General features: G+C 36.0%; 1 protein-coding gene and 1 non-coding gene across 2 annotated transcripts; both read right to left on the bottom strand.

Moving 5' to 3' along the window:
* Positions 1–11,859: 11,859 nt before the first annotated feature.
* On the bottom strand, positions 11,860–13,876 carry LOC117345300 (transcription factor HES-1-B-like). The gene is made up of 3 exons (XM_033908357.1): positions 13,685–13,876; positions 13,317–13,412; positions 11,860–13,038 (listed from the first exon to the last, which is right to left on the bottom strand). Exons 1-3 carry the CDS (start codon positions 13,748–13,750, stop codon positions 12,289–12,291), a joined length of 912 nt encoding a protein of 303 aa, XP_033764248.1. The 5' UTR covers positions 13,751–13,876; the 3' UTR covers positions 11,860–12,288.
* Positions 13,877–41,462: 27,586 nt separating this feature from the next.
* Positions 41,463–41,552, bottom strand: Trnam-cau. The gene is given in 2 exon segments: positions 41,463–41,498; positions 41,516–41,552. It is a non-coding gene; the product is annotated as a tRNA-Met (tRNA).
* Between the last annotated feature and the right edge of the window lie 30,537 nt (positions 41,553–72,089).

The following is a 72,089-nucleotide window of genomic DNA, read 5'->3' on the forward strand; positions in this document are numbered from 1 at the left end:
CTGCTTCATTAACTTATTTGGAACATTTCGGCGTTGGTTGTTAAAAACACGGGATCTGTGTATCTAGCGGAACAAATACGAAGTACGAAGATGGCATTTCGCTTGTTTTTGCTCTACATTTTATATTTGTATTAACCGCACCACTATTTGCTTGTATTAACCGGACCACCATTTGCGATCCGATTTCTTACCGGAATAAGCCTGGAGATGTAAATAATCGCGATTTCCTCACCTTTATTGTTACATAATGTGGATTCAATTATTGGTTCATGAAGATGAGATAATAACATGACACCGTTTAACGTTTAGATGTAATTTAGATGTTCTGTTTGGTATTTTCGGCAGTAGGCTTCAGTGAGGTAGCACTATAAAATAGGCATCAGTTCTGCGCTATCACAAGGCAGAGACGAACAGGAACATACCTCAGCCTCCCAAAACACACACAATCACCACACGCATACAGCTCGCGCACACAATATATACATGCACAAGGGCTATAAAAGAAGCTAAACTTCCAATTGTTTCGTTATATTTTGACTATAAATATAAAAAAAAAAGATATTAGGGTTGATATAAATACACTACTAATATTGTATTTTAGGTTCTGACAGATATACACATTGTATTATTCCCCGTGTGTGTTATTTTAGGTTCTGACAGATATACACATTGTATTATTCCCCGTGTGTGTTATTTTAGGTTCTGACAGATTTATACATTTTATTATTCCCCGTGTGTGTTATTTTAGGTTCTGACAGATTTACACATTGTATTATTCCCCGTGTGTGTTATTTTAGGTTCTGACAGATTTATACATTTTATTATTCCCCGTGTGTGTTATTTTAGGTTCTTACAGATGTACACATTGTATTATTCCCCGTGTGTGTTATTTAAGGTTCTGACAGATTTATACATTTTATTATTCCCCGTGTGTGTTATTTTAGGTTCTGACAGATTTACACATTATATTATTCCCCGTGTGTGTTATTTTAGGTTCTGACAGATATACACATTTTATTATTCCCCGTGTGTGTTATTTTACAATTCGCCCCCTCTGCCACTTCTCAATCTCGTTTGTGTTTCGCAATAACAATAAAAACATTTCAGCTATTTTTAAATAGACTCTGTTTTCATTATGATAGGATGTCGTGTTTTATCATGTTTAGGCTGTTATGTAACGTCAATCTATATGTACAGGTGTCAGATTTATATAAATGTCTTGACACTTGTTTCTGATTCCTTTTTGTATAATGTATATTTTGTATATATATCGTGAAATGGAAATTGACAAATAAAACACAGTTTAAACTAAATGTACACTTCATAATATTATATATGTTTAACTTAAACATGGACCTATGCCTCGGACGAACTAGCCGTAAACGGCCCCTAATCCGTTTAAAGTGACAGTATCTAAGTATCTTCTTCCGGAGTTACGTTAATTTACAGTCGTGAAAAACTGTTGTACTATGAGAATTTAACCCGTAACAATTTCTAACCAAATGTCGGACTTTGTAAAATTCTGTATTCCAAGATCACGCCTCGAGTTGAAAAGCCTGATTAGCCGCCGACATTGTCTCGAAATTTCATCCCTAATATGTTTAATACACTATGACGAAGAACAGTGACAGTTTCCCCGTTGCTTACCCAAAGACTTGACATAAATCTATCTTTCGGTGTAAATTTTCGAATCATACGTAATCATTCATTTTGCACAAATGTCATTTTGAACAGCAAATCCATATATCACAACCAGTATAGGATATTATTCGTGACGCTACGGTGACTTTGCTTTGCCATCTTCGTCAGACAAATGACCAGTTAAAGTATTTTTATTTGTTTTTCAATATGGCATATTTCCGTGTATTAAATCATATAGCTTGTGACAAAATGAGATTCATGTACGTATTCATATTATCAAGAAAAAGAGGGGACCAAGAACTGAACCTTGAGGCCTGCAGATTTTATAAATTTTACAGATTTACTCTCTCCAAAACATACTTGGTGTCTGTTCGTTAATGCGGACAAACCCGTTCGTCAGTTTACAAATGTAATATTTCAAACATATATTTTGGCGGACCTGCAAATGTTAATACAGGCCTTGAAAGTCTTTGCCAAGGCTTGTCTGAATACAATATAAATCACCAGTCCGTCTTTATTTCATAAACGAACATCACCGGTCCAACTGGTTTCAACCGCTTGGACCACAAAAACGAAAATGGCTTTAGTGTTGTGTTCTGTATTTCACTGTTTAGGATATAGATTTGATGTTTTCCAGCTTTAATATTGTCTTCTTCAGCAAATAACCAGTGAAAAGTATCGATGCTAGGGTTTTAAACAGATGTATTTCCATATCTAATGGCCTAGATTGTATTTATTTATTGTTTTGTGTAATTAATATACGCGTGTACATGTATTACAGACTTAGATATATATAATCCAATATCGCAATACATGGTATGATCCTAGTTTTGTGGCTTTAACTTATGGTGACTGACAAGTGAAAAATAAAATCGGAAAATTAACCGTTATCCAATCTTGACGAATTATTATGTCAGCACTCACGTAATTCAAATATACTTAACCGCTAAACAAAATAGAACAGATTGAATACAAATATTGACAGGCCCCAATCCGAGTGGAGTTTACGTGAGGTAAACACTCACAAACAATACCTAACACTGCCACTTGTAACCTTACCCCGTGTGACGAGACGTTACGTCGACATTAGTAATGAACGTATTTACTCGCGAGCAAATTCTCAATACAAATTACCCGGGGGGTCGTCATCCTGCGCGTGACATGTCATCACTAAGGGTGTCAATGTCTATAACCTGTGACAGAGGAGTGAAACCCTTGGATTGGTCACACGAATCCGGTCTGCAGGGTCTCCCGTGTATCTGTGACGTCGACAATGGATCACCCGTCGTGTCCTGATTACCCGTGACGTTGTATCCGGACCACAGGTAGATAAGTTTGATTGTCCTCGTCAGAGGAAATCATAAATATACTTCTTGAGATATGACAGACTAGTATTATCATAGACGATGCTGTAAACATCGCTAAGTTCCGGTAATAAAAATGTTAAAGCGACATGTCACATCAATCCTGGTCCATGGCCCCACTCGCTGTGAGTGACACACACATGATCAAATAGTATTTTGAATAATACATGCACGGGGTTTTCTTTATAAATCTATTATTTTATTTATGAAAATGATTCAGTGTTACCCATGTTAGGCTACTTAGCCATCCTCGGGCGCCCTGATAGAAATCCAAGTCAAATATAGTAGCCGAAAATTTGTATTTATAAATACCGTATCTTGAATTCTTCTCTTTGGATCAACTCTATTCTTCTCTGTGTAGTTTTGATATTACACGGTATTAGTTACTAATTAGACCTATGGACAAGGTTAAATCAGAAACATATGGTAATTCGGAATATAATTAAAGTTATTTTCAGTCATGTAATGAAAATGCTGATTCCACATTCAATATCAACTTAAGTTCGATTGGCTTACAATGATTTAACTTCACCAAAAGAGAAAGTGGAAAAAAAAAGAAAAAGAAAAAGAAAAAAGAATTCAGTATATTGTAGGAAAAAAACACTAGAGACAAAGGCAGTTAGATTACATTTTAATTAGTAATTTGATCATAGATACAGCATCAACCGTATGCTGGATATCCTAATTAAACACTTTATTTTAATATTCCAATCAGGTAAATCCAAACACACAGCGAGTTTAACTCTCCGTCAGTGGTACTAACAAAACCAGTAAGGAACTCTTCAGACTTCAGGACAGCATCCCCATAGGGGGTTCAAGTTTTAATTTGCTGACTTAAGTGATGGCTTCTGTCATTCCATAACACGTGCATAAACACGTACGTGCTTATCTATTAAATACTTGTCCCGTTTGATGTGGACATACGTAAATATTTGGGTCAAGTTAAGGAAGGAGTTTGTATCTCCAGGGGTTGATCTCTGTTCATCCCTAACTGTGTTTATGGCCAGTAACAATTTCACGAACCTCGCGGGAGGCATAACGATATCCCTTGACCAGTTCGCCCGTGACTAATGAAAGCGGACGTGTAATTTAATTGCTGGGAGAGTGAAGTGATGGGAAAGCATTTATTATGAAACAAAAGCTTCTCCTCAAAGGGGAGCGAGGGATAGGTATAATTACCACTGTCTATCAGAACGAGGCTATAGAGGTGATTACCACCTCAGTGTCTGGGGTCCGGATTGTACAGTCCTTATGTCTCTAACACTCTATCTCTGAATCGTCATTTTATGAAAATAAATCCGTGCAAGTGTAGAAACGCGTTCGAATCTTTAAAATGTGCACATAATATATATAACGCGTTGTGACGAAAGAGGGTTTAATGACAACAAAATAGTGATAGAATGCAAAGTCTGGCATCGTGTGAGGGTACAACTAAAATATTATTATATTTTATGTGTATAATAAGAACTATGACGTTGTTTTACAATTTTTCACAGTTCATAATAGGAAAATTTGACTCCAAACTGATATTGTTGGACACGCACCAGTTTCGTTCCCAAACTGTGTTACCTGTTTATTAATTTAGAAATCAACAAGTCGTTTGAAGTCTTCTTGTGTTACCATGCATTCCTCTGTACAATTATAAAATGTTTTCTGTCAGCAAGTGTGATTATTTAATTTAAAAAATGGATTTTTTTTCTAAAGAAAAACAGATATAAGATGAAGGTGCTAAGAACCCCGAAACTGATACGGTTGTCTTTCGCATGTTGGAATGCACTCAGCAAATTTATGGTGTGATTGTGCCGGTTCGGACAATTGCTTGACCATTTTAGCTATTAGGTCAGTGGAATTTACTGTCTAAAATTATCTGAAATTTAACAAGGATTCAAATATGCACCTGTGTAACCTTTTTTAATGAAAGGACCTAGAGATTGATTTGTGTCACCTAAAATAGGCTCTCGTGGTCAGTTACCCTAACAGGCACCCAAGATCGATGCAGTTTTGGACGCCCCCTTTTTTTCTATGCGTGGGAGAATTGATTAGCCATCGGTGCCTACAATTGATTTGTATCATTCGCTGTCCAGCAACCCCAAAGACACTGTTTTGTGTTGAAAGGGTTTGCTTCCGTCCAAATACTTCTATCAGCTGTGAACAACAACTTGGAATTGAATTGTCCACTGGGTATTTCAATAGCCGATGCTCTGATGTGTTATGCTTTGTCAGCTTTCAAGTCGTGAATCTTTAATAATTTAAAATGACATGTTTGTATATTTTAGAATATATAAACCTACATTTCCATTTTATCACTTGTCTACTGTACTCCCTTTAAATAGTTATAATCATCTTATCTTTATATGTTTGAGATACATGTTTTCGCGTTAATAATTCGTGTACCAGTAACCGACCATACTGTGAAAAACTGGAAAGGTTATCCGGAAAAGGGGTCGCAACTATGTTGAAAGAGGGATAAAGTGTGACCAGTGGTCAGTTTGTGTGTTGGTCAGTGGGATGGACGAGGGAGATACACGAATGCATTGGTCACTTTTGTTGTCCGTGACGTTGAGAAATTAATCATTACGGGTAGTCCATTGACTATCGCTTGACCGTCGGCCATATGGACAAGTGCTTTATATTGTGATCTGTTGAGTTACGACATCGGGGTCAAGCGATGTCCTTCGCTAATCAATCTTGCTTTTAATTGTAAAATTTGACCACGTCGCTCTCGGCACATGTCTTCAGTTATAATTGACGTGTATCTCTCCATGATTATTCTGTTAAACATTATCAGCAATGGAAACCGTCGTGATTTTTATATTCAATAGATTTATTTATTTAAATAATATCATTCTGGAAAAAGAGTAGAAATTTAGGCAACGTTTTTCATCATTAAACATAACGCATTCATGTTATTTAAACATATTCAATTGAAAAGTTGTCAAAGAGATTCTTGCAACTTACAAAGTCTAATCCCGGTAATTATACATGGTAATTAATCAGTTGTGATATGAGTTTGAGCAACATGAATGGGAAAGAAAAAACTGACAAAAGACAATATAAGATAAAATTTATTATGGAAAGACAGACAGAAACATAATTAATACTTTTGAAAGACATACATGTAGGTACCGTTGAATGGAAGGCAGTGACATACTTCAGTGGTAGGGAGAGGAAGGTGCGTGTCTGTACAATGTATAACACTTTGGCACATGGACCAGTCCTAGATCGACCCTGTCCTGCAACTGTCGCCTTTCTTTCGAAAGATTTGTACAGCATTTTGTCATAAAGCAGATCTCGGCAAAACTTATATAGATGGTATTGAATTGAAATAAGTTTTAAATTGACGTTAAGAGTATCTGTCAAATATATCATTAATTAATGTAATGTGTCTGAGTCTATTGGCGGATGTAACTCGGTGTCAATTTAACACACAATTTATCAACGATCCCTAACCGTCCTTGAGATAGTCTACGGTATATGACCGTGGAAGTTTGATTCGTGTAAATTGAATTCTTCCGATACAGAATATCTACATACAGCCAAGAACCCATTATTGATGAAATGTTTCTTAATTGTTGTAAAATGAAATTTAATTAAACCGGCTATTTGTATATACGTTTTCATAAATTAAACCTACGAGAAAATTGATGAGTTGTTCGGTGGCGATTTACCTAAAAGTCTGAATAATTGAACAGATAAGCCATTATTCATAAAGGTAGTCTTTTATATGAAAATTTGTGTTAAACTAATTTTGTATTTATAAATCAGCAAGATATGAATTGATTGATAGCTTCATTCAATTTTTTAATTTCAATTTTGAAAATTGTTAACTCCCTATGACGTCGACAGAGAGAAGCATTATTATAACTTGCTCCTAAGAATAAAGGGCCGCTCCTTTTCTGGTAGAGGGCCATTCTTCACACAAATGTTGTCTAATAAATCATTACAATATCAACGGCACTTAGAAATTTTGCTTCTACAGATAGTCATGCTTATCATAACGAGGCTTGATCGTCAACTTCCGGTGGTTGTCCTTTGATGTTCAAGTCGTACATTTGTCATCAACAAGTGAAAAATCATCTCGCTTTCCTCTGGACAAAGGCAGCACGTGCTCAATGACCACTTAAAAACAGTTTAGGGCTCTTGGACACGATAATCCCGGAAACATCACGATGATAGCGGATTATATAGGTACTCGAGAGTTACCTGTGTAATTTTTGTCACCTGTGTTATTACGTGATTGTCCCATTCAGGAGATAAAATTAGTTTAAAGTATTGATTGATACTGGGATCATAATCATTCACTGAAGTTTAAATGGGTGTCGATGAAAATTAAGTCTACATTTTAAACACAAAACGACCTCGTGTATTATCTATCTCACTGACAATATTCTAGTAAAATGTATGACGATTAACTTCAGACCTGGTCGTTATTTATCTTACTGACAATATTCTGGTAAAATGTATGACGGTTAACTTCAGACCTGGTTGTCAAATCTTAATGAACGAGACTCGGTTAACAAACCATTTTTTCACATCAATTTCGTCGACGAAGCAGAATCACATATAAAGATTCCATGGATTTGTATAATTAAATAAACGTCGTATTCCGTACATTATAGTTTGGTACTTGATCTACATCGAGGCCTATACTGAGAACTGTAACGTTACATCTGTCAATCATCACTGATAACTGCGACGTGTTCTGTTGTAAACTAAAATGATTAAAAAAAGACTTCTACCTCTGAACATGTAATTTGATAATTGACAATAATTATCATGAGTAAATGATTAGTTTGGTTCCGATAAAGACATTTACTGGACACAGTCTGGGAGTATCGTCACATAGTGTTCTTGTTTAATCAGCCTGCTGGTTATAGGGGACATAACTCCTAAACCGAAAAAAATATCATTACATATATATATGTGTGTGTGTGTGTGTAGTATACACACATTGCACCAAAGAAATGTTTGCTTGCAAAGTACGTCAACAACAAAAATTAGTCAATTTTGTGGAGTACATATATGCAATATACCTATATCGCTGAGATAGCATCTTTACGTCAGGTGACCTTCCCATGACTCTTGGCATACTTATCACAGGACATTATCGAAAGCTGGTCAATGTCAAGCGATATACTTCAATCTGATTAAAACAAGAAATAGACAATAATCTATACAGAGATGATCTAAAGGTCTTGGCCTCATCTTTAATTCGACATCCTAGTAAATAGACCGTAGATCAACATTTCCCCGTGTTACATATACAAAAATTAATGAAGCAATGTACTTGAATATAAATTTTATTTACATTTAAATCAACCACGCTTGCTGGCCCGGAGGGAAGCATGCATAGGGTCTTACTGTGGGAAGAAACCGGAACACTCGGTTGAAAATCCACGTGGTCGGGCAGGTGACCCCATACCTTTCAAGCCCGATCGGGGAATCGAACCCCAGTCGCCTAGGTGAAAGGCAGGTGTGTTACCACTGAGCCTCACCCGGCCACCCAACGCACATGAACACGACTTATAGTGTAACCCATAACCTAATCCCAGATCGCCGTGGATGGATTATGCAGTTGCTTCACAAATATAACACGATACTTTTGTTATAGACTTGCCACCTGCCCCTAAGTAATTTTTCTTCTTAAGAATTGCTCCGCTAAATTCTGATACTAGATCATCTCTCCGTAGTTTAAAACTTGAATCAGACATGTCCTAGAGATCAAAATAATAAGCTCAATTCCATTTATTATAGTAATATTCTAGGGATATTGGACTACATTTGTGACAGTTATAGGGATTAGGTACAGATTTCCAGGTCACTGTCCGTATCATACATAACACATATATATAGTGGGTTAGGACTCGGTGCCAGGTCCCTGTGTGACAGACTATAGATAGCAGGTCTTAACACAACATCCAATATAACTAGTAGATTTAAATATCTGAACATGAAAAAACCCCGAAAAATAGATTAATTCTTTTTAAATTTATTGCATATGATACTTTTATTATATGCAGATGAGCACATGGAAATTGAAAATTATGGCCGTCAGAGTATAGAAACGAGATAATATATGATCTCTGACAAAAGTATGACGTATTTCTATATAACTGGCACGGTCATAGATATTTAACATATTAATATATATATATATATATGTTACTTCAGTAGAATTAATCATCTGTCTTGCCATAACAGTCACTGTTGTATAACCGGATATCCGTTTGTCGTCCGTAGTGTACCCCGGGATAGTACGCGATGTTGACCAATCATGTCCTCTCCGCGGACAGTGACTGGGTGATAATGACCAGAGTACCGTTAGGTTGTTATCTAACACAGCTGAAGGCATTTATCTATCTACTGTTTACAGATATGTGGTTATCTAAAACAGCTATAGGCTCTTTCTCCGTGTCACCATTATAAGTGTGTACAAGGTAAACTTTAAATGATACAACTTTATCTTTGTCTGTCAAAACCACATGACACCATTGATGAGATCTGTGATTCTGTCAAATCAACGCTATACCAGATACTCAGTAAGCATACAGTTAGGCGACATCCTGTAATTTGTAAGCACATTACACCTGTTTAACTTTTGTATCCAACAAACCGCTCCAGGAAAGCACAGAGAGAAAGCATTGAAGACAATTATTTATCTAAAGCTAGCTGTAGACGTAAGAAAGGAGTTAAAAGGCTCTAACAATGTAAACGTTTGAATTAATTTACTGTTATACAAGAAAAGGATAATCTAAAAGAAAATGTTATCCATTCTTAAATTTCCCCGTGAAACGTAAAGGCAAGAATATGATACTTGGTGAAATATGTCATAATTCATTTCTGACCAATCCGTGATTATGCTATAGTAAACATACATCTGTAGACTGTTGGTGTTGATAACACCATTTACAAGGTTCAAGAGTGCTCCTTACATACATGTTGGTAATGCTAAGTGCACATAAGATAATGAGAATAAGATATATAATGAATATCAGGTAATGACAAATGTTCATCCAGTAATGATTACTGTACAGGGCGAGACTGTCCACGATTTAAATACATATACTGTAGGTAATGCGTCGTCCTACAGTGTCACTCTTTGGCGAATAGTTTTTGACTCAACAAATTTTACTGAACATTTTACTGTACAAAATACTACCCCTATAGTATTGTCAAGGAATGCACGAGAGAAACACAACCGAATATAACCTATAAATAGAATTAAGAAATCGCGGGAATATAACCCGAATGATGAACCAAGCAGCTGTTTCGTGGTTCAAGGACTCATTAGTGATACTAGGGACGAAAATCCTGAAGGGAAGCCAGGGAAATAAGGAAAGAGCGGAAGCAGATGTTAAGATATAGGAGAGGTGTCATATCCTCACAATTTAATCAATTTCGGATTTTGGAATATTGATATATCAAAACAGATCATGACATACGTTAGATAAAAATTCTGACGTCATACCATTATTGATTTCTCGATTTGTTATTATCATAGAAGTGTCCCTCTCTGACGAACTCTGTCATTATGTAGCCATTCATTATGTTTTTATAACATTTCTGTTAGCATTCCATGAAACCATATAAAGCCCTGTCGAGATCTGACAAATACGTGTGACATCGAGATCTGTTAGACTCAAAAAGTAACATGAAAATGAGAACTGCTACAATTCTTTATAATAATATGTACCCCGAAATGATATTATTGGAAAATATGTATTTTTCCCGAGTAGTAAATGTTATAAGCTTTATATTAATATGAGGCAGTTTTACTCTTAAGATAAACCAAAGTTCTTCAAGTATTGAATCCTAAAAAATCATAATTCGCCCTGAAGTATCACTAATTAGCGCAAAGACAGACGGTATTTATGTACAATTTGTCATTGTTCTGTACATTTCAGCATTAATTTCATTACTGGTAGGCACAAACACTCATATAATCCTTTCTGGATATAGATTTCATCAATGGCTATGTTTCTGTTCTGTTTCTGCTGTCCGAACGAAGGAATGCCCTTAAACACGGTAAAAATGAATGTGACTAGATAGATTTTTGTGTGTTTTACAATAAGATGGTTTTGATTTAAATAAATCGCGTGCATATGTACAATGTAAGACTCATTTTGTCAATATAAACTGTGGGTTAATGGCTCATGGATAATGATCTCTGACTAAATCTTAGAATCTGGATAACACCAGACTTTTGTTAATACTTGACACCCACCAGTTACCGTTACCAGCAACTAACTGTCTCGGTGACCCGTCATAATTGATTCGGTTACTAATGATCTGACATTAGACAGCACGTGTATACTGTATCTAGTTGATGTTCTAAGTCACATTAAACCCCAGGTACAGCTGGACAGGTAATTTCTGGCCATTACATCTTCTTGATTTCATTAAATGACTGTGAAAGTAGATATTTTAGCGGTAATTTATTTTAGCGATATTTGATCCAAAATCATTTCGCTAAATTACTGAGTTTGCCCTTTGCGGGTTCTGAATCGTTTCTATCGGCATGTACATGTATTTAGGGTACGCCGATTGAATGTTAACTTTAAAAGAAAATGTAATTTGTTTGTGTCGTGCATTGGGGAATCCGGTTTTCCTCCAAATTCTCTGCAATCGATTGATTAATAAAAGTCTGGTGATTTTTATGATAGGTTATGTACATGTTTCATTCGAATATTAAATTTTTTGAAATTCCTATTATAATATGTTTGTATTATGTAAAACCTGGACGATTACTTAAGGATGTATGTAACTGTACTGGGACAAATTCTGTAGTTCCAGTGTTCTTCAGTATCATATAGTTAAGGCAGACAAATAACTGATTGAAAAGACAAAAACAATATTTTTTCATTTCATTTGTATTTTAATTCATTATAATCACTGACTGGAAAAATGTTGAGACAATGTGTCTCTACCCGTATATAAGCTACCACTCGCTATAGCACCATCTCGTTCGTAATCATTGTATGCACCAAGGTATCTGGAAGTCAATGAATCTAATAACATTCATCTAAATCTACCAGTCTGCCTCAATAATCAAAGCCATTGGCTTCGTCGTTAATTGTATAATAGTGAAAGACACATAAGCACTTATCAATTAAAAGTCCTGAGTTTAAAACTCGGAAAAAACAAGTAATCCTGAAAATATATCGTGGGTGACTGGAATAACTGGAAGGCACTTAGCGTAAAATCGAGTCAGTAGCATCACAGTTTAGTTCACAAGTTTATATTGTCAAACACTGGTCATAATTCGTAATGAGTAATGCTTTGATCACCAGGGTCGCCAGAGTTGTTCTTCCTTGAGAGCACTTGTGGCGGGAGAGTATACGGGACTTGATGATAATGTTGATACCTGGTGTGAATGAGAATGCGCGTGCTTTTCATGGGATTTGTACATGTCCTGTTCTTGCTGCCTTTGACAGTCTAATTTGTGAGATTCGGGACTAATGCTTACTGCACGTGGTTCTGATTTGAGTGAGTTTGTCGGGTACATGTTCGACATTGATGAAATATCCTCGGGTGGGGACATACAGAAAGCCACTGGTCCACTGAAAGCACTTCCTGGAACAAGTTCAAATTGTCCACTGTTTGATTGTGATTGTACTGGAATAGCTGTTTGGATAGGAAATGAACACCCATTCTGTGCCTGAGAGGCTGGCTGAACAAGCAGACGTTCAGAAGAGTACATTGCACGTGCGTTGTTCGCGACGTTTTGTGAGGCGGGGATTTGCACATGAATTGGTTGGAGATTGTGATGTGCCATTGAAGACGCGTTGACGGTCTGTACACATCCACCAAGGTGGTTGACCACACGGTTTCGGACATCTTCGTTAATCCCTTGTGCTGATCCAAGGTAGCGCATTACCTCATTGGCGCACTCTGAGAAGCCTATATTGTATTTGGCGGCTACAGTGGGGTCAGCTGCCACAGCGGAAGTGATTTGTCGTCGCTGCAGGGTCCGCAGATGCTTTACTGTCATCTCCAAGATGTCTGCCTTCTCCAGCTTTGAGTAGTGAGAAGTCTATAAAGTGAAATTTAATAATAAATATATATATTCACTTAATATTTGAATTCAATAAATATATTCAAAGACCATTGAAATAAGACATAATATTCTGGAGCATTTTGAATGACAGGTAAAAGGTTTCAAAGACATAGGATATAAGCCCATTGGACATTAACTGTAAAGATTTATGATGATGATAATAGTAATGTCGGTTTTATCTGATACTATATATAATGTAGTATGAGTTTTGTTGACAGTATGATTCTATCATTGATAAGACATTGCATACTTACATCTTTTTTCATTGCCTGTAGCACCAGCGCTTTGAGTTGCAACAGACAACTGTTGATTCTTGCTCTTCGTCTTTTCTCCATCATCGGTTTCTTACTCTGTAAAATCAAAGTGATTCTACTATAAATATTGGACATCAGTATCATATTTCTCTTGTAATATCTAATATATAACCTTTAAATATAATTTCTGATACAGAATCGGTGTATAAGAGTAATGAAATGAAATGTTTTCTTATGATATACAGCATTGATAGGAAATATTATTTAATAATGATATATAGTCATTATTAAGAAATCGAAAGTGAACACGTTTCCTGAGACCCCCCTTTTTACTATTAATAGAAATTATAATTTGATCAATGTCTTACCTTTCTCTGGGAATATTTCTCTTCGCTTTTAAGTGACATTGTATCATAATCCTGTTGAATATCCATGTTAGCACTGTGTATATTGTTTATTGAGACTGAGTACTCGTATGTCTCACAGTCTCACACCGCTTGTGTATATATGTGGCCTCTGACAGGCTCCGCCAAGTTTTATACACAATTGACATCGTATAGTGTCTGGTGTGAAGCGATTTCGTCTCTTGTTCCCACGGTCAGATTCCACAACGGTTAGCCAATCAGATTTGAGTATTTTCCCGGCAAAATCAGAACTCTCGTGCTCTCTCACTTTTGATTGGCGCAGACTGTTAACATCTACAATCTGGCTGTTACGGTATGTCAATCAAGCGGTTTATCTGTTGAAATCTAAATAGGGGCACGTGGCTGTGTAATTACATAGTCGGCGCAGAGTTGTGTGGGAAAACCACGCCTTTCCTACAGTTTAATTATTGTTCAAATACGCCGTGCGATAAACCCAGAGGTTGACAATGGATGGACAAGGGCACACTCGCGACCACGCTATCAGTCGGCCGGCCGTTTAGCCGTATACGTATAGGAATGTTCAGCCTTTTTTTGTAAAGGGGGACCTCGAACTCGTGGGAAAATACCTCAAGTGGGAAGGGAGAGAGTTTAATTGTCTCACCACGCTTGTGTAGCATGAGAAAACGACTTGCCACCTGTTGACAATTGGCCCCTCGGTCGACTTTGATTTAAACCAACACGACATAGGTAAAGCCTTCAGCATCGGGCCAGCACGCGTCTTATGTACCGGTAGTTACAATACCGTATCATAAAATTAAACTGTGGTCATTCTGTCGGGGAGACTAACGGGCGGATATCGATAAATAACGACTTGCAGAGTGGTGTAGACTCTGAAATATTGTCCAGGCATACATTGACCACCTGCACTTCAGTTAAAATTATTTTATTAATTGAAAAAAAAAACAAAAAAACATTCATATATGAATTGCAATTGGAATTTTGCAGTACAAGAATTGAGTTAAATGATAACAATAATTGTTAATGAGACTTGTTTTGTTTTGTTTTGTTTTGATTTTCTTTTGATAAAAGTATGTAAACACACAATGTCTTTACAAATTAAAATCATAATAATAAAGAAATAGAATATAATTTCATTTTTTCCTATAAAATGATGAGCATTTATTACATTGTAGTACATTCCTAATGTAATAAAATCGCCCCCAGAATCCTACACGACCAATATAATATTACAGTAACGTCATTATTATCGGGGAAGTTTCCCATTTGTTCATTATGTTGTTATAACGGTGGGTTATACGGTGAGTGATCAGTGTGAGTTTTATCACCTCGATAAGTATCGCCACCCGTGGTAATCACCACTGGCGCGATAACATCAGGTACAGGTATATAATACAGGTGTGACAAACGTAACCGCTTACACTGTTACAACATGTAACGTGATTGTATCACATTGGTATTAATCTGTAAATAATTCTAGTAAATTAATATCATCTTATTAGAACATATATATATTATTATCTAAATTGTATTAAACAAATTAGCAGATTGAAATAAGATTTGTTTCTTAAATACCAGCCAGATCAACACAATGTCCAACAACAAACACCATACTTGTATATTTATAAATCATATTTATTTCATTACGTATAACTTCCACTTCAATGGCTAACTAAGTATAAATATTTTCATTCTGTACAGATATTCATAAAAATATCTTGTACGTGTACGCAGTAATTAGTAAGACTAGTAATTTAATATTACTAGGTTTTGTTAAAAACTTTCTTTCTCCTCTTTAGTCAAACCTATTTTACAAACCACGATATAATTCAACTCCGTTTGCTATAGAAAAATAATTATGTTATCATTGTACAACAACGGAGCTACCAACGCGAAATACGTCGTAATTCTAACTTAAAATCGTATAAAAGTTCATTTTCAAAACATGAATGGATTAAAACAAAAATTAATATGTGATATCAATGTACATGTGACAAAGCTATAATTGTTGGTAGGTCACACTGTTAATGAGGTCTTGCCGCATTATGAGTGTAAGTGAAAACATTAACTAATAAATTATTATGAATGTCGCAATTGTCATATCATTACATTACAATTCTACACCTATTAACACCCCTGTATACTCATAACACAATTATCGTAGATAACATGGGTCTTATCGGCCAGTTAATGAGCCACATATTAATTAGAATATGCCAATGCTAATCTATAATGGTGTCATACGTGTGCGCGCCCTATCAGTAAATCATTACACCTGACCTATAGTCACCTGTATTGTTCTTATGTAACGTGGGGATGGTAAACACTCAACGAGTGGGTCTGGCTATGAGACCAGGCACGATCCAGTATTTCTCACCATTCTTTATATCTTATACACTGTATTCTAGCGTCAGACGACTCTCCAAAACAAGCTAAATTGACCTCAGTCTCTAGAATATTCAAAATTCTAAATAAAATTGAGCTTTATATTTTTGGACCTATTTCTGATTCTAAGATTCAAACTTGGAGACGGTTACTAGGGATGTTAGTCTCGTAGCATGCAGCTTGGCAATTCTTTGTAAATAGTAAGGGACGTGTTGTCATTTTAAAAGAAATGAGTGAATAGCTTAAGCAAACCATATTGGAAAATTAATAAACAGATATGGCAAGCTTGGAAAAAACAAAAGGGAGATGAAAAAATGATTATATTGCTACCTTTCGGAACATTGGATTCTGATACAGTAAATTTTCATATGAAATAAACGGGGGCATAAAATAAAGTATATCCTTGCAATACTGAACTTAACAAGCATAAAACCACTAAATGTATGTGCAGAACAGAATCTAAACACAAATATCAGGTATCACATACATTTTTGTGAGTTCTATGGTAGTTCAATTTCAATCTTTTAATATCAACCTGGCATGACATTTGAAATTTTGCCCGAAAGCTAAATGTGGATTTAGATCTCTGTGACGTGTGTTCACAAAACGATTTCAATCAGGTGACACACAAAACGATCGCCAGATTTGCGATACAGTATAACATCATGGGTACTACTCAGCCTCTGGCAAAGCTATTACGGAACTGCCAACACACAAAATAAAAATCAGCTGTCAACAACGATCAAAATTAATCGTATGTGTACTTTTGTGTCATTTGACAATCTTGTTTTAATCCGAGAGAAAACATGTTTAGTTTAGGAATTTTTTATCAGAATACATATCATCAGTAAATGTATATTATGATATTATTATGTACTTTGAAAATACTGGTATCGAATGACTCAAATTTGAAAGCACTTAACAAAATTACATTTGTACTTAAGATATAACAATGGAGCTGTTGTATTGTTGCTTATTTTAACAATTAATAGCGTACCTGTAATAAAACCATAATTAGAACAGCATAACTATAGTATAATGTCATATTTTACCAGGGTACAGATGATAATAATGTACAAACGGTAAGCGCTTTATGTATGCAAATATGCTTATTTTGTCATAAATAACACGATATTCATATAATATAAATTACTACATATTTCTATATTATGTTTTACAAAAAATTAACACGGTATAAATAGATTATACATCCTCATGTCTAGAAAACTTTCGAGAAAATTTATGAATATATATATATTCACTAAAGGCGTCTTAACAATTGAGGAGTACGTAATCTATTTATATAAAAAAGGGCATACTTTTCATTCTCATCCCCTGCAAAACAAAAAGCTGTATACATGTATACCATTAATAGTTTTCTAATCGGCACATTTCACATGCCACAAGTATTTGGAATCCACATATATTCTTAAGATATGTTAAAATAAAATATGAGTGAAGCGAAATAAAATCATGCAATTTCTTTTTTCGTTTTATTGAGGACAAAATAGCTCGAAATTGCAAATAACCTGAGGTTAATCTGGGAATTTTATTTCTGATATTCTATGTAATATTGAATAATAGCTGTACTTGCTAGTGATAAAATGGATTAGATCTTTAAGCGAAATTATGAGGAAGTTTTGCTGCTCCTTTTTAACATATTAAACAATACATTGGTCCAGTTTCATTTACCAATAAAATTGTTTTATGTGAATACAATTAACAGACTAAATGGCGACATTCCCTGTTTTCCCCAATCCCTTAATCTATTATTGCTGTTTAACTACCAGATGCTGACTTTGCTGAAGGCTATACTTGTCAAAAAGATTCAGAATCAACCTAACACGGAAGAATTTCAATTCCTATTTCACTTGGGAAATTGTATACTATATAGGGCTATACCCGATATACGGTCACGTCCTGAACATGTTTTCTGTAATTAGATTCAATTCCATTGTTTGATGTATTCCTTAAGTCGAGTTTGTTCTCACGTTTATGCGGTGTTATGGAAATGATTAGAAAGTAATACGAAACACTTTTATTAGTTAGCAAAACAGTGCGAAAGCCTACACACGTGTAAGGCCTATCGGAGTACGCATACAGACTCTTACTTACGAACTATATAGAACTAATTACGCCACATTTGCCAAACAGCGGGAGGCACGCTTCCCCTAACTGAGCTCCAAACTTTCCCAGCACTGAATCAATGATGGGAAAGTTCACAGTTAGTATATAAGTCATGAGAACTAGTCAATAGCACATTTGCTTTGATATGTAAATACACAAAGCAATCTCGGACATACTATACGTGGTTTCCATGTATTAACGTGTAGTTGATACATAGATACAATACCTTTTACACGTCCAAATGATGTAAGTTTTTTACAATAGAGAAATAACAATTTACTAGGGTATTTATCCTGTCAATCATCTGATGACGTAACAATGTAATGTGACGTACTTAGCACGGAGAACAAAGGTCTATTTGAACGTGCAGTATTTCGAGTTTTCACAATACACCTACTTACTTTTAAGTGTTGTAACATACTCGAAACTATTCTATTCCTGTCATTAATTACTTTTAAATTTGATAAGCTAGACGGTACCACAGAACACGTAAACCTACATTTGAATAGCTCTAACGGTACCGCTAACACCCTATAGAGGACCAAGTTTTCCAAAGTGTGAAACGATTGAATGGGTCTACTTATATGCTAAGTGTTTGTCGTTGTAAGAAGGTATTGTTACATGCCATACATTCAATAGAATGCAGTTGTTATATCTATGTTATATGAAATCGAGAAGCCACCGACTCTTTAGAATGACTTATGTAAATATCTTCAAATGTAGGATTATTTTTAATTTTCTATTAAAGCGCCGAATACTCTAAGCCGATTTCAAATTTACATAGATCATGAAATAATCCATTCTCAATGTAAGTACTCGTTAAGGGAATGCTGTGGACTGGACAGTATGTTCATAACTTTAGCTAAACAATGTAGGTGATTATATCACGATATAAACTTCTACTAAAACACTATCTATGAATATAGCCTTCACTGCATGCTTTATTTCATTAGACGTGTCTCACCCTACACAGAAACTAGAGTTTTATGAATGATATAAGGAAATACGAAATAATTTAATCAAATGAGCATAACAATAAATTGTAAGTCAATGTAACAAATCAGTCATCGAGTGTTTGTTTATAACAACTGTTCTGTTTTCTAATATCACATTATGTTTACCACACAATCGACCATTAACATATGTTTGAATTGCATAACGCTGAATTACCTACCTCAACCGACATTGTATATAACATCAGAATAAACAGAAATTCAAATTACAAAAAGCAAACAACTATTTTTAAAACTGGGCTAGTCTACAGTTTTTCTGACTTCGTATGTTGGACATATAAAGTATTATATATATTTTTTATACCTGCTAACTTGCGTATTATCTACCAAATATGTCACATCTACAAAAAGATGACCTTTTAAACTATGATGTCTAGGTGGTATTTCGGGTTTCGTACAATGTATTCCGCCATTTTCTCGGTAGAAATCAATTGTATTTCTAAAAATAAATTCTTTTGTGCAGTATTTAGGAAATTAAATGGTCGTAGCTAAATACAATGTTCATGATTCATACAGTTTATATTTGAATACACGTATATTTGGGACATGAGAGTGGATGACTCAACAGTGTCGTACATTCAAATACCATTTGTCAGGTAGGTTACATAATATATCTATTGTACGCGACACCACAAAAATGACTGAATTCAAAATATAATCTTTAACTAGAATAGAAAGTCCCGCAATCTCTTTAATCTTTCCCTTCGATATTAATTTAGTTGTATTTATAAAGTACAATATCTATTGTATTTATTTTCCATACCATACCTTGCATGTGTTAATACATGATTATATTATATTTCATCACGAATATTGAGCTACTTCATATCCTTCCTGTCTCGGCGGTGTCAGTTAATATTCAGTATGTACAATTATAAACAAATGTCCATAGTGTTTAGATCTGAATAAAATGCATTTTAGTCTATATGGAGATGTCATTCCTCTTAAGTTGGTATATATCTCCGAATCATGTCTTTGTCTAATATGGAGATGTCATTCCTCTGAAGTTAGTACATATCTCCGAATGTCTTTGTCTAATATGGATATGTCATTTCTCTGAAGTTGGTATATATCTCCGAATCATGTCTTTGTCTAATATGGATATGTCATTTTTCTTATGTTGGTAATAACTACGAACCATGCGGTTGATTGATATGGAAATGCCATCTCTCTTGTGTTGGCACATATCTCTGAAACATGTTTGATGTCTGATATGGAGAAGGCATTATTTATCAACGTATATCAAAAAAAAAAAAAAAAAATTGTATAAACGAGAAAGAATACTTTATCAGTTCACGATCTAATTACTAAACATAATTTTATAAACGTACATGTCGAATTTAGATTATATGAAGTTATTTTAATCTATTGTCAGATAGTACGAATTTATTATAATCTGTTGACAGATAATATGAATTTATTATAACCCATTGTCAAAACTACTGGTTTAGGCCGCGTAAGAGTCCGCCTTAATACTTCACGTCAATTAATAATTGCCCAGCCGTTCTGTAGGAAGCGTTTTGAACTTAACACGCACTTACAATTTCAACAGAAGTCCTTTTCGGTATTTTAGTCTAAAGAGTGTCTTATGAGCTTATATTCCATATCAAATTGATGAAAAGCGTCTAGGAGCTTTCATTTTAGTAAGGCTCTACCACCTCAAGGCAAAGGAAGCACACGTCAAGGTGAAGTTCACCACGTTTATTATAAATAAAACTTATTTTTGATCTTTTTGTCGTGTATACGCATGCATGTATGTGAACAACATTTAAACTCTGGTGCTACAGGTGTTACAAATAAAAGATGATCTCACACAGTGTTAATGTCATATTAGATTTATTACACTGCCCCGTTTATATATATGAGACGAACCTTTTGACGATTTTCATGTGAAATTATAAAACGTAGATTTATTAATCCAATATTACATGAACACGAGGGTCAGAATATAACTATTATATAACAGAATATTGTTCCGAAATTTATATAATTATTTGTCCTCTGTATAACTATGGCTGACGGAAGGATATTTGTTTATACCTAGTGTGACGTCATGTGCTGAATAATACTCAGTTATATAACCCCATGTTATGTTTTAACGTCATATCATGATCAATGTCTAAGAACGATAATAAGCAGGCTAGCAGCCGCTTAGAATTATACAAAAAACACCATATACTTGCAATCAACTTTCAAAACATTTTGTGTCAGTGACACTAAGGATCTGAACTGGTCATAGGAGACGAAAAAAACCCACGAAATAGGTAACAACATCAAAGTCTGGAAAGAATTGTCAAATTCTAGTGTACATCTGATAAATTGTTTTCTAGTTTGAATCTAAGGAATCTATATCTAGCATCAGACATGCAGTTCTTATATTAAAATTATAATTATCTTTACTATTTATAATTTTACTATTCCAGAGCGCTGGAGAAGGAGACTTGACTCCCATGTTGAACGTACATCGACGTCTGCTCTACATGAGAGACAAGGTTCGTTGAACGTGGCGTCCGTGCTAACTATCCGTGACGACGACGGCCACGTAATATATTGGTCTGATTGTTTATGGAGTTGGCCTGATGACCGGACAACGCTATAATTGAATTCCATAAAATAGATCAAAGTGACCAATACTCAACAACAAAGCGTGTGCCCCATACCACGCGCGGCTTGCGCAGTACGCCACTGAGCGTGGTATGAGCATGACAAACGACGTCCAGCCAATCATATCCTAGACATGACGGCGATGAAATGGCCGTCTTCCATAAAATTTGATATCAACATCAATCGCATTTGTGGTAATCCATCTGCCTTCAGATATAGTGTTAATTGCCTACTCTGCACGACAGTTATTTTCACAATGGTCATCTATAAGCTATCATGGATCTTACTTCAAGGACCAAGGACTTTTAGCCATTGGTCAAGGAATTCGCCACGGTATTTCAACAAAGCTACGGAAGGAAATGAGAATTCATGCAATGGTTTATTGTATAAACAATACCCACCATCGGTCAACATAGAAGGCATTGTTAAAATAACAAGTACATTATCAGATAAAAAGAACTATAATTACCGTTTATCAAACCCACATGTACGTAAATCTGTTTGGGGCCAACCCCGTTGGTGTTGTCGGTCACTCTGTCAAAAGATATTAGTGTTAATATTTGAAGAACAAAGTTTCGCTTTCCGGACATTTACAAAAATATCAACTTAATAAAGACAAAGTAGTGGTGATTTTGAAATGATAATGTTTGTTAATTCGCAGACGTTTTATATCTTCGTACTTGGATAAACTATTCTATCCCGGCCTCGGTTTCATTTAACTCATCTTACCTTTCAAAGTGTTTTTAGATATCGAAAAAAACGCCGCCTGTGTTAATATAGTTCCAATTCAACAACAATCATTTGCATGCATTTCAACTCTCTTGGCAAATAATAAGAAACCGTCGTGGGTTAATCTAAGTCAAAACTCTCTCCACATTAGTGGTGTTTCCCATTCGTGAAAAATGTCATTGTTTCAACCTCACTTGATGAAATAAAACATAATTCGTCAAGAAATAATGAATATACTCTATATGTTTGTTTATCTACATTTGTACAATATCTGTTGTTTTAATTTCTTTATTTTGTATATCATTATATAATTAGATATTGTCGTTTTAATTACTGGATTGACATTGACATCTCACTTGATAAATCCTCATATTAAGTAAATGTTGTCGTATCTTTAGTGCCACCAGCTCCGACATAAGTGGAATTGGAAATGAATTGCCAAGTGACCCACATGCAGCAAATTCTCTATACCTTTACTCTAGTATTGACTTTCATTCTTCAAATGAATAACCCGTGTGTCTTCGTTCGCACAGTTCATCCTGTCTACTCTGATAAATTATATGCTGTTGAAATTAATGTTTCTTTATTCCTATCATCCGTTACGTCTATTGTTTTTGTCCCTCTCCTAACTTACTTATAGCATATATTGAATTGATGTTTCTATGCACATATTTATGAGCCGTAAGGCTTCAAGTAGAATAAATTATTGAACATAGTCGTGACACCGCTGTAAGCTTCCCGAGCTTCTTGAGGCGAATTTTGATAAATTGTAAGATGTCACTGGTGCACCAGTAGATTTCCGGTTACCTAATATCAATCGAGCGTTCTAGTGATAACAGCGTTGGTCGAACCTGAAAGGTTAGCGCAACCCAGTACATGTACCTTCCATTTTAATTATACTTGATTCTAATTATTGATACAAAATATTCAAAAATTCCGATTCTAGCCAATATACTTCATATGCAATGTTCATTGAAATAAAGTGGAAAATATCACAATGATTTAAAAAAAAAAAATTGAAAACGCTTTAAAATGAGTATTACAAAACATTTAATTTTCCTGATCGTGATCAATGCTATATGACTAATCTGTAGATAACAAAAATCGCATGCTTATTTGTGAATAAACGTATATCCAAGAGGGCAATCTCCCATTAAGATAAAGAACTATCTCTGAAAATAAATAAAAAGATAAATAAACACAATATCGTTTTCGGAATGATAAAGCATAAGCCCGGTAAAAAAAAAAGGGAGGGAGGGGGGGAGGGGGGGGGGGGGGGGGGGAGGGGGAGGATCTGAACATATTTTATTGTTTAAACACACAATTGGATTGGGCACAAGTTTTTAACAACTTTAAAAACCCACTCCACAATTATATTTTTGAACGATTGTGATAGCGACAGAATTCACTTATAATAAATTACAAAGAAAGAGAAGCAAAGAAGAATGGAAGGGAGACAGATATCTAGAGATCTATGAGTAAGATGAATTTTCGCTACATTAGGATATACTACAGAATAAGGTTCATAAACTTCTACACAATACATATCGTTAAATACACTTAAACAAAAATACATATATATGTAGTTAAAACTATAATGCATGGCACGTGCTAGCTACACATCCAATATCTGTCACCTATTCATTGTACACAAGAACACATTCATTAAATCCTTCATCGGGTCACTCCTGGACTTTATACTTATTATATGAATCAATATCACAATATTAATATCAACAAGTTGCAAACGTTAAGAGTGACATAGGTAGGGTTGATGTACCTGTTCACACAAAAGTTTTCTTATAAACGGTCACGTAATTGAATAACAGATTGAACTGTTTTAAAAATAAACTCATTGTCAACTTTAGATAATTCATTATTGCCACACCATAAGTTAAGGCGTGCAGGCCGATGTTGCATCGGGTTATCAATTTCAATTTAATTTCTTTATTAACTGTGAACCATATTGCCCATTAGCACATGTTATAATATACAAAGTCGTAATATACGTGAACAGCAATAGAAATTACAAAGTGGAGAACGAGTTCAAAGTTTTTACATATAGCCAGGATCTTATTGGCTTCGAAAATAAGATTTGCATGATACAATTCACTGACATAAGTTACACTCAATACCTTATATTAAATACATAAATGTATAAAAGTCTATACTTAGTCAAATCATGTACTATTGGTTACATACAATATTGATATAATAACAGTATATTAAAAGCTATGTATTTGATCCAAATGAATGATCTCAACGGTGAGGGAAGATGCGAGAGTGGTTTATCAAACATTTCACGTCTAATATTCATGTAATTTTTGACAATAGAAAAAAATAACGAAAACAAAGTTTTCACATGGGTTACCAAATGCAGATGAAGGTGTTTCTACTTAATTGACACGATTCATGTCATAATTAATTTGGCTACAATTTTGTCTAAGTTTTGTTAATATAATGTTCAGGCGACGAGGATCTCAATAAAAGAAACTAGGAAGATTATTATGATCTGGAGTTATGGTGGTTTCAGGAAGGTTATTCTGTGACTGGTGGTATAAATGATACTCTAGTATTAGTAAGTATATATATATAGTTATTATTAATGTAATGTATTATTAGTAATGTAAACAGATATGAAGGAGCTAGTTTGGTATGCATTTTATAAAATAATGTTAGTTTTCTTTGCTGTCGTCTTGTAGTTTAAGTTTTTCATCGAGTTTCAGAATACATAGATGGCTTACTTACAAAGATGGCTTACTTACAAAGATGGCTTACTTACAAAGATGGCTTACTTACAAAGATGCCTTACTTACATATACTGGCGATCGTTACTACTCTGGTGGCTTCCAGTTGAAGTTTTCCTACAATTCCAAGTGAGTTTTTAATAGACCACTCCAAAATTCACATGTATGTTCCATTAGAAGTAGGATAAAACATGCATCAATTTTACTTAGAATGTTCATGTTAACCAGAAACTTTAATTGTCTTAAGGCATTCAATCTTTTTGTGGTACTTTTTTTTAATAAAATATTTGGATGGGGCTGGGGGTACATATCGGGAAGATGTATAACTCGTTAGAATAAGTGATAATTCGTTATATTTACGTTTGCCTATGTTTAACCCTATCTTTCTTTGACTAATATTTTTATCTTCATCCATTTTCCTGTATGTTCATATGAAAGAATAAAGGCTTTAAATCAAAATCATTTCTGCGATTGTTTCACAAGCAATTGAACACACAGTACAAAGCCTTGGTGTGACGATGATCGACATATCGCGAAAATAACGTCACAGTAACGCTATTGTATTCAATAAGAATTCACGCTAAGTTCGCTTCACCGGTCCTGCATTGCGAAGCATTTCCATGACAATGATCAAAATGCCGCAACAACACGTCACGTGATCTTGAATGGATCTATCCGCTCATAGATGCAGCCCTATGGAATAACATAACATTAGGATAATGGGAAACTGCAGCACCGAGTGACAATTAATACTTGTTAGTTTGTATTTATTGTCACTTTATATCCGATCTGGGTGACAGATCAATAGAATAGCGCCGTTAAGCTTTTAATTGTTATATTTACATTTCAGTATTTTATACAATCTGTCTTTCTGGGTTTAAATCTTTAAATCTTTAAATCAAATTCCTTTCTGTACATCTACATTCTGTATCTGCTCCTAGCTGCAGTTAACATTAGCATTTAGTCAATGGTAGGCTGCGGTGTCAGATATGAATATATGTTCCCATACTCTTTTAAATAGATGATTTCAGGGAGCTATTTATTTACCTTCGTCATCAAGCATATGTTAAAGACTTTGTGTTGACTGCTAATTAGACAACGAATCCACTGTATAAAATAATATTGATAAACGATAAAAATGAGAATGTTTAGGTGTTACCACACTTAAGTCGTCGAATGCGAAACGATAAAATCTGTAATGTAATTTGTTTGGTTTCCTAGTGGTAAGATTCTAATGTAATACAAAAAATCATATATTACAATTATTCAACAGTGCAGGAGTGACTGCTTAATCACGTTTTTGGACAAATTAATTGTCTAGAATTCTTCTTGTGATCTTGTATTTGGAGAAAAAAAAAACCCATGTAACATAATGATTGGTAATACCAAGCTTACGAAAAGAATTACAGAGTACTTAGAACACAATTATGTATGTCAATTTTCTAATATACGAGCACGTTCAACTTTGCAGTTTATATTGACTGTGAGTGAATTGATAATATGTATTTTGACTTAGTGATCAAGGCGAGTCTCGGGTATAAACAACAATATAGAAACCCAACATATTGTGTCTTTGTATCAGGGCATTGCTCAATAACAACCATACGTGTTGTGTGGAGTGACTTGCTGTTCCGCGTGCGTGTTGTGTTGTTCATGTACGTAATGATAAATAGATATCATATGTTCGTGAGGACGCGTTCCAGAAAAAAAAACACTTCTGTTTGAAAGTTTTCAATTATACGTCATTAAGTTTAAACCAAATTATCCAAATATCCTTTGAAGTTACCATAATCCATATCATATTTTTTCTTTTAGTATCTTATCTCTCCATGGTTTTCTTGGGAAACATTTTGTCACATTTTTATCAATTAGCGAGAGACCTATGTATCCGTGCTGGCCTTTGAAGTGCTCCCAATAAAACGGACCTATTCCCGCGTATGTGTGATTGGCAATCCGGTCCTGATGCTGAACTAAAGTAACGCCACTGGGGTGTATATTCCTAGTCAGCTTAACAAAATTCTTGGACAAACATCGTCTGGCATATATTGCAGATGTTTGGCTCTGATTTAACATATGGTTAAGGAATTTCTGTGTCGGTTGTCCGTATATTATTGTATTATGTTTAACAGGGACAAATGCACATGTTACTCTTTGTATAGATAATACTAAGTTAATGAAAAACAACAAATAACGTTTCCTTAGAAATTGATATTGAGTTATAGTGTATGTATATCAAATTATCTTTTTATTTATTTATATTTTTTTGTAAAGGGTATGTTAATCAGTTCAAATAATCTGGTATTTTTTAGGATAAGAAAAGATCGAGCTCTTTTGTTTCATCAAGCTAACAGATGTCCGGTTTACTCTGAACCTTCGCTACTGGTACAGGACAGATTAGGGAATACTTAGCCACAATTATGGAAGAGAAATTTTAAAAGACCCATTTTTATAATTAAAAAAATATATTAAATAATATGAAATATGTTGATTCGGTATGGTGGACAAATGTGTACGATTTTTTTCACAGTTGGTTCCATGATTATTATGATTTGTGACGTCACTAAAAAGTCAGCTGTGAACGTTTCTAACATTCCACTAACACGCTCCCACCGCTGGTGTGAACACTTAGGTACAAAGTGGTGTGAGATATTTAGAAAAATATATACATGAGCTCGTGACTTCGTGCCCATAGCTGCCAAAATCTAGCCGACCTGACTGACTAGACCACTTGTGTACGTGATTTAGAAGTTCACACGGTGTGTTTCTCTTGACTTTGCGGTATTTCATTAATTATCAAATTGTTCGGGATCAATAACGATTTTGCTATCTTCAGTTTGTTTAAAATAATAGTACTTTTATACACACATATACTATTCCTGTATAGCAACATTTACTTGATACTGTGTAATCCGTCTCTTTGAAATAGATATTTTCTAACATTTTATTCTATAAATGCTAAACCTGGGATATCAACAGTCATTTCATCATGAGGAAAATATCTGGACCAACATCTTAAATTTATTGCATACGAAGCCGCAGACATTCTGTGCTTTTTAATTGTGTTAATTTAATTCTATGAGTATTACGGTATTTGCTTCATTATTCGACTGATAGCCTTTTGCTAGCAAATATTGCCATTTATTAGCAGAAAGGGAAAGATTTGAAATGGCGGTCGGTATTATTGCTAAGATGGGCGTCACTACAATATAGCGCGAAAAAGCAAATATTGTGATGTAGTTCAAGCTTTCGGGAAGCAATATATTACTGAGGAATAATCACTAATTGAAACCTAAAAAACACATTATATCAGCATTTAATTGCACGTATGCAGTATGTCCATTTGACAGATTATCTTCCATGTAGGATAATCCTAGCCTTATTCAGCTAGTTTGTATTTGGACCACATCAATACATTTCCCATTAAATTTCGTCTCTCTTTTTCTTACTGTTTATAAATTATTGCGCAAATCCATCTCACATTGTTGATGTGACTATGGAAATTCGAGGAAAACATATTAAAAGAAAACCCACATAAGTAACTAATTTCTATGATATAAATATGTGTTTAACTTTTTTTTCTTTATGCATTTTTTTTTCGCCAAAGGAGCTGTAATGAGCTGGAATGAAATAGTAAATATATTTGTATTGAGATCTGCGTTAGGTCACCGTTTACACTGGCGATCTTCACCAATAAAAATGATTCTCTGGACAGTTTCCTGCTTATGACTTTAAAAAAGTACTTCAATGTACTTATAAATTTATGTATGTGTTTTTTTTATTTTGTTTGTTCATTCGCTTGATTTGATCTTCCAGATATGTTACATGTAAGCAGCTTACATGTATCGTCTTATAAAGGGTTTATTTAATGCGCGCTGGTGAACACATCATTTATATAGGATACGCATGTTGAAGGATTGCAGTGTCCATCGCTGCCACTTGCTGTGATTGAGAGCATCATACTCCCAGTCTATCGGTCTGTCAAAGAGTTGACTTCTGAAGATGTTCCGTGATGACATCCATTTACAGATTCCTCAATTTTAATCACACAATTATGTTGACTAACTTCTTAATCTAACATTAAAACTTGTCGACTACATCTGCTAGTCAAATATTTTATAACACTCGTCTGGTTTAATGAAGGGACCGGCAACTTTTGGCGGCAATTAGAGCAGAAGACGAGACACGCGCTAGCAAAATACGTCAGTGCACGAGACAGTACCAGATAAAGCGCGTGCATGCTCCCGCCACATGGCTCAATCAGTACATTACCAGATTCTACGATACGGTACGACCTATGCACACACGATTAATCAAATATGAGGTGACTTCATTGTTTTAGAATTGTTATTAAAAATGATAAAAAAGTTTCCTGATTGGTATATACAATAGAAATCTATCTTTTAATACATTCTGCATTTTTTTCTGAAATATGTAAAACTTATGATGCTATTTTCCACTTCCCCTTTGGTGGCCCCAATTCGTGATTGCCCACCGGCCACTTGACACGCGTGAAGATTTTGATGGATGGATAAACAGATCTTAGCATCTGCAACCAATAGCGAGGATATCATATGTTACGTGGGACACTGACCACTGGGAAAATGCGGGTCATGGTTGTTTTCACGCGCGCGCTAGATTTACCGCCAAATTATATATTTTATGTATCCGTTGCCCCGCTGGGCTTTGTCAGTGTTTCTGTAATTGCCAAGCATGTAAAAATATCACATTTCCGATAGCGGCATGTCCGTTCGGAACTTGATCTCTCGGGCTTTGGATTTTTAGTTTAATTGGTTTTATTTCCTGGTTTTGTTTTGTTTTTACTGCAGTCTACTTAAAATATATTTATTCATATTATCTGTAATTGCATACATGCATCAGTAATATAGTCTTTAACTTTGATAATTGAAGTTTATTTGTAAAACATGCATCACGTTTTGTGTATATGTGCAGCATTCACTATTGTTGATCCTAAAGTAATAGCAATGAACATTATTTGAAAATTTCTATTAGAGCAAGCAATTTAGCTAAATGCACTTAAAAATATTAGTAAATATATGCATCTCCGTAGCTTTACACTGTAATTTAACTCATATTCAATCCAGACATGCGGGTACAGTGACTTCATAATATGACATATGTATATGGTAAATTTTTATGTAAATCATTTGTGTTATACGGGAAAAGACGTATTATAAGTTTTATACATGTGTCTAATCCCATTTGTGTTTTGACAAATAAAATACCCCTTTTTGTGCGTTTAAAATCAAAACTTAAAATACAAATCTCCAGTCTGAAGTTTATAACTGTTTACTACAAATCTGTATTTCGATAACATTTATTGCTGTTACATACAGAAATACGGAGAAAATAGCATATTGATATACTGCATCAGTGTCACAAATCCTACTTTTTTCCATGATTCACTGAACAAAATTGCTGAATTGTTTGTTAATAGATGTTTAAATAACAATTTAGAATACTAATCAGCTGAATGTTCTATTCTATGGTAAACGTCAGTTTTGCTGAGCATTGAAAACAGAATTCAAACCTTGAGTTTAATGGCACCCATCTTACAAATAGCCAATGAAGTGCCGGCTATATCTATCATGGGTGTTTACTTGATCATTAGATATTTACCTTGATAAAGGGTCGGATTGCCTACAAAATAGACAATGTTTTTGACTGTGCTGTCGTTATTACAACATGACCAATAATATATATCACTAATATATACATTAAGTACCAGTCTGCCTAAGAATCACGCAGGGAGTGATTCATGACATGTCACAGATTCAGTTTTTTTAGATCCTATATATATATCACTAAGATGTATCGAAGAAAACACCTTTTATTTTATGAAAATGTGTTTGCTGCCATGGTTACCATGGAATATAGATTTCCATGGTAATTTGCATGAAAATGAAACAAAAATCTATGATTATTTGACATAAAAATTCATTCCCTTCGGTAATGATATGATGAATTGTTTTATTGTTTTGTGTATATGTGCAACACAGAGTTTTGAACCAAATATCGAACTTAGAAAAAATAACAATATTGGTTACCATGGAAACTACCTAGGAATACATGCAAAAATTCCAAAGTTCATTTATGAAAAAAAGGAGCTTTTTAAATGAGTTTATCATCCATAACCAGATCAATAAGCAAAAACTATTGATAAATTAAGAGAGAGGACATATCAAATAATACGAAAATACCAAAACACCCGTGGGATTTTAAAAAACATAACTTTTACAGAGCATTCAAAATTGGAAAATTTTGAAATTTTCTATTAACATTTGGCAGAGTTTTCGCTGTTGTTATTCAGCTTGCATGGTGTATAGTACATATCATGTTAAAATTGCGAATCATTATTATGATTGCCATTTAGAGTACAGATTAAAAAAATCATACAATAAACAGTATTTAAGTGCTTAAGTGTGATTGTTGCTATGGTAACCATATATGGTAATGGTACATAAAACACAAAAGAATAGTTCAGATGTGCTTAAACACAACAACAGGCCATTATCGTACTTGTATTTTAGACAGATTAACCCTATTTACTAGTAACCATTTTTTTTAAAGACATATGTTGGATTTTAATTTCATTTCAATCAAATTTTAATCATGTTTGACATGTACATGCTTGTGCATTTTCTATAACATTTGAAAAATACTGACTGAATATTATCACACTATCAAATTAAGCATGGTGCTTTTCAATCAATGTATGTTGTTTACATATATATACTGACTATTACCATTAATAACAAATAAAACTAAACACCATCATTATGTACATAAGCATACATTTAATAAGAAAAAAGGTGTTTAAGTCTCAGTTACTATGGCAACCACATGTTTCAATGTACTCCAATTCCCATTGAAAGGCAGCATACACATTGTTGGACCACTGTCCATTCTTATTTCCTCCTCATCATCCTACTCTTCAGAAATTGGCATCTGAAATAAAAATAAAATAACCATACAGTTAAAAATTACTATATTATTATTGAACACCATAGTGACAACCTTATTGGGATTTTTGCAGAGTAGGCCTATTTCTATATTTTGAATCCTAGAGGGATATTGGCGTTCACCATTAAATATCTTGATTGGTTATATGATCTTCTCTACCTTAATGATTTGATTATAAGAGAAATCTACATATGAAATCAGAGATCTTTCTGTGAATTAAAAATAGCAATACCAAACTTCAACGGTCTGCCATTTTGTTTCACTAGATCAGACTCAAAAACAAATGGACACAGCCAGGAACAAAGGGGAACCTTTAGGTGAATGAAATATCTCTAACACATTGGTAAAACTATGCGTATTTCCATATATTAATATCTTGCGGGTGGGGTGTCGTGCTACAGTACCCAGGTACTAAGGTATTATATTACTGTGGGATAGCACTATAAAACTGCGCCTGAGTGGCCACATCAATGTAGAACGTTTAAGACCTCAGAGTTTGCGAGGACTTAAAGCCCAAATGAAGAAACACACATACAGCCAGCAAACAACCAATCAAGCAAACAGAAATAGCGGTTAATTAAGGAGCCTCCTTCCTAATTATATATATAAACTTTATGTGAAGGCAGATATATTTAATGGAATTACTGCATATTTCAAGTGATGCTTGAGTATACTAAATAGAAATGCCTTTCTGAGGTTGATTAATGTATGCATTAGATGATATAATAATAAACTACTTTGGACCTTTTGATACCACTTGTTAAACTGAGAGCGAAACTATTAATCTCGGTCCTGTCTTAGTAAATGTATATAAAAGTAGACTGCCCCCATGTTTGTAAATATTATTCGTTGTGCGATATAAAGTTAGCATGTGGAGGGTGGTCGTTGATATGCCTGATTTTGGTATCACCTCAGGGATTTGACCTATTGACAGAAGGGGTATCGTCGATAAAGTAGACGACGCTTGCACTTCCGAAACACCAGGGCCCTATTGTTCAAAAGTTGATTATTGTAATAACATGATTAGTGAAAATCCCATTTCTTCTTTACTTCCAAACCTGAGTGTGTAATTACGTCAAACATGCAGGACTCTGAATAGTCTTATAGTTTCATACAATTTTGTCAAAATTAGTTTTAGCAGAAATCATTTAATCAGGATTTTAAAATTGTTGTTAAACTATGATTAGCTTAATGACCTATTATTCTCTTTGTAATTTTGCAGGTTACCCGTTTCCTTTTACATTGTACTCATATTTCCCGTCGTCTTGGAGCTCACGTACACGCACTTGATAATGATGTTTCAGTGTTTCCCACTGGTTCATGGCTTCATGAATACATTGATAATGTGATATTGTATAGCTGTACCTATACACTAGACGAGTAATCGAGGTAAACTAATTCACACGTGATCTCTCGCAATATCTGTTATATTCCTGTGCCATTTATATAATTTAACCTCCTCGGCAATAAAGTGTCAAAAGCACTATAATAACGATGATCAAATTATATTTCACTAATAAACATGTTATTTCTTGTTGTTAAAGTGATAACGTTTGTAGGACATCCCATTAAAACAAAAAACAAATAGGTGATTTGAACAAATCTTGTTGGATTGCCACGGCGACAGTCGTCCTGGGAACATGGAGCTAGATCTGTGTACGATCTCGTGTTATCAGATATCGCTCGCCACCATCCACCATTTGCTTATTGAATTAACATTTATCATTAAACTTCTCAGTGACCGCTAGGAGGTGCCCTAAAGGTCACGTTCTATCAAGCATGAGTATCTGTCATAATGACCATTATGGAAATCATTACGCCACGAGTATTAATCACCGCCAGGATCGGTACGGTGCATGCCGATACGGGAAGTAGTCCATATCGTGCGTTCGTCGTCTGCCATCCGGGACGTGTTGATATCCAGCGTGGCCTCTTTCAGCGGTGTCTCCTCGCACGGCCGAGTCTTATCAGATTAGATAAGTCGCGTGCCACAGGCCTTCTCTGTTACGTGGCGCGCAATAAAGCCATGTTTGTTTATCAAACGTCAATCTCAGTAATATCGGCGCTTTGTCAATTTTGTGGGTCATGATTTTGAATCATTTAACGAAGCAAGGAAACTGGTGTAATGACTTCTTGGTCCGATGGGAGCAGATGACATCTAATCTAAATCCGGTTTGTCGTAAAACGGAAGGCTTTGGTCGCGAGATCTAAATTTACATTTATTCTTTAATTGTAAACATGTGCCTGTTTTGAAGTGTTTTAAAAGATATATATCTACTTTGTTTAGAGAGATAAGAACAAACAAACAATTGACCCAAAATAGAGCTATCGATCAGGATGTAGTGAGTGACTAGATAGACATGGTGAAGATGTATGCAAAGAACTAATAAACGGAAAACAAGATGATTACGACGGGATATGACGAGAAGAAGCTGCCTTGTGAGGCGATAGAGAACCAAATTTACCGAATACCCCAGTTAGTGTGCCTTTAATAGACAGACTATCCGTCTCTAGAATATTAAAATTATCAATAAAATTGATCTTCATGATTTTGGTCTCTAGGAGATTCTGATTCTAAGTTTCAAACTAAGGGGATATGATATGTCATTAGAATTTAGGGGAGCTTTAAAAAAAAACTTAGGATACAAAAACGAATCTCATCCACGGCGCCAGGGCCATGAAACGAACTTAAGTCTCAAATTCTCTGTAGTTCCACAGATAACGTCATAAAAAGTGAAAAGTGTTTTGAAGCTGTGGTGTGATAATTATAAATTGATGACGCTGTGGCGTTAAAATAGTCAAGCGTTGACCGCGTGATATAATAATAATAAAATGTTGCCACTGTGGTGTAAAAATAACCGAATGTTGACGCCGTGGTGTAGTAATAATGAAGTGTTGCCGCTGTGGTGTAATGATAGTAAAGTGTTGCCGCTGTGGTGTAAAAATAACCAAATGTTGACGCCGTGGTGTAAAAATAACCAAATGTTGACGCTGTGTAGAGTAGTAATAATAAAGTGTTGACGCTGCGGTTTTAAAATGATCAACTGTTGACGCTGTGGTGTTAAAATGATCAACTGTTGACGCTGTGGTGTTAAAATGATCAACTGTTGACGCTGTGTAGAGTAGTAATAATAAAGTGTTGACGCTGTGGTGTTAAAATGATCAACTGTTGACGCTGTGGTGTTAAAATGATCAACTGTTGACGCTGTGGTGTTAAAATGATCAACTGTTGACGCTGTGGTTTAATGACAATAAAGTGATGACCCTGTGTTATAACTTGCCCTTGTGTCGATGATGTGGTATATTTTTGACAGTGTTTGTTGACGTTGTAGTACGAAGTGTTGGTTTTATTTCGACGTTGTTTTAGGTCGTTGGTTGACGATGTGGTACTTTATGTTCAAAATATATGTTGTCCTTATGTATGGGCGCTGTGTGTTGTCCTTATGTATGGGCGCTGTGTGTTGTCCTTGTGTATGGGCGCTGTGTGTTGTCCTTATGTATGGGCGCTGTGTGTTGTCCTTATGTATGGGCGCTGTGTGTTGTCCTTATGTATGGGCGCTGTGTGTTGTCCTTATGTATGGGCGCTGTGTGTTGTCCTGATGTATGGGCGCTGTGTGTTGTCCTTATGTATGGGCGCTGTGTTTTGTCCTTATGTATGGGCGCTGTGTGTTGTCCTTATGTATGGGCGCTGTGTGTTGTCCTTATGTATGGGCGCTGTGTGTTGTCCTTATGTATGGGCGCTGTGTGTTGTCCTTATGTATGGGCGCTGTGTGTTGTCCTTATGTATGAGCGTTGTGTGTTGTCCTTATGTATAGGCGCTGTGTGTTGTCCTTATGTATGGGCGCTGTGTGTTGTCCTTATGTATGAGCGTTGTGTGTTGTCCTTATGTATAGGCGCTGTGTATTGTCCTTATGTATGGGCGCTGTGTGTTGTCCTTATGTATGGGCGCTGTGTGTTGTCCTTATGTATGGGCGCTGTGTGTTGTCCTTATGTATGGGCGCTGTGTGTTGTCCTTATGTATGGGCGCTGTGTGTTGTCCTTATGTATGGGCGCTTGGTGGTGTCCTTATGTATGGGCACTGTGTGTTGTCGTTATGTATGGGCGCTGTGTGTTGTCCTTATGTATGGGCGCTGTGTGTTGTCCTTATGTATGGGCGCTGTGTGTTGTCCTTATGTATGGGCGCTGTGTGATGTCCTTATGTATGAGCGTTGTGTGTTGTCCTTATGTATAGGCGCTGTGTATTGTCCTTATGTATAGGCGCTGTGTGTTGTCCTTATGTATGAGCGTTGTGTGTTGTCCTTATGTATAGGCGCTGTGTGTTGTCCTTATGTATGGGCGCTGTGTGTTGTCCTTATGTATGGGCGCTGTGTGTTGTCCTTATGTATGGGCGCTGTGTGTTGTCCTTATGTATGGGCGCTGTGTGTTGTCCTTATGTATGGGCGCTGTGTGTTGTCCTTATGTATGGGCGCTGGTGGTGTCCTTATGTATGGGCGCTGTGTGTTGTCCTTATGTATGGGCGCTGTGTGTTGTCCTTATGTATGGGCGCTGTGTGAAAAATCATTTTGTTATGTGGTATTGACACTGTCATATTTATACTTATGACTTGATATCGAAGTCCATTTTTTCTTTGACCTTGTTGTTCGTATTTTAATTGTGTTTTTGTGTTAAAGCTGTTCCATAAATATCGCTCGTGCAAGGAGACTGCCGTCAACTTTGTCATTGTTTGTTAATGATATTATTTTGAGGTTTGTTGATAGTCGATCGCGAGCATTTAGTGGCGAACTCTGAGTGTTACAGCGAACACAAACATGTTTTCGAAAAGTTGCAATTGGATGTGTGAAACCTTACACGAATAACATGTAAGTGGGGCACAAAAACAAACAGTTGACATGTATTTTTCTCTGTTCTTTCTTTATTTGTCACACTTTCCCTATATTTGTTTCTTTGGCTATCTACATGTAAAAGCACATTTTATCGTTGTATGCCAATTGTGACGAAAAGCCGTCGCTGAAACAACACATAAACAGGATTACTGCAAAGTCGCCTCTCTGTAATAGGGCGATCGGGATGGAGTCTTGGAATGTTTTCGATGAATTGTTTCCTTTACGTGTGAAAGGGCCAGGCGCTCACAGTCGTTTTCAGTCGCTTACACAACCATTGTCTTACCGGTTATGGGGCGGTGGTGGTGAGGGAGAGAGGGGTATCATTAAGGACACTGACTTTATAATAAACATGATTATGACATGCTTATTTTATTCGCTGTAGTGAAGAATACAATTTTAGTACATTGCTGGTGTAAAACATCACCACCTAGAAACTAAATGAATTATGTCTTGCCTTTCACCTAGGCGATCGGAGTTCGATTTCCCGATCGGACGTGAAAAAGGTAAGGGGGCATCTACACGACCATGTTTTAGCATATTGATATACACTGAGAGATAATTTTCTAGGACCCGTATGTGACTATTCAATGAGCCCATTCTACATACATGTACAAATATAATGTACGAAATAGGTAATTAAGAAATCGGTCATTTACGTAATATTGAGAGATATAGATTTTACGTATCAAAAAGGCTGACATAACCATCACTCTGCTATGGTACATATATATATGTACATAATCTCGGTTTAGTAGTATGTATTTCAATGTGTAATTTATTGATTTATTGATTTTGTTTTGTAATGACAGTATAAAACAGAATCCGACATCAATGTGCACCCCGTTCACTCTTAATTTAATCCTGTGTAAAACATTTTAAATGTCTTTATTCTGTCAGATAATTGTTTTTCAGAATATGGTTACATTAGTGAGGGGTTTTAGATAGAAATATTACCGAAGCAGGTACATACCTGTAAGTGCGATATCGCGAGAAGGACGTGACATGCCACAATGTATGCGATCTTATGATACATTTATATACGGTAATTCTATATCAAGCAAACACATCGGCATAGATAGCATTGTCTTAAAAATAATGCTAGAACTGAAGACAGCTTGCAACGAGCTAGTTGTGCACGTGCCGCTATTGTCTGCGTGAAGACATGTACAACCACACATATCGGTGATCTGACACGGACCATTCCCACGATCTACTGACACAGTGACAATATCGAGCCCGCATATGTAGATAACTCGGTGCACTTACAGCACCACATACACACAGGAAGCGTATTCGGTTACTTCCGCTTTGCTAAAGTTTGTGTGTTTCGGGGCGAGATACCATGAGCCGTACGTGAAGGCAGCGAAGTCCACCTGACTGTCTGCACGGTGGGATTGAGCTGATAAACGTGTTAGAACTGTCGTGCCCACTGGGGTTACAATCCTTACAGAAACTAATATAGTATCGGTGACAGCCACATGTCCTTCTTAATGACCCCATATATATATACAGTACCACACGCACGGATACAGGTTACTGTGACGTCATGAACCAAGTTACACAAAATTTTAAACGTTAGTATCGACGCCCTTTCTTTCAATACATTTTATATCACCATGTATGTACCTCCCTCATATAATTATAACATTACACTATGAAAATGTATCAGTGCAGTCTACCTATATATGAGCAATTAACTGTGCATGGCCTGTTAAGCATATCAGGTCAGTTTTCACTTTATTATTGTGTTAGGTAGTCATGATAACACCTATGATTCAATATATTTCTTAACTCGATCGATATATTTCAATTATTTATGACCGTGAGTAGAGGGCATTTATATAATTTGCCTGCTGCGTAATACCTTTTATATCGGATCTGAAAATAAAATTATTCTGAAATAAAAATAAAACTGTGAACAGTCGTATCAATAAGAAAATACGTGTATAACATATTACACTTGTCGCGGGTCTTTACCAATTCTGTCGGGAAATATTACTGACAGTGTACACAGATCGACATCGAATGCCAGATATCGATGAGGCTAAGTAGACTTCGTTTGATTTTAAAACAATTTATTTATTTAACCTCTGATGTGAACAATTCAAGAAAGAAATTATATTATTTTCACAAAGAGATTACAAAATTTTACACACGTTCAATTTGTGTACCTATAATTGTTACAATGATAAACCTGTGAGCAGATTGCTTAGATAGACCCATTTTTTTTTTTTTTTTTTGGATGAAATATTAACAATGTTCTTAAAATTCGACTTTAATCCATCGGCACACACCTTAGAGCCCACAACCCCTCGACCAAACAAAAAACATAAAAAATCATGTCTTTCTCTTTAACTTTCTGGGGTCCGTCGGATTGATATCCTCTCTATTTTGGCCAATGGCATTGGGAAACTTGGAGATATGATTATATAATGGCACATGGACAAAATAGGGAAATGTATATGGATTTGGATTATGACTTTCTAATATACAATTTACAAAATGTATTTGAAACAGAAATTGAAGCATCATATATTTACAGATATATTTGCTTTACAGAGAACTCTACACTTAATTTTAATCATCACCAGTTTTACTAAATCGTCGACCACCTGTTTTTGATATACATTGGTAAAGCGTTGGGAATTTGATTTTTTCTCTCTCAAAAATTTCGATATGTGACTATATTGACTTCCTTAAATAAAAATCTAATAATTAAATATGATCTTATTATTTTTTACTGATAATGAATCAATATTAGTGTCAGCAGGTTTGTAATAAACCTGTTTATAATATCAATTACTCTACAAACAAAATACTAATAAATTCAGTCTCTTGTGATTTGGCAAGGGATATGAATATATTTAGATTTAACTTATTTCTTACAAATTAAACATCAAACATTGACCACTGAGGTATTTACCTAAATGGGTATTTATTTTAGCTTTTACCAATCACTCAATTGTTGTTTTTCTTTTGCATGAATATGTGTCAGTGTATTGGAAATTGCATCCCCACATTCTTAGTTAACTCCAGAAAATCCAACCATTCTGTATTTAGGTAGGTTCGGTTATTATTTTTTAAGTTCAACTTCCACTTTAATGCATGTAGTTAGCATTTCATTTGACTTACAAATGCTATATATAGACAATTTTGTATTTCATTAAAGATCTAAAGCTGAGAGTCACTGTGAATTACACATCAAATAAAAGTTGAGATAGACAAACAAATATATTGATTAATAAAAGTTAATACATTTACATTGGCGACCATTTATTTATTCATTTATTTATTTAGGAGAATCAAATAAAACAATATATCATACAATTATTTTAATTTCATTGCATTTTGTTTTGTTTTATTTATTTGTCTGTCTTGAGCAAGTCTATCCCTGTTTTGAGCCGAAGTGATTGCGCAGGTCAGTAGGTCTGGAACAGCATCCTGTTGCAGTATGACACCTGTGGTGTCGATTTTGCCAGTTGTTGGAAGATATGAAGGCATGGCAAATGTGAGAACGTAAGCGGTAATATTGTGATTTTTATCATGATGTATATTATCATGTAATTTTACTGAAAAATGGCTGATTTCAGTGATAATCATGCATGTGTACACGTCTAGTCTAGACAACATTGTTTTGAGTGTGGAACTTATTTTTAGACCTGTTATAATCACATGACTGCGTACAAGAAAGTCATGTGACTTCATGCCTCGCGAGCTATTTATAAACGAGGAAGAGACACGATAAATCTGTTATTTTAGGAGTTAGTGGGTAAATATATATATTTTGACACCAGAGTGGATTTTATTAACGACCAGCAGTGTTAACTAAAACAACTGGCCGACAACAAACGAAGTAAGAGGTATATTTCCAGAAAAAAAATAACGAAGCGACTTACGCTGGTGTCCAAGATGGCGGTAGCTGTTCGAAGTGTGTTTGTGATATCATAGGTTGGAATGGAGGCATAGTTAGCAAATGTTTCACTGCCTTTGCTTATTTAACCGTGATATATACTTGAAATTGAACCGACATGCCGCTTTTGCTATGATTATGTGAAAAGAAACATACATATTGCTATGTGTTGGGTATATGCACAGAAATAAGGGTTCTACGGTCTGTGGGGTCTTTGTTGTTTGCCACGTGTTCAACATAATTTGTACTGAATGGAAATAAATTGATTGTATCAAAAGACACGTAAGAATTGCCTTATACTTTCATATTGATAATTTACATTACATAGATGTATTTAATAAAAAAAAAAACCACTCCTCTATATTAGAATTTTCAAAAAATAAATGCCCCGGGTGAGGATCGAACTCACGACCTTCAGATCGCTCTGTATATGTGATTATGAGACTGACGCGCTACCTACTGCGCTACCAAGGCACATATGTACAGAGGAACCTAATTTAAAATATGAAATTTAAAAATTTAGAAGTTGTACTTTCACTTCGCAACACTGGAAATCACCTATAAGATATCGCTGATATCGCTGTAGCTTCAAGCTTTTGTATACATGTATTATGTTGTATCGATACTACGGTGTCTGAAAGTATAAATCCCCATTATGAGACAAATATGCATTAGTACAGACTTTCAGAAGATCACTAGCCTCGCTCTTGAGGCTCAGTTTGATATTCGGTGTTCTTAAACTTTTACTAAATTCATTTCCGAAATGTCTTTTAAACTTGTGAATCTTATGTTGAAATACTTACGCATGGAACACCGTTTTAACGGATATTCAAATTTTAACAGATATTCAAATATTTATAATTCAATCTACCTTGATATTCAGTTAAATCTAGGTATAATTGATATTTAAGTTTTATAAAAAATAGAAATTAACAATAATAAATAAATAAACAGAATTGAATAATAATAAATAAATAAACAGAATTGAATAATAATAAAAATGAAATCGAAAATATATATTAACAAAAAAAAGTGGGAAAAAAAGATTAAATGCATTCTGGCTGACAGGTAAAATAATGTTTTGAATTTCGATGTTGCTTTATTGATGATATGTTCCATTCATTTGTACATAGGTTTAATTAGTTTCATTTATCCTGTCATGCCATGTGTTTTCACAAATGAAACCACTGAATAAAGTCGAACCTCGTTACCTCGAAGTTAGTGGGTCTATGAAGAAAGTTCGAAATATCCAAAGTATCTGAGGTAATCAAGTAAATATTAAAAAGTTTTTACTTCGAGATCATGATAGTGATGTTTGACTGTATGACGGTATTCCTATAACGCATGTTACTTGTAAACCCTTTGTCGGTATTTATAATTATTACAATACCATTTCAAATAGATTTAAGTTTCTTATCATTATGAAGACTAGCCATCAGTCCTATTGTTTAGCTATGCTAAATTCTAATACTAGATTATCTGCCCCTAGTTTGAAACTTAGGATCTAGAATCAGACATAAACTAGATACCAAAATCATAGCTAAATTATATCAGGGACGTACATAGATGTATTTACGTCACTGATTTTAGTTTATAATCTTAATTTTCCAGAAACATGGAGACAGTCTAGTTCCTTATACAGTACTGTAAACATGTTAACAGCCGTTTGTTGGATAAATAGTCGTTATACCTGCACAGTGGAACCCTTAGCAGCTAATTCTGGTCATAGACATACAGATTAGTTACATGTTTCTATGTGGCTTGTGTGTATGTGATTAATTGTTTATTGAAACAATAGATAGGCACGTTTAATCAATCAGCGTCGTGTGTAATAGAAAGTTATCTCCCTTTATCCGCAACGGATAACGACTAATCCCCTTATCCTGCTATCGTAGGGTGAAGCGTGGGAACCTATAGCAGTGTTTACTTTGAGATCAATTTTAAATTATCAAATCAAACAAATCAGGCAAGACACATATTAGTAAGCCGGGCGTGCTTTCTCTGTCTATCCTGTGGGATTGATAGCCCGAAGGTGGTCAAACAACTGGTCAGTACCGAGCTGTACTTGTAGTCCTGGTCAAGATCCGACGAAAGTAATACCCAAAGGTAGCATTCTTGACGCATTAAAATGGACTGATGCTGATTTTGGATTGTGAAAATACATGTCGAAAAAAGATAACCTAAAATGAACGAGTGAACAATGAATAAACAAATGTTAAGGACACATATAGCTGGTAACGTCTGGGCTACCACGCATCAGTTTGGGGAATAACTGTAGCCTCGCCCCCAGGGGCTTCACGAGTGATCTGGAGGTCGGACGCTGCTGGGGTTAAAAATTTCATCCTGGATCATTAGTTGTCAAGGCCACTTAATATTTGATTCACCTACTGTCCCTTGATCAACAACACACACATGGTTAGATTATCACATACTTGCAATCATCTTTGAGAAACAGAAATAATGCTTTAAAATGTTTTGAAAAATACCTATAATTTCACAGATACGGACAATAAAATAAATAAAATAAAATAAAATAAAAAGGAATGGCTGAATAAAAGGATGTGACCATTGTAGCAACCAGCGACTAAAGGGAAATAACTCCTATCACTCATCGTGCTTCCTTGGGTAAACCTTCAAAAGCTGTTTTTCTACCAATTTGATATCATTATATATAAGATAACAAATAATACAAAGCTGAAACTAGTTTGGTACGTTACATTTCTATATACATTGTATGTTGCCAATGTTCAGTCCCTCTATTCGCCAATTTACACTATTTTACACAAGTCTGAAGCGGCAGTTTTTTTTCTTCTAAATTTACCTTAGAAATTAAAGAATTAATTCCGATTAAGTTGTCACCAGTGAAAACTATCCGTTACCGACAATATGATTGAATTGCTCCCACATTGATCATTGGTGGACGTCTTTATCGTCACCCGAATGGTAGTATGGATGCAGTCGGAAACAATCACTTCTGTCATAAGGTAGACTGGCCACAAGTTTTTTTAATCAAGAATTACCAGGCTAAACTCTAATACCACGTTATCTCCCCTAGTTTGAAACTTAGGGTCTCTAAAATCAGACATATCCTATGGACCAAAATAATAAAGCTCAATTTTAATTTTAATATTCTAGAATCAAACATATCTTAGGGACCAAAATCATGAAGCTCAATTTTATTTATAATTTTGATATTCTACATGAGGATAGAAATAGTCAGTCCTGTATGTGAGGATAGAAAAAGACAGTCCTGTACGTGAGGATAAAAATAGTCAGTCCTGTACGTGAGGATAAAAATAGTCAGTCCTGTACGTGTTGATAGAAATAGTCAGTCCTGTACGTGATGATAGAAATAGTCAGTCATGTACCTGAGGATAGAAATAGTCCGTCCTGTACGTGAGGATAGAAATAGTCCGTCCTGTACGTGATGATAGAAATAGTCCGTCCTGTACGTGATGATAGAAATAGTCCGTCCTGTACGTGATGATAGAAATAGTCAGTCCTGTACGTGAGGATAGAAATAGTCAGTCCTGTACGTGAGGATAGAAATAGTCAGTCCTGTACGTGCGGATAGTTGCACTGGTTCAGGCACCAGGGTTAGACATAATTAGCCCTGATTACGTAGGCAATCCGGGTAGAATTAGTTCGTCCTTTATATGGAAGCACTTTTTACGTTGGTGTATAAACAAAGGGAAGTAACTCCGACAGTTCAGAATGATTGTTTCCCGTCACTCATCGTTACTGTGAACTCACCTAAAGTCGCTTTGTGGTGTCATTGTCTAGACGTATCTTACAATCGTTACAGTAGAGATGTGACGATGAGATACCTACACTATATCTGTCTATAGGTACTGCATAATCGTGAGGCGATATCACGGCTCAGTTTTTTTGTAAAAACTTTGTTCCACCTCCATGGATAGTTACCTAACACCCCTTTACCGTATCGCGACATGCCTATATCTACAATTCTACCATACAGTTATTCCCCAGTAACAATCTCAGACATAACTTACTGCCCCGGTCCCCATAAATACCATGGGATATTTAAATATTGAAACTTCATCTATTCATCAATGTTTAAAGTTTTTAACTAGCTCGACGCAATTCGATCTTGATCGATTTTCAATCAGTATCCCCTGAATGTATTTGTTCGCTGGATTTGACGTTCCACAACAGACAAGAAAAACATGTTTTTGCAAATTTATATTATTTTAATATCCTGTGAGGAGACAATGACACTAATTCATTTGACAATAATATTAATAACATAACATTTGTTCCAAAGTTTTCAGACAGAACATAATGTTTTGCTACTACGTTTATATTGCCGAAAGCTTTGACTTTGAATATGTCTTGTTGTCCAAAAATTGGTTCAAAGGATTTGGCAGAAGTTACAACAAAAGCATTACGAAAACTGTACAATCGGTGCCGGTCTGTTGCTTCTCTAATAAAGAATAAATAAATAAGTAAATAAATTAAATAAACAGTGTGTAAAAACGGTTAATCATAATAGTACATTCCGTTTTTTTTAGCTCACCTTATCCGAAGGACCTAAAAGAGCTTATGCAATACCATGGCGTCCTGCGTCCGTCGTCTGGCGTCCGTCCGTCCGTCCCTCCAACAACTGGCTTCTTTATAACCGCTGATCGGAATTTAACAAAATGTGACTGGTAGCATCATTATGGGATGGGGACTAGAAATTGTACAAATGTTGGGGCTGTCCCCCTGGGGGCTGAGGGGCGGGGCCAAAAAGGGTCGATTTGGCTTAATTGATATATTATAAACGACTTCTTCTCATGATCTGAGCAATGGATATCGCTCATATTTGTCTGGTAGTATCATTAAGGGGTAGGGATTCAAAATTGTACAAATGATTGGGGTGACCCCCCGGGGACGAGAGAAAGGGGCAAAAAAGGGTCAATTTTGCTAAATTGATATAAACGACTTCTCCTCTTAAACTAAGCAGTGGATATCACTCATATTTGATTGGTAGCATTGTTTGAGGATTCAAAATTGTACATATGGTGGGGCTGACCTCCCGGGGGCCTGAGCGGCGGGGCAAAAAGGGGTCAATTTGGCTAAATTGATATAAACATCTTCTTCACTGAAACTCAGCAACGGGTATCACTCATAGTTGTCTGGTAGCATCGTTTTGGGATGAGTATTCAAAATTGTACAAATGGCAGAGTTAACCCCGGGGCCTTTAGGGGTGGGGCAAAAGGAGGTAAATTTGGCTAAACTGATATAAAAGACTTCCCTGAAACTAAGCAATGGATATCACTCATATTTGACTGGTAGCATCCTTATGGGTAAGGGATTCAAAAGTTTAGAAATGGTGGGGCTGCCCCCTAGGGTCTGAGGGGCGGGACCAAAAGGGGTCAATTTGGCTTAATTAATATAGACAGCCTCTTCTCTGATCCGACTGGTAGCATCCTTATGGGGTAGGGATTCACAATTTTAGAAATGGTGGGGCTGACCTCCTAGGGTCTCAGGGGCGGGACCAAAAGGGGTCAATTGGCTTAATTAATATAGACAGCCTCTTCTCTAAAACTAAGCAATGGATACCGCTCATATCCGACTGGTAGCATCCTTATGGGGTAGGGATTCACTATTTTAGAAATGGTGGGGCTGACCCCCTTAGGAGCTTGAGGGACAGGGCTAAAAGAGGTGAATTTGGCTTAATTGATTTAAACAACTTCTTTGGAACCAATCAATGGATATTGCTCATATTTGTCTGGTGGCATCTTTATGGGGTGGGGATTCAAAATTGTACAAATTGTTGGACTAAGAAATCCTTTTATCGATGGACTCTTTTCTCTTGTAAATTATTATGCCGATGTATCAAAGGCAAATTCAACATGAAGCGCTAGCTGGCGTTTGATATGAAGATTTTATTTAAGCATTGAACTGCTTTCATTTGCTAGCGCTTCATGTTGAATTTCTCTTTGTCCAGTTGGCATTCATCAGCCCATAACTTCCAAATGAAAGCATTGCAATGCTTATATTTACATTTGACAACGATTTTTAAAGGCTATATCCAGGAATTTTGGTTCTACGATGAATGAACAAATTATTATCGTCAAAGCCGGAACAGCCTTTTCAACAGCCATCTTTCGTTATCGCCGACGTTACAATTATGACGTCACTATAATAATGACGTCATAATAAAGATTTGGAAGTTATGGACTTGTAATCTTCAAGTGAGCTTGGTTAAGTTATTTATTGCATTTTTGCCAATGAAATATAGAAATTTATCAAACTAATAAAACTTATATTTTCACTGCAGCGATAAGCAGTGAAAATAAAAGATTTTGCAGTGAAAATATAAGGTTTTGCAGTGAAAATATAAGATTTTGCAGTGAAAATATAAGTTTTCCGTTTTTGACCAATCAGAGCGAACCTTTGTATTCACCTCGTTGAAACTTGCCGATTTTTCAAATCGAAGCGGAGATAGATAAATTAGTTATTTTGCTGTATTTCTGAAATTTTCAGACTTGTTTTTGACAAAACATTCACTTGACGTTAGCTATTCATGCACAGATTATCCAATAATAGCAGAAAACGCTTAAATCGCGCTGGTCAGTCCTTTCAAAATGGCGCCGTCAAATTGACGCTCCTAATTTTTCGATGTTTTTAATTTTGTTTTTAATGTATGAAATGCAATAAAAAGAAAATTGAATGTTTTCCCGTTAAATATAACATATATTTCACGAGTATGACAGAATATTTCGATATTTTACACTCGTGCTTCGCACTCGTGAAAATATCGATATTCTGTCATACTCGTGAAATATATGTTATATTAAACGGGAAACCATTCAATATCCTCTATATAGTGGGGCTGCAGTGTAAATGTAGATATAAGCTACACACCGTACGCTAGGTTAAACAGCTCGATGTAGAGACTTTAATTAACCTTTTAAACCAGTGTACAATATGTTTAATTCCTATCACGTTTCAGGCTGTATCGTTACACTGATAACTGTAATTATCATCGTAGACAAGACAGATTGACACTAGATTACCAATGTACGATCATCAAAAGATGGCGTAATACTAAAGCTTGATATATATCAGCGGTCGATAACTAGTATGGTCAAATTGATAAATCAATTCGTGTTCAGTTAAGGTGAGATTGGGGACCGTATTTAGTACACTCGATACCGGTATACTTCAATGTTTCATTTGATTTAACTGCTTTTCGAGCTTCCCACGTGACTCGACCGAACAATACTGGTGTCCTTTATATGTATGTACCCATGGACTCATAACAGTGTTACCAAAGCATTCGGTTTTAGTCGTACATTGTTCGTGTCTGTCCGTCACGTTGAGCTATTGATGTAATTAATGTATTATTATAGGGGGGCCCTCTCTTTCTCAATTGTTCGATGACAACTTTCTTAATCTCAAATGCCGATTTTACATTTAAAAAAAAAACCCCATCAACCTTACAATAAACGAAACGAAAAAAAAATATTAAAATGGTAATATATAGATCTAAATAAATGAAAATAATAAATAAATATAAATCAATCAATAAATAAAACGAAATAAACTAAAATAAAACGAATCGAGTTTATAAAATTTGACACTAAAATGTTTTGTGTTAAATGTGTGAGGTAAACTATCATATTTCCAAACCGTATTACGCAGTTCATGTCACTCTACCTGTACTAATGTATACTTGCAAAAGATATTTTTAAGACTCCAAGTATACCGTCTCATCTTCACTATATGTCTATGTACATCAGGTACGTGTTTTAATTTAATTATGAGATTTAAAATAAAGATATGATTTTATCTTCCTTTATTAAAAAAATACTGGTATAATGCTCCGCGATAGCGCTCGTCTCAACTCGACTGTTTCCGTGCTGCTTTCGGCTAACCTCGGCTGATTCCGGCACCCTTCATCAATACGGTATCTGCTGTTGTTTTACAAATGATTGTTATATAACTATGAAACAATTCAAACATACTCAATGTAAATATGGTCGAACATTTCATCACGAATGCTTTTTTTTGCACAATCAAACACCTATGTCAACCAAAACTTTCCATATTTGCCCAATATAGATTGAACATTCATCATCATCATCATCGTCATCATCGTCGTCGTCGTGGTCGTGGTCGTGGTCGTGGTCGTCGTGGTCGTGGTCGTGGTCGGCGTCGGCGTCAATATTTCCAGATATGTCATGAACTAGTAATATATTTAAATCGGTCGTGAACCTAGTACAACAAATGTACCGATTGCTTGAAAATTGGTCAGCCGATTGATCCATAGAGTACATCATTGTATATCACAGAACAAGGATTTCTGGCTGTTTGCCATTGTTATTATATGCTTATAGTCATATTTCCTCCGTTAAACAAAGCTTGATTTATTTATGTATATATATATAAATATTCGTAAGTACAATGCCAAATATACACATGTAGTTGTATTATTACTTCGACAATGGTGCACAACAGTGTTTTATTGTCTTTGCCATTTTCCTTTGTTATACCTATATGTAATTATATTGTTATCGTTATCCATTAGAATATCACGATACAATACGATACAATAGGACATGCCGCCATTTTTAGGTCATCTGACCCGAAGGGTCAGGATGACCTTTAGTCATCGTGCTTCGTCCGTCGTCGTCCGCCGTCCGCCGTGCGTAAACTTTTCACATTCCACTGGTGGGATTTAGCTGACATTTGCCAGGAATAATCCTGATATGATCCTGACTAAGTGTTGTTATTTTTCGAGTCGGTTCGAAATTCAAGATGGCCGCCACCTTGAAAAACGCATTTTAAACTTCTTCTCCAGTTCCACTGGTGCGATTGAACTGGAAATTGGTGAAGATGTTAAGGAAGGGGAGCCAACATAATGTTGTTATTTTTCGGCCTCGTAAAAACTTCAACTTGGCAGCTACGGCGGCCATTTTGTAACATGATTTTGCAATCATGGTTTTCCTGAACTACACCTTTTTAAAACTTCTTCTCAAGTACCACTATTGGGATTCAGCACTAACTTACCTGAAATGACCCTGAGATGGTCCTTATCAAGTGTTGTTATTTTTCGGGTCGGTCTGAAATCCAAGGTGGCCGCCATGGCTCCCATCTTGAAAAACGCATTTTAAACTTCTTCTCCAGTTCCACTGTTGCCATTGAACTGGAAATTTGGGGATGTTAAGGAAGGGGCGCCAACGAAGTGCTGTTATTTGTTGGCCTCATAAAAACTTTTACTTGGCAGCTACGGCGGCCATTTTGTAACCTGATTTTGCAATCATGGTTTTCCTGAACAACACCTATTTCAAACTTCTTCTCAAGTTGCAACACTGGGACTCAGCACTTACTTACCTGAAATGATCATGAGATGGTCCATTCCAAGTGTTGTTTATTTTCTGGTCGTTCCAAATTCCACAATGGCCGCCATGGCCAACAGTGCTACTATAATTGCTGCTGATTATGTGTACTACAATAGTACAAGGGTTTTTAGAGTCAGATGACCGTTAAGGCCCTTGGGCCTCTTGTTTTATTATACCGATAATTGATGTTCGACCAGCAGCTGCTACATGTTCTAGGTGTGTTACTCTGACAAGGTCATACATACTTGTACATACCACGGTACATATAACTTGGACGAACACGACAGTATCAAATGTGAAGGTTTTTTTGCTCAATGCTACAGGTATTTATCTGTGTGTTAAGATATGTATTAATATATTTTACCAGTGAAATATCGAAAAATATTCATTATATAAAAGTGATAAAACAAGTTTACATTTTCGACTTTTTCTCAGAAAAAATATACCAATGACCACGGAATTTCGCATATAACTTCCATGACAATAGTTGCTCAAAAGTTTGAAGTACATTCTGCATATGGTACACACCCTATGGATACTGAAAGCCGAGGCAAGCAAGAGGTCAAATTGGGTTAGATTTCAAAGTTCATTTTTACCCTAGATATGGACTTGAACATCGATGAATTGTTATGAGGATATCAGGACTTCTCTGACGAAGAAAATGAAAAACGTTATTGCTACGGTGCAGAATTTTATCATTTGTTCTAAAAGGTTTGAGTAAAAGGAATCTGATTAGATATCATAGTTATCCCCAAGTCAAATTGAAACTATGTACGTGAAGTTTGTATCAATATATAATATTCAAACAACTCTCAGCTAATTTTCGTTATATATGTTCCACCAACGTTCTTGAACTGACGTTTAATTCATTGAATGTACATCTTATGTTTCAATATATTTTCATTTATATTACTACCTACATGTATATAAATTGTAAACTGATTAAGCAGTGTTGTGAATTTACCACTACGTTAGATACAATTACATTTGTATATTTAACTTCTGAGGGATATGGATTGATATACGCTTTAAGCTTGTTTCCAGATCGTTTTGCAAATTATGAACTGATATTTCTATATTTTTGTATTCATTGTCGATGGATTAAACAACGATACTGTTTAAGCTATCAAGCTTCTTCTGAAGACCTAGATATGCTGAGTACAAGCGTTTATCACATTGACCGACGTGTTCCTAGGGTGACCCTTGTTTTTTAAACTCTGTCAAACACCTATTGTTGTAAAGTTATTGTTAAAAGTCAAGTTTATGGCACAGTACTAAGATAAAAATATAGTGGAAAAGACGAATTCGTCACTCGGGGTATCAAAGTTTTTTTTTTAACTCGTTTAATCATCAGCACTCAAGGTAGTAGTATTGCATGATTAAGTATACCCGTGTGTATATATAGCTATTTCATACAAACATTAAGATGGTCATGGTGTTGGTCACTCAATGCCATGGTCATATATAACATAAACGTCCATACCTGGCTGTAGTCAGGAGTATCAAGTCCCGTCTCGTGACCGATTTAACTCAGATACAGAGGTTCCGCGTGATTTAACATTGTATAACACAATACCACGTAATTGAAATAAGATAACAAAAGATTGCCTCCCCGGTCTGGATTTTAAAGACGATTTAGATGAGGTGATAGCACTAATGATTCTGAGGGCACTAAGAACAAAGCTTAATAAATCGTTTAATGTCTTTTATTTGTTAGATATCGCTAAATGCTTCAAATATACATTTCATGTAAAAACAGATTGAGTTTGGGAATACGATTTTGACAAAAGCTGGATAAACATTTCATATGTTAGAGACCTGATACTTTGATGTACAAGCTGAAATTTTAGTAATGATGTCGGGAATTAGGAAAACAATCAAGGGTGACCTAAGGTAACATGATGGACATTCGAGTGTTACTTACGCTGTGTGCCGGGATAGCGTGCTTTAGTCATCACGTTTACGGTAAGTAAATTGTACAAGGATTAACTATCTCAAGCTTTTTATACACTACTGAAGGTTTGATATCAAACACTATGATTTTAAGACAGTCTTCATCGTGCTCAAAATCAGCTTTCTTTTTGGTGAAACTTTTAAATATGTTGTAGTATAAATAAGTACAAGGTTTCGACTGAACATGACGGCTCTTTCGTATATTTTTTGTGATACAGTGTGTCTAGTGAATAACTAATATTCTAAAATGATGGTCACTCTTTCATATTTTTCATCTTAAATTCAACTTTAAATATGCTGTAAATATTATCGCTGTTAGACTAATGATATTTACAATGTAGAAAACTCATTGATTTAACCGCTTGTGTATACACTTTCCTTTTTTCTATTACATTGTTGTCGGTTGTAAAGCCATCGGTTTGTGTTTACTGATGTATGTATGCACCAACACAAAATAATGAAAAAAAGGATAAAAAAAAATTAACTTGACTTGACCTTTTCCTAGTCCGTACAAACTATTATTTTATTTCAATATCTGAAAGGTGAGGTTATATAGAGAAAGATTATTATCGAATATATCTAATTTTGTTGGTTTAGTAAAAATATAGATAGGTTTTATTGACTAAATGGGAAACAGAAACAGTGTAAAAAAAATAAAAGTATTAGGTCCCGAAAAAAACCTGCTAACGCACTTCTTCACAACCAGTCCGTCAAAAAACTCGTATGAATGATAACGTCCGCCGTAGTGCCCGATCAAAAAAGGCGGTTCTTTCAAATACGTTTGACCATTTTGTTGTTGATTCATTTATCAATTGTTATATTTTATTATACATGTATATTTATCTAATTATATTCGTAAGATATCCGGCTGCTGTAGAATGTCAATATTCGACCATAAATACGTGATATCTTTACTAGGTTTTATAGTTAATGGAATCATGTAAGGTTATGTATAATTAATGTCTGTATTTTAATCAGATTCGTGATGGAAGTTGGAACGGATATTATGATACAGTGGGGTGTTAGTCGTCGTTAGCGTTTAACATAATCAGTAGTTAACACGGAACTATTCAGTATTAATAACGATCTACAGTAGGTTCAATATAGTTATAATTCCACATACAAGGTATACAGTGAATTCGCACGTGTACCATCTTTGCACGTCACTAGTGTAATAGTCTCTGGATCAGTTTTTCATTGACTGTGTATATATGTCAGATTGTGAATGGTGCAACAAAATGGTTGTTTGATAAGCCTTCCATATTTTGATTAGAAAACCTGTCAAAATGGAAGTTTTCTGTGTTAAGCAATAGAAAGTATATAAAATTTGTTTTCATTTCATATAAAATTTAATAAAACTCATCTCGAAGTTTGATTTTTCTAATAAAATCTTCTATGACTCGTTTCAGAAAATCTCGTATGAAATAAAAACTCCTTCATGATCCTGTATACATTGTATGTAACATGAATATCGTACAGATTTGTGCGGTTAATCCGCGACAGGATTTACGTTCTGTTGGGAAGAAGTGTAGAGGATGGTAACTATTATGAATTGTGTATGGCACGATAAGCAATAAGGACCATGTAAAAAAAAAAAAACCCAAAAAACCAAAAAACGAAAAACGTGAAACATAGTAAATTGAAGCCAGGTTCTGGAGTTACACGTATGTTCTACTGTGTCCATTGCATTGTCGGTTAGTTGTAATATGTTTTAGGTCAAATCCAGACGGAAACTTGTCTCAAGAATATAAAAAAAACTTGTAAATAGATTTACGAGCTTGATGATTTTGGCCTCTGGATCTGTCTGAAGTTTAAAATTAGGGGGAGATAATCTAGTTTTTACACAAATGTAGCTCCAAAAAGAAGAAGGAAAAAAACAAAACAAAAAAACAACAAAACATTGGGGATGATGGCCAGTTTATGTCAAATTTTTCGTCAAAACTGTAAACTATTTATTTTACAACAATTGCGAAACATGTTTTATCCCATAACCACGCTTGTTTCACTGATATGGCACGTGATAAAATTCGTAGCAGTGTGTTATTGTTTTTGTTTACACACCGCGGTGTGTAACCACTTTCTAAGCCTCCGATTGGTCATTTGTGACCTCCAACAAATCTGATTGGCTATAACCTCTGGCCTTTGACCACGGACTATTTTTACTACTCTCATTTATCTTCTCTTTTTTTTTGCCGTCTGTCTTCAAAAGATCAGCATGGACACGTTTTGATGATTTTTTGGTGCTCAACATTAGCATATTAAACTGGGTGTGAGAGGGGTCCCCGGGTGTCCTCATGGAAATGTCGATTAATCTGGGGTTTGAGTCGTACGAAATATAATTTGATGGTAAAATAGACGACGGAAGCGAGATATTGCATCGATTATAGGCCTACAAGTAGCGAATTAAAACTGACCCCCCCCCCCCCCCCCCCCCCTTGAGATTCTAGATATGCAGTGGATCCCGATAGCAATGAATGAATTATCAAAACAATGAACAAATGTAATACAAAATGGTTAATCGCTGCCTCTAAATCGTAGTCATTTGAATGAAACGGTCGCACCATCTAACGTAACTGTTAGGCATCTTCCCTTTTAGTTGGGTGTCATTCGGTACGGACCAGAAAAAAAACAACGAATAAACACAAGTTTTCTTATCATTCCACTTACCTTTATTACGAATATATTTATCCCAAACACAAAAATTTAAAAATCATCTTGGAACATTTGTCTCATGTCACTAAACTGACGAGATTTCTTGTAAACACACTGACAAACGTAAACTAGCCTAGGTCTACATAACTGTTAGGCCTTTATTGCTCAACACTCCAGCTCGGTTTCCGAAATATTTGTTGAAATGCACGATGTCTTGAATGAATAAATCTCAGAATGAACATTTAACATCACAATAACCAGTAATAGCATACCTACGAAATCCAGGAAAGGACCGATAATTGAATCTGACAATGATTAGTCTAATATTCAGCGGTGACGTTCAACTTCGCGATGACGGTGTCGTCTTCGAATATTTCGAGCGGAGTTATTTAAACAAGTTACCTATTAATAAATTACACAGATACAAGGACTTTCAAATTTATATTTCGTTTTGTGAAATAATATCATTTACAAATATAGTACAGAAGATATGAGTCGTGCATTTAAATAGATGATAAGCTTTCGTTCATAACGACCTATATTTTGTCCCGTAGTGATTTGGTTCACGGAATTTAGTTGCTATGTTGGGAGAATTTGAACTTGACATGCTTACATTTGTAAGTAAAGAAGTTATGGGATAAACAAGTTCCCCTACTCGTGACGATTGTTTATCATTTTTATCCAACTCTCGTTAGTTAATTTTTCTAATTTTGAAAAGACACTCGCTAAAGCTCGTGTCTTTTCAAAATTAGAAAATTAACTAACTCGAGTTGGATAAAAATGATAAACAATCTCCACTCGTTGGGGAACCTCTATATATCAACGCTTGTCGGCCCGGATGGAAGTGCGCAAAGGGTCTTGCTATACTGTATGAAGAAATCGGAGTACCCGGGGAAAACCCACGTGGTTGGGCGGGTGACCCCATACCTTTTCACGTCCGATCGGGTAATCGAACCCCGGCTGTTACCAATGTGCCACCCGACCACCCTTATAAGTGGTTGTTTTGCGCTCTTCATTTTTTAATGTGCTATACATAATGGCGTAGCTCTATCATAACCAATGTGGTACAGTGTACAGTGTATGGAACGCCAGAGCTGTCTTAGGTGATCAAATATGATTATATTCGGTGGTTATGTCTTTATATGATGTAGTTATACCATTATATGCGGTGCTTTTTACTTTATATTCGGTGGTTATGTCTTTATATGAGGTAGACACATCCTTATATTCGGTAGATACGTCTTTATATTCGGTAGACATAACCTTATATTTGGTAGATATGTCTTTATATTCGGTAGATATGTCTTTATATTCGGGTTGATAATCGATCGTTCTATGCGGACTAACGTGAAGTTTATGTTATCATTTAGAGTCAGTCTAGTTAATGCTAAAATCAAAATGTTTTATCAACTATGTTTTTTCAATTTTTCTATACCAGCGCATCGGAGGACCACTTTTTAAAAATAGGATTATTTTAGTTGTCTTTTGGTATATAGAATAAAATTAGACATTGTAAAAATTGGTCTTCCGATGCGCTCTATGTAAAAAAAATGATATGAATGCGGGAAAACTTCGCTCGAAAGTTGCAAATAACTCGATGAGCAAACTTTACGGTCATTTTATGAAATATCCATTGCAACGAACAAACAAATTTTTCGCAAATAAGAATCTTTATTTGTTATAGATTTATGGTGTGTATTCATAAACTTAGTTTTTAACTTTTTTTTTTATTATTTTGAAAACGGTGACCGTTAGGTCGAAACATGCCAATATGCGCCATACCCATTTAAACAACAATGAAAAATAACTTTTCTTCAAAATAGTTATACAGCTAAGGAAACTAGTATTTAATGATTACATACCATGTTTCAAATCTTCAAGCAAGATTTTGTTTGGAGTTTCTGGAATCTGGGTTGCTTTGACGCTCTCTGTACGGTGTCGTTGTAGGATTCATCCACTCAAAAAGTTCCGGGTTTGGTCATCATCATACAGACGTTTGCACATAGTATAAAGAAGTTTGCACAGCATATAAGGAAGATTGCATCGCATATAAGGAAGTTTTCACAACATATAAGGAAGTTTGCACAGCATATAAGGAAGTTTGCACCGAATATAAAGTTTCATTTTAACTACCGAATATACAGGGAAACGCACCGCATATAAGGACATATCTACCGAATATAAGGACATATCTACCGAATATAAGGACATATCTACCGAATATAAGGACATAACTACCGAATATAAGGAAATGTTTACCGAATATAAAGACATATCTACCGCATATAAAGACATATCTACCGAATATAAGGTTATGTCTACCGAATATAAAGACGTATCTACCGAATATAAGGATGTGTCTACCTCATATAAAGACATAACCACCGAATATAAAGTAAAAAGCACCGCATATAATGGTATAACTACATCATATAAAGACATAACCACCGAATATAATCATATTTGATCACCTAAGACAGCTCTGGCGTTCCATAACCGTGTACGTGTATATGGAAGGCCAAATGGGTAACAATTCTGACATTGTAATTCTGTTGGAAGTCTGAGTGCATAATACACATTGTCAAATATAGAACTGCAGTTAAGCAATTCACATTTGCAAAATTGCAGTAAGAGAATAACAATTTTAGAACTTGGACTCCTTTGACCTTCCATGCATGTAAAATGTTTGTATACTAAACTACGTCAAATCATATAGACATTGAAGGTTTTTTTTTCATTTTCATAGCAGCAATGAAATTAAAAAAAAAATCCATTCAATTAAGATATTAACATTGAGATGATCTGTAATAAAAAGAAAGAATAGAGCCATATTTAAACTTTTTAACTTTTGATTTCTATATACTAAACGATGGTACAGCCGGTGATCCCGCCAATGCACCATGCCATCGTTTGCCGTGTCCTTCCACAGTTTCCAGTCGGTTGTTTTCTCTTTTTCTTCTTCTTTTATTCAGAAGAAAAATGCATAAAATATTATCAAATACAATTATTCGTGTTAATTAAGATTTAGTTTATGTGAAAAGATGACAAAGAAAACACAATCTACGGAAATGACACGGGGACTATTTTCCTGGCGTATTGATATTCAACTGATGTAATATGTGGAAAACAGCACGTGAAACGATGTTTTCATACTGAATTCATAATCGTTTCATGGTAAAATTATTGTTGTTTTCACTTGGTATGTTCATATAAAGAATTAACACTCAGAATGTAATCATCAAAATATCATCCTATAAATACATGCTATAGAAAGCGTGGGGATATTAGATGTTAATCACTATGTTTCTTGTATTACAGTATTTAATACTGTATCTGTGGGAATATTAAAACACATTGTCTCCTGTATTACAGTATTAATACTGTATCTGTGGGAATATCAAAACACCATGTCTTTTGTGTTATAGTATTAATATCGCATCTGTGGGAATATTAAAAAAAACACTGTGTCTCTTGTATAACAGTAGAAATACTGTATCTGTGGGAATATTAAAACACATTGTCTCTTGTATAACAATATATAAGAGGCCGCGGTGGTCGAGTGGTTAAGGTGTCCCGACACTTTATCACTAGCCTTCCACCACTGGGTTGCGAGTTCGAAACCTACGTGTGGCAGTCGCCAGGTATACGTACTGACCGTAGGCCGGTGGTTTTTCTCCGGGTACTCCGGCTTTCCTCCACCTCCAAAACTTGGCACGTCCTTAAATAACCTTGGCTGTTAATAGGACGTTAAACAAAAACAAACCAAACAAAAATAACAATATTAATACTGTATCTGTTGGAATATTAAAACACTAGATCTATGTCTCTTATATTACAATATTAATACTGTATCTGAGGGAAATGCATACAATACGATAGTGTTTTCATTTGTTACAGCGTATACGGCTTCCTCTGGGACTCGGTATGAGGGTAGCTCCTACACCTTCAGTTGTAACTCGGGCTACTTTATTGACATGATATCGGCGACCTATTATAAATGTTACTCACAGAGCAGCAACGTGTTGTCGACATTGGAGGGGTACCTCGACGGGACAACATCGACCACGCTGACCATAAGTGACAGTCTGTTCGGGTACTCCACCAGTGGATGTACAGGCTATATATCGTCAAGTTGGTACTGCGGCCGTAAGTATACAACTTTGTTGATTTTTATGGTCATGGCATGAACAGAAGGTCACATGACGCCCGTCATAAATTCCTCGTCAGGTTATAATCATCTGATATTGTTTGTAGGGTTTATCGCCCAATGAACAACCAAGGTCATTTTGAGGCTGGTTCTCTTCTTGCAGTAGTTGCTGACTACCTAATCAATCTTTGACATAATGTTAATTTTTAGCTCACCTGGCCCGAAGGGCCGGTGAGCTTATGGCATGGCGCAGCGTCCGTCGTCCGTCCGTCAACTTTTCCTTTAAATCGCTACTAGTCCTAAAATACTCAGTGGATTTTGACCAAATTTGGTCTGAAGCATCCTTGGGTGAAGGGGAACCAATTTTGTATAAACGGTGGGTCTGGCCCCCCAGGGGCCTTAGGGACGGGGCCCAATAGGGGAAATATAGCAAATTATTTAAAATCCTTCTTCTTCTGTAGAAATGAAGGGATTTGATTCATATTTGGTCTGAAGCATCCTTGGGTGAAGGGGAACCAATTTTGTATAAACGGTGGGTCTGGCCCCCCAGGGGTCTTAGGGGCGGGGCCCAATAGGGGAAATATAGCAAATTCTTTAAAATCCTTCTTCTTCTGTAGAAATGAAGGGATTTGATTCATATTTGGTCTGAAGCATCCTTGGGTGAAGGGGAACCAATTTTGTATAAACGGTGGGTCTGGCCCCCCAGGGGCCTTAGGGGCGGGGCCCAATAGGGGAAATATAGCAAATTATTTAAAATCCTTCTTCTTCTGTAGAAATGAAGGGATTTGATTCATATTTGGTCTGAAGCATCCTTGGGTGAAGGGGAACCAATTTTGTATAAACGGTGGGTCTGGCCCCCCAGGGGTCTTAGGGGCGGGGCCCAATAGGGGAAATATAGCAAATTCTTTAAAATCCTTCTTCTTCTGTAGAAATGAAGGGATTTGATTCATATTTGGTCTGAAGCATCCTTGGGTGAAGGGGAACCAATTTTGTATAAACGGTGGGTCTGGCCTCCCAGGGGCCTTAGGGGCGGGGCCCAATAGGGGAAATATAGCAAATTCTTCAAAATCCTTCTTCTTCTGTAGAAATGAAGGGATTTGATTCATATTTGGTCTGAAGCATCCTTGGGTGAAGGGGAACCAATTTTGTATAAACGGTGGGTCTGGCCCCCCAGGGGTCTTAGGGGCGGGGCCCAATAGGGGAAATATAGCAAATTCTTTAAAATCCTTCTTCTTCTGTAGAAATGAAGGGATTTGATTCATATTTGGTCTGAAGCATCCTTGGGTGAAGGGGAACCAATTTTGTATAAACGGTGGGTCTGGCCCCCCAGGGGCCTTAGGGGCGGGGCCCAATAGGGGAAATATAGCAAATTCTTCAAAATCCTTCTTCTTCTGTAGAAATGAAGGGATTTGATTCATATTTGGTCTGAAGCATCCTTGGGTGAAGGGGAACCAATTTTGTATAAACGGTGGGTCTGGCCCCCCAGGGGCCTTAGGAGCGGGGCCCAATAGGGGAAATATAGCAAATTCTTCAAAATCCTTCTTCTTCTGTAGAAATGAAGGGATTTGATTCATATTTGGTCTGAAGCCTCCTTGGGTGAAGGGGAACCAATTTTGTATAAACAGTGGGTCTGGCCCCCCAGGGGCCTTAGGGGCGGGGCCCGATAGGAGAAATATAGCAAATTCTTTAAAATCCTTCTTCTTCTGTAGAAATGAAGGGATTTGATTCATATTTGGTTTGAAGCATCCTTGGGTGAAGGGGAACCAATTTTGTATAAACGGTGGGTCTGGCCCCCCAGGGGCCTGGGGGGTGGGGCCCAATAGGGGAATATTGCATATTCTTTAAAATCCTTCTTCTTCTGCAGGAATAAAGGAATTTGATCCATGTTTGGTCTGAAGCATTCTTGGGTGAAGGGGAACCAATTTTGTATAAACGGTGGGTCTGGCCTCCTAGGGGCCGTAGGAGTGGGGCCCAATAGGGGAAATATAGCAAATTCTTTAAAATCCTTCTTCTTCTGTAGAAATGAAGGGATTTGATCCATGTTTGGTCTGAAGCATCCTTGGGTGAAGGGGAACCAATTTTGTATAAACAGTGGGTCTGGCCTCCCAGGGGCCTGAGGGGCGGGACCCAATAGGGGAAATATAACAAATTCTTTAAAATCCTTCTACTTCTGTAGGAATAAAGGGATTTGATCCATATTTGGTCTGAAACATCCTTGGGTGAAGGGGAACCAATTTTGTATAAACGGTGGGTCTGGCCCCCCAGGGGCCTGGGGGGTGGGGCCCAATAGGGGAATATTGCATATTCTTTAAAATCCTTCTTCTTCTGCAGGAATAAAAGGATTTGATCCATGTTTGGTCTGAAGCATCCTTGGGTGAAGGGGAACCAATTTTGTATAAACGGTGGGTCTGGCCCCCCAGGGGCCTGGGGGACGGGGCCCAATAGGGGAATATTGCATATTCTTTAAAATCCTTCTTCTTCTGCAGGAATAAAGGAATTTGATCCATGTTTGGTCTGAAGCATTCTTGGGTGAAGGGGAACCAATTTTGTATAAACGGTGGGTCTGGCCTCCTAGGGGCCGTAGGAGTGGGGCCCAATAGGGGAAATATAGGAAATTCTTTAAAATCCTTCTTCTTCTGTAGAAATGAAGGGATTTGATCCATGTTTGGTCTGAAGCATCCTTGGGTGAAGGGGAACCAATTTTGTATAAACAGTGGGTCTGGCCTCCCAGGGGCCTGAGGGGCGGGACCCAATAGGGGAAATATAACAAATTCTTTAAAATCCTTCTACTTCTGTAGGAATAAAGGGATTTGATCCATATTTGGTCTGAAACATCCTTGGGTGAAGGGGAACCAATTTTGTATAAACGGTGGGTCTGGCCCCCCAGGGGCCTGGGGGGTGGGGCCCAATAGGGGAATATTGCATATTCTTTAAAATCCTTCTTCTTCTGCAGGAATAAAAGGATTTGATCCATGTTTGGTCTGAAACATCCTTGGGTGAAGGGGAACCAATTTTGTATAAACGGTGGGTCTGGCCCCCCAGGGGCCGTAGGAGTGGGGCCCAATAGGGGAAATATAGGAAATTCTTTAAAATCCTTCTTCTTCTGTAGAAATGAAGGGATTTGATCCATGTTTGGTCTGAAGCATCCTTGGGTGAAGGGGAACCAATTTTGTATAAACAGTGGGTCTGGCCTCCCAGGGGCCTGAGGGGCGGGACCCAATAGGGGAAATATAACAAATTCTTTAAAATCCTTCTACTTCTGTAGGAATAAAGGGATTTGATCCATATTTGGTCTGAAACATCCTTGGGTGAAGGGGAACCAATTTTGTATAAACGGTGGGTCTGGCCCCCCAGGGGCCTGGGGGGTGGGGCCCAATAGGGGAATATTGCATATTCTTTAAAATCCTTCTTCTTCTGCAGGAATAAAAGGATTTGATCCATGTTTGGTCTGAAGCATCCTAGGGTGAAGGGGAACCAATTTTGTATAAACGGTGGGTCTGGCCTCCCAGGGGCCTGGGGGGTGGGGCCCAATAGGGGAATATAGCATATTCTTTAAAATCCTTCTTCTTCTGCAGGAATAAAGGGATTTGATCCATGTTTGGTCTGAAGCATCCTGGGGTGAAGGGGAACCAATTTTGTATAAACGGTGGGTCGGCCTCCCAGGGGCCTTAGGGGCGGGGCCCAATAGGGGAAATATAGCAAATTCTTTGAAATCCTTCTTCTTCCGTAGGAATAAAGGGATTTGATCCATATTTGGTCTGAAACATCCTTGGGTGAAGGGAAACCAATTTTGTATAAATGGTTGGTCTGGCCCCCAGGGGCCTTAGGGGTGGGGCCCAATAGGGGAAATAGGGTTAATCCTTTAAATCGCTACTAGTCATAAAGTTATAAATGAATTTGAACCAAATTTGGTCAGTAACATTCTTGGGAGAAGGGGAACAGAGTTTGTATACATTTTTACTCTGAACCCCCAGGGGCCTGAGGGGCGGAGCCAAATAGGGGAAATAGATATTAGTCATTAAATCGCTACTAGTCATAAAGTTTTTAATGGATTTTAACTAGATTTGGTCAGGAACATCCTTGGGGGAAGGTGAACAGAGTTTGTATTAATTTTTACTCTGAACTCCCAGGGGCCTGAGGGGCCGGGCCAAATAGGGGAAATAGGGTTAATCTTTTAAATCACTGCTAGTCATAAAGTTATGAATGAATTAGAACCAAATTTGGTCAGGAACATCCTTGGGAGAAGGGGAACAGAGTTTGTATACATTTTTACTCTGAACCCCCAGGGGCCTGAGGGGCGGAGCCAAATATGGGAAATAGAGATTAGTCTTTAAATCGCTACTGGTCATAAAATTTTTCATGGATTTTAATTAGATTTGGTCAGGAACATCCTTGGGGGAAGGGGAACCGAGTTTGTATAAATTTTTACTCTGAACCCTCAGGGGCCTGAGGGGCGGGGCCAAATAGGGAAAATAGGGTTAATCCTTTAAATCGCTACTAGTCATAACGTTATGAATGAATTTGAACCAAATTTGGTCAGGAACATCATTGGGAGAAGGGGAACAGAGTTTGTATAAATTTTTACTCTGAATCCCCAGGGGCCTGAGGGGCGGGGCCAAATAGAGGAAATAGGGTTAATCATTTAAATCGCTACTAGTCATAAAGTTATGGATGAATTTGAACAGGAACATCCTTGGGAGAAGGGGGAACAGAGTTTGTATAAATTTTTACTCTGAACCCCCAGGGGCCTGAGAGGCGGGGCCAAACAGGAGAATAGAGATTAGTCTTTAAATTGCTACAAGTCATAAAGTTATGAATGAATTAGAACCATATTTGGTCAGGAACATCCTTGGGGGGAGGGGAACAGAGTTTGTATAAATTTTACTCTGAACACCCAGGGGCCTGAGGGGCGGAGTCTAAGAGGCCCAAGGGTCTTTCCCCAGCCTAAGGGACTTAGTTTCTTCAAACACAATTAGGTTGTAAAAATAATCCATAGGGTCTTTCAGTCCCTTAGAGAGTATGTGTATGAATAAATTGAACATGAACATTATTTTGACATTTGGTCAAATCCAACCAGGTGAGCGATACAGGCCCCATGGGCCTCTTGTTTATTTTGCAATGTTTTTGTTTGGAAGGTCATCGTGTTTAGTTGTGGTGTGATTTTTTCAATCTTTGACATCATGATAATTTTTTATTTTGTGTTAAGGTAATGGCGGATGGTCCGACTGGGGGTCCTGGAGTGATTGTACAGTACTGTGTGGAGGGGGTGTAACAGTGACCAGGTCACGTACGTGCGACAACCCCTCTTACGAGTACCCCGGATCCTACTGCAGCGACAGCAGTACCGAAACTCAGTATTGTAACACCCAAGCTTGTGATGGTAATAGTATCATTTTTGTCTTTTGATAAAGCAGTATTTTTGTAGATAGCACACTTTCAATCAGTATTGAACAGTAAGAGAGCCATTGCAATTTTTATTGAGTCCAATTTAATGTCATATGTTTTGTGTGTTTGATTGTTGTTTGGATTTAAACGTGACAATTATTTTCCATGTAGGTTAAACATATGATGCTCAAATAACTATACCTGTCTGATTTACCATTGCCTGGATAAGGGTTTAATAAGTTAGAGTGCCTTCTGTCAGATCCCTTTGTCTCGTTATTTGAAAACTTTTGAAATTTTAAACTAAAAATGTGTACTTATGTACTGGACATATCTTTCAATGTAAGGCTAAGCGTTTTATACATATTTGGTGTCTTGTACTAGTCAGAGAGATAAATGTAAAGATATTCCTAACAGTCGTTCTTTTTAGTATATTTTACTCTTATGTTTAATACTATGCCTTTCTTCGGTGTAATATTTTGTGTTTTGCCAAAGGGGCGAAATGTCTCGAATGATTCAGTATTATTAGGAGTACATATGTAACCTGTACTGTGATTTTGTAAAATAACAGCTTCATCTACACCTTTCTTCAGTCATGAGTGAGTTCATTTAAACAACGTTCATTTAGACTGAAATGTTTCAATGTTGCATCAATTGTATAACGTTTACATTGCAGATGATGCACAATTAGTGAACCACAGAGGACGTAAGTATCCCGATACTAAACACCGTTGACCTACCAATCATATGCTGTTCTTTTTCCTTGAATGTAGCATTTGAAATTTTAAGCATTTTTAATTAAAAAAAACAAAAAACAAAAAAGCAAAAACACCCAGTACGCAATGGATTGGCAAACCCACATATCTTATATCGAATATCATAAAGAAACACAATCAGCACATTCTAAGTCTACCGCGGTTCCAACGGAAAATGGAAGAATTAGTATTTCAGCATGCGTATTTTCGTTTCTTTTCTAAACCAGCTTGGACATTAGTGTACAAGGCGCCCGCCGGTACGACAGTATCTGGGTACAATGATTACTACTCACACTTCGCTGACAGCACCTCATCTAGCACTCTCAATGATGGGACGGTGTCAGTCATGCGTGACTTCAGTTCCGGCGGAAGTGCCTTTAAATCATCGAAACTACTTCAGTGGGAGTCTGGAATCACCATATCCGCTGTAAGTAAACTATTGCAATTGTAAGCTTTATTGAGGAATCACTTTGTAAAAAGAAATTCCCTATTGTTGTCATGGTATTAAACAGTCTGGAATAATACCCGATGAGAATAATATGATACCATATTTAAAAGATAGCGTAGAAGGTATGCATAGTTTATCTTTATATAATTCAATATTTTTGTAATAAGTATTTTTGTTGGGTTACAAATGTATGTTATCAGCCATTAACGTAAAAAATGACGTCACCGTTTGTAACGTCTCTTTTGATTGGCTGACACAACGGCGTAAAGCTTTCTTTCAGAGAAAGGAGGGCATCAATAAAACTAGATTTCCTAAAGAATTGTGTTTAGTAGATTACATTATTAGGATTCACTTGAGTATTAGGGGGTCACAACACTTTAAACCGGAGTCTACTTTCATCATAAACTGTTTCATGGTTTATTTAGATTACACTAGTACTCCGTACGTTGTGTTAAGGCTCCATAATATATATATAAACACATATATATATATTCAAGTTAGTTCTTTAAAAGTTTGACATGTATTAGACTTTATATCATTGCGAGATTTCCCCTCAGGTGAGGTTGTCGGTGTTCAAAAACGGAGAGGAGGCAGCCTACGTGATATTTGATGCGCGCGGGAAAGGCAAACTTGACTGGTTCGACTGTAATAGTATTATTGGGTCTAGCTACACAGACATAGCTTCTTACTCCACACCGAATTACTGTGGATTCAGGTAAGTATCTTAAAACGAAACCAAAACATATCAATAGCACACCAATTACCACTGAAATATATTTAATGTACGTAGGCTCTCATGGCAAATTTGAAATACATTTAGACTTGTATTATGAAAAAAATTACTTATCAATCACTTGATCACGTCCCTTGTGTAAGGTGCACATGAGTGTATTTTCTTGGCAGCGAAATTGCAATCGCCACGTCGAAATACGAACAATGACGGTACGTCATGAATTGAAAATGGGGAACATAATGGCTTCCAATATTTTCCAAATCTTACCTTTAAAACTTCCAAGAATATTTATTTTCTGAGTAATGGCATATTTTTGTCTCGGCTCGCAGAATCATCCTCTAATACTCGTTCCATAGTATCGGCTAATACTCATACCATAGAATCCCATAGGAAGTGAAACTCGGATATGGTTCTATATATATTTACTTGTTTCTTGTTGTAGACCATACAGTGATAACTACAAGCGAAACTTTTACATCAACGCCTACGGCACTGGATGTACAACTACATATGGGTGGATAATGTTTAAAGATTATAACTCCATCAGCGGATGTTCTGTGTGGGACCCAGCTACAACCAGTAGTCCATATATAAAGTACTCAACTAGCACTACACTACAGAATTTTTATTCCGGTAGGTGAATACAATATTTATATAGAAAGTGTGAATTTATTAGTTACATGTATCTATACTTTTTTTGGTTTGTTTTTGTTTAACGTCCTATTAACAGCCAGGGTCATTTAAGGACGTGCCAGGTTTAGAGGTGGAGGAAAGCCGGAGTACCCGGAGAAAAACCACCGGCCTACGGTCAGTACCTGGCAACTGCCCCACGTAGGTATCGAACTCGCAACCCAGAGGTGGAGGGCTAGTGATAAAGTGTCGGGACACCTTAACCACTCGGCCACCGCGGCCCCTTGTACCTATACAACAGTCCTGTCCCCATTAATAAGAACATCTGGTGTCATATACTTCTGTATGTTATACTTATTGTATAAACCATTATATTTGCATTTTGGTGGCAAAGCCACGATGTAAACTAAGTAAAAAAGATTTGCAGTCTATGTGAGCATAATTGACACCCAAAACGTGACATCAATCCATGCCGCGCATGAATATATTCACCCACTGGAGCTACTTGTAACTAACGTAAACAATCATATTGCTCTATAAAAAAGTCTAGGACTACGTCCTTTTTTTATGTTAATTAAAAAGTATCAAAAAGAAATTTTATACAATATTGTTACATAAATGATATACTTTTTTTGTTTGCCAATCTGCACGTGACAAATGAATTTCGAAAAAAAATAGGCTGTTCCATTTGTCGAACCCCATTGACGAAGTCGCTGAATATTGGCATTTTTTATGCTAACTCAAAAATAACAACAAAATATGTCAAGAATTGAATATAAGCATTAAACTGTCTTTTTTTTGGTGTCTATGGTCGATATAGATACCAGAGCTTTGCAAACAAACGTGTCATTATATTGTGCTGCTAGCGCACGATATGACGTTTGCTTGCAAAGCTCTGGCATCTATATCGACCATAGACACCAACAAAAGACAGTTTAATCCTTACATAACTGTTCGACTGGGTCATATGACGAGTGTATTACTTCGAAAAACCGGCGCTACATATAAGTAATTACACAGACTTTGCTTTTTAATTGAGGGCGCATGTTCTTAAATAGTTTTTTCACAATAAACAATGACTACATGATGTTTACGTCCTTTATCATAATTGTGTTTTTTCTTCCTCTGTGTATACAGGATCAGTCGACACTGGCGATAGCTTGGCTATATTTATAATGGGTATGTCGTATTGGTGATATTCAAACGTATGATAAACACTTGTAATGTTGTTTTGCTCATTCAATGAAATCTATAATTAATTGGGTTAATTGTATCACCCTTATTCTTTAATGTAATCATATATCGACATATTAATTTTCTTTGACGATCGTAATCAGTTGATAATATATAATAATATTCTGGGTTTCTTCAACAACGATTAAAAGAAAGGTGACAATTCTACCCTCATATTAAATGTTTTTATGAGAAATATGAAAAACGTCCTACCTAGCTTGGTCAGAAGGGATGATCACCCTTTTCTGTCATTTCGATTTACAGAATGGCACATGGTATTCAAGGGAGTCCAAGGTGTGACCCCAGCGGCGGGATCCTTGGTCACACTATGGACAGGTTCTACCGTGGAAAATGACAACGACAACACGAAAACTACGATAACAACATCGCCCAGTGATACAGTGAAATCAAGCCTGGTGGAGGACTGGGAGGGATATTTCACCATGATCGATATGGTGAGTTTAACTGGTTTAATTTTTAATTAAAATGCTTTCTCGAGGCTACATAAATCTTAATTTATTAAATTAGATTATTTCATATCAATACCGGCGTTTAACGGTACATGTTTCTGTTTTTAAAATCAAAATAAGTTGTTACTTTGTGACGTGATGTTATAGAGCATACAATTTATTAACTTAGTTTGTTTAAGCAAAGTCGATTTTCTGGGCTGGAACACACAATGTAATGCAGTGTATATCAATTGATAATATCTTCATATACGTTCATATACGTCAGATGTACACATTGTTTGTAATATGCTGCTGCTGTTGTAGTAGTATATATTATGTAACTATTATGTGTCATCAATCGAGAATGTATTTGTCAAAGGGAAGGCTTGTCTGGGAATTTTGATATAATGTTTTTCCATACTGTAACAATAACGTCTGTCGACACACTGTTACTTCATTACATTTATTTTATATAAATGCATGTTACACGAAAATGGTATGCATGACGGGTGTCGTCGTCTTACTATTGGGGAACTCCTGGTCTCATTCTTGGAATTTTTCAAGGGTCTCCAAGGAAAATATAAATTCTTTGTTTGTATTCGCCTACATTTTTGTTATTTTGGAATAGAAAGGTCTCCTCTTGGCATTAGACAGGTCGTTCCTACATCAGTATACTGATTGTTATAGTTTTTAACGACAGGTGAAGTACGCTTATTTCACGAGCGGAGACGAAATGGCCTATGTTGTGTTTGATGGCCGGGGGACTACTAAGACCACCTGGTTTGCTGACGGGAAGGAGATATACTCCAGTTATAGTGACGTTACGACCGATACACCAACCACAAGTGGAATAAGTGGGTGAGCAAAAACCCGTTATTTTGTCTGAAAAGATCATATATACTTCTCACTAGTGTGCCTTCCATTCATAATAGAAACTGATTTTCTTAGTGCCGACAAATTCACATTTCTCAGTACTTCCTTTATTAAAGACTGTTATTGCTGGTGTCGTCCGTAAGTGAAATGAGAAATACATTGTATAATGAATAGACCATCACATTCCATAATGTACCTTCGGCCTGACCGAGTCTAAACACCATTCTCCAACTTCCTGATATGGAGTACTTTCTAGCTTTGGAAGGCTATATTGGAAAGCTGGCTAATTGCTATGCAGTCCTTATAGAATTGAGCGAAAAATGCCCATATATATGTTTTCGTATAAGTGTGGTATAAAGTTGCAATGCATCAATAAAACCACAAATTCTATATTTCATATTTAAATGTATATATGTCTTGACCATCAACATTTCACGTGTTAATGACCTTAATTTCAACACACTTCAGAGCACAAGTCTCCATAAAATATTACATCAATAACATATTGTCCAAATAATGTATCTGTTGCATATTTATATCCGTTATCGTTACGAATAAAATTTTGTTTTGCGTAATAATTCAATTGAAATTCAAATTAAAGATAATGTTTGAACATGAGTTTATCTTTAAAGTGAGAAATACATAAAAGTAATTTGAAATAAAGACGAAACGCATAAGAAATAATATTGGTTCATATAAATTGTTTCAGCTTTAGGATGGATATGTTGCTGTGATATAACGGTATAATGTATATAAGACTCGAAAATTATTATCAATTATTTTATTGAATATGATATGATTTGAAACAAACTCAAGCAAATATTGATGATTATACTGCGTGCAGCTGTTATAACCATTCATTAGTTTGGTTATTTAAGTAAAGGGTATGGAAATTCAGAGTAAGATTATTGTCTAAATCCTTATGTCAAGGGAGGCAACCTCCGCTCAGTACTTTTAATTTAATATTATTAAGAACATGAATTTGATACTGCAATGACTTGGGCATATGTTGTCTTGTTATCTTGGTTTCAATTTCCAATCATAGTTACTTGGGTACACTGGAGGCATCATTGGACCTTTCATTTATTTCTATATCTTTATAGTGACACCTACAGGAAGTTCGCACTCATCAGAACTAGCAGTTATTGTTGGAGTTTCTATGCATGGATGATGGTTCTGGACGTTGGAGGAAGTTCACAATGTTCTTTTGATAACGATGTTCAGACACGCCCCTACTTTTTATATAGCAGTAGCACAACCGACAGTATTGTACAATCAGGTAATTAATATAATCTAGGAAATAATCGGAACTTTCATTCGCCAATGAAACTATTCTGATTGTTGTATTTTTATAGTGAGATAAAACATCATTTTATTCAGTCGCATTTTGCACGCGGTCATACGTTAAAAAACAATTGACATTTTATTCTTCTATACAAATAGTGTGAATTGAATTAAAAGTATTTTGCTGAAACAATTTTGTCGTCAACACGAATCCCTATTTTGAACCATATATAATTGTAGATAGTGCTATATTGTACCTGTTACCCTGAGAGACAAGAGAAATATTGGTCAAGTTGCCTTTTAGCTAAGATATCTTCCTATTAAAATACAGAAAGCATGAAATGAAATGATTTTTATCCATTAAAAGTGTTTTATGCTTCATTGAAAATGTGAATTGCATTACATTGTATCTCTAAAAACCATCATGTGAGAGAGTGAATGTAGTTACTGGCCTGTCCTTGTCGGAAAGAATAAGACGTATTTATTACATATTTACCAGTGAAATATCCAAAATTATTAATTATATGAAAATGATATTTTCAACGTGATGACCTGATAAATTTTGCTATCAAAATGTTATATACAGAATATCTCACAGTATCTTCAGTATATATATTTCACTTGTGTGGCTAATATTTAGATATTTGTCACTCGTGTTGCGCAACCGTGAAAAATATCAAAATATTATTCACACCCGTAAACTGTACATGTAATTAGTATTACTGAAGACACTTTTAGTTATCCTCTACCTTAATCATACTTTACTTTTCATAACAAGTAAATTTTCTATGCAATGATTGTATATTTCACTTTGATAATTTCCAGGTGGATCTTGGTACTCGGCTGGATTTCCAGCTGCGCATACTCTTGGTATCTTTGTTTCAGGTTTGTAATCTGTATTTCTTACCTTAGCTAAATTGATGTTTTATATAATTAATTTGACAGCTGTATGCCCATGCCTATGAAAAACTAAAAAAAGAAAAGAAGGAAAAAAAAACAACAAAAAACATAAAAACAAAAAATAAAATATCAGGAAAATGTTAAAATTCTGATTTTCATATCGTTTACATGAAGTAACGTAAGATAACCTGCCTAGGTCACAATGTCTTAAATGACTTT

Source organism: Pecten maximus, chromosome 16 (genome assembly GCF_902652985.1).
Source record: "Pecten maximus chromosome 16, xPecMax1.1, whole genome shotgun sequence".
Taxonomy (NCBI): Eukaryota; Metazoa; Mollusca; class Bivalvia; order Pectinida; family Pectinidae; genus Pecten; species Pecten maximus.

Bases quoted from the DNA above. Each gene is read 5' to 3' on its own strand.
- LOC117345300 (XM_033908357.1), bottom strand. From the start codon at position 13,750: ATGGATATTCAACAGGATTATGATACAATGTCACTTAAAAGCGAAGAG. The intron at 13,413-13,684 runs GTAAGACATTGA...TTGATTTTACAG, and splicing joins AGAAATATTCCCAGAGAAAG to AGTAAGAAACCGATGATGGA. The intron at 13,039-13,316 runs GTAAGTATGCAA...TTCACTTTATAG, and splicing joins TACAGGCAATGAAAAAAGAT to ACTTCTCACTACTCAAAGCT.